This window comes from Peromyscus leucopus, chromosome 15 (assembly GCF_004664715.2).
Source record: "Peromyscus leucopus breed LL Stock chromosome 15, UCI_PerLeu_2.1, whole genome shotgun sequence".
Classification (NCBI taxonomy): Eukaryota; Metazoa; Chordata; class Mammalia; order Rodentia; family Cricetidae; genus Peromyscus; species Peromyscus leucopus.
In genome coordinates, this window is record NC_051076.1 from 58,520,614 (window position 1) to 58,592,702 (window position 72,089).

The 72,089-nt window shown below is 41.7% G+C and overlaps 1 protein-coding gene across 11 annotated transcripts; it reads left to right on the forward strand.

Moving 5' to 3' along the window:
• The first annotated feature begins 14,084 nt into the window (after positions 1 to 14,084).
• Positions 14,085 to 45,551, forward strand: Cd55 (CD55 molecule (Cromer blood group)). Of its 11 annotated transcripts, none has more exons than XM_037211457.1 (11): positions 14,087 to 14,278; positions 14,875 to 15,060; positions 17,025 to 17,216; positions 20,987 to 21,086; positions 22,443 to 22,528; positions 26,519 to 26,707; positions 29,629 to 29,715; positions 29,749 to 29,850; positions 30,906 to 30,986; positions 31,676 to 31,696; positions 45,162 to 45,551. In XM_037211457.1, exons 1-11 carry the CDS (start codon positions 14,164 to 14,166, stop codon positions 45,278 to 45,280), a joined length of 1,278 nt encoding a protein of 425 aa, XP_037067352.1. In that variant the 5' UTR covers positions 14,087 to 14,163; the 3' UTR covers positions 45,281 to 45,551. The 11 variants fall into 11 exon arrangements, with proteins under 11 accessions (XP_037067360.1, XP_037067352.1, XP_037067358.1 ...); XM_037211456.1 differs by having other exon boundaries at positions 14,088 to 14,278; positions 29,629 to 29,682; positions 29,716 to 29,850; XM_037211463.1 differs by lacking the exon at positions 29,749 to 29,850 and having other exon boundaries at positions 29,629 to 29,682.
• The last annotated feature ends 26,538 nt before the right edge of the window (positions 45,552 to 72,089 follow it).

The following is a 72,089-nucleotide window of genomic DNA, read 5'->3' on the forward strand; positions in this document are numbered from 1 at the left end:
AGCACTGAAGGACTGTAAATGGTTACTTGATCTATAATTTGGGAGTATATTTCTATATCAAACACAATGGCATAAACGTACCCTACTGAAATATTTAGATAAAAGGCCTTGGGGGATGTAAGGAGAGCCACAGAAACATCTGTTTTCAGATTCAAACAAAGAGAAAACAGTAGTTACTAACTCTGAGTGGGACTTTGCTCAGTGTGGGGTTTTGTTCAGTGAGCTCAAAGGCCAGGATAGGAAAAAGAGTCAATACTCAGTGGAGAGTATTGGGGAGATGAAGGCAGAGAAAAAAGAGAGAGTCGGACCATAAGGATCTGGTCAGTGATTGCGTCTGAGTTTGTGTCCTGAGATTAGGAGCTGCCGAGTAACCTGTCCTCAGGAACTTAAGAGTGTGTGTGGGGGGGGCAGACACCTCCCAGAAGCTCTCCGCAGTGGCCTAGGCAAGAAAGACTGCTTGCTTAAGATTGTCATATGTGAAAGGGCAAGCCTGTCAAGTGAGCTGTAATTTGAAGGCTGAGAGGAGAGTATATTCGTTAGATTTCTAGGTGGAGTATGAGACAGTGAGGGAAGAGAGATGACTCCTGGGAACGTGACCTAAACCGAATGGAGAACGGAATAACATTCGCTCGAGTGGGGAAACAGGTGTGGGAAGAAACGGTAAAGACTGGAAGCATGGTGAAGAAATGGAAAAGAGACCCTTTTTCTCTACTTCTAGCTTTAAAGCATCTTTTAGATCTCCCAGTGGAGTTGCCATTTAAGCAGCCAGTCCTGTGTACTGATGAAAGTGATCCAGACTAAACACATGACTTGAAATTCATAGCTGTCAGAATGGATAAGACTGGAGAGCCTACAGGTTATCATTCTGCAGGACCAGTCCCGTTACAAGCTCCAGCAGGTCATAGATGGGTAGATGCTAGGGTGGCCAACCCAAGGCCCTGGATGTGGACCTGCGTGATAAGTTGAGCTGGTCAGACCTGGCTGCTGGGGCCATCTACCTCAGGCACGGGGCACAGCCAGCTCTCTCATGCTCCATGGTGAGGGATGGGGTCATCTCTCAAGTGCAGAAAGCCAGTTCTCAGGGTGGCTGCGGGATATTGGGATATCTGCGAGGTATCTGAAAGGAGTTTCGGCGAGGGTCCATTGATGATGGTGGACCAGAAACTAGCGGCCTTGAACCAGACCAATGACTCACTGCAATGAACCCTGCGAGTAAAGCTGATAGGACACAAGTGTGTACTGTGTGACGTACCGTGCCTCCCAACGCCACTAAGGAATGAGGAGGTGTTGAAGAGGCAGGGAAGATGGAGGAGAAAAATAGTTTTTTTTTTTTTTTTTTTTTTTTTTTTTTTTTAATTTTCTTTTTTGGGGAGGGTACTGTAAGGGTGAGGGCAGATACAGATGAACTGGGAAATGAGTGGCATTAGGGCACATGATATGAAATTCCCAAAGAAGCAATAAAGAAATTTTTTTTTTTCCAGCGAGTAATAGATGTTGGGATAAGGGGATCAAAGGACAGAGAAGTCAGACATTTCATTTGGAATCTGTGGAGCAGGCAATAAAGGCAAAGTGGAGGCAATAAAACTGGCTGAGAAGGCACAGACAGTGAACGAGGAGACCGAGCCAGGAAAACCTGGTGCTGATGAGAAGGGGATACATTAAGGTAAAGGAACGAACTGGTCAGTGGGGTCCTATCGGCTGCCAGCCCCAAGAAATGAGGTCATTAGTAATACAGCCGCTGTGGACGATGGGACCTGGAATAACTTCAAGATGCAGGGGAATGAGGACATGGCAACACATCCCTGCAACCTCAGCACCTGAGAAGCTGAGGCAGGAAGATTGTGAGTTCAAGGCCAGCCTAGCCTTCATAGTGATACACTGTGTTTCTTTTTCTTTTTTTTTTTTAAAGAAGGAAAACTCAGCCCAGAAACACAGCCCCCCCAAAAAAAGGGTCTTTGCATTTTTTCTAAGGATCAGAGATTATGAGCTTATGTTTACATGAAATAGCCATTGGGATAAAATCAAACAACTGGTGATGTAGGTGAGAGAGAAATAATTACTTCAAAAGTGTCCTGGAGTAGAAGTGGGCTGGGTGTGTATGTTTAGAGTTTAGAGAATGACTTCACACTGTCAGAATACATCCCTGTATGTACAGGTCTTCTCCTATAGCCTGCATCAGGCCATGCCTCTCTGCAGCTCTCTGGGACAGAGAATTAAGAAGCAATCTGTGCTGTGACTTGATAGCTCTCAAATGATGGTACCTGGCTCCTCCATGCTGCCTGTCACAAATCCTGTGCTTAACTAAATCACGTGACATGGAAATTCACATCTCAGAAACATTCTTATTTTGGGTCCCTTTTGGAAACCGAGGGTCTAGTCTGGATATTTAAATGGTGAAAATTGTCTTCTCATCTAGGACTTCAACTAGAAGTTGATACACTGGTGCTCTGTGCACAGATTGAGCACACAACAGTGGTCCTTGATGATCCTTCTGGACTGCTTTAAAGAGGTGTTAGAAATATAAGGGGCAAGAGCTATTTGTGTGACTTGGAGGAATGTGATGCTTTCAGACTAGCCACAAGGCAAATCCACTAGGAGCCAAGTCCAAGGCAGGCTTTGATATGCTAATGAACCAACCCCAATGTGGCACTGATATGTTATTGAACCAGCCCTAATAGTTGTGAACACTAATGTTACAAAACTTACAGGCCCAACAGAATAAAACAACAACTGGACATTTGGAGGGGACCCTAGGAGAACAAGGCCAGACTCCCCAAGGTGTGGCACCTCACGCCACCTCCGAGATGATACCCATCCACAAGGGGACTTTGAGACTGGCCACCTTGTGGCTCTGGCTTCAGCGACCCTGAGTTTTTGGTATATTGCTTAGTTCACACATGCCCACTGTCTGTGCTCGCCTCTGGCTGACACTCTCCAGGACCTTTTGGGACCTCCAACCGTGCCATCCTCCTAGCCTGCCACAGCTGAAGGACCTCGTGGGTGGGTGGTGAATGTGGGTGGAACCCTGTAGCATTGACTGCCTGAAACCATTCCCCTCTCAGTGAGATGTCTGTTTACCTAAGATTACCTTAGCTTTTATAATAGTGTCGTATTGAAAGGAATGTTTGTGGAACTAAACTGAGTATTTTTGAAAGGCAAATCTCAACGTGGACATCCTAATTGTGGGGGGCGGAGGGTATGGGGGGTAGGGTGGGGAGGGACACTCACAGACCATTGGCCATACTTTCCACAGGAGGAAAGAAAGATTTCTTTTCTTTCTTTCTTTTTTTTTTTTTTTTTTTTTTGGTTTTTAGAGACAGGGTTTCTCTGTGTAGCTTTGTGCCTTTCCTGGGACTCACTCTGTACCCCAGCCTGGCCTTGAACTCACAGAGATCTGCCTCGCTCTGCCTCCCGAGTGCGGAAGATTAAAGGCGTGAGCCACCACCGCCCGCTAGAAGAAAGATTTCTTGATTCGACATATCTTGCTACTCTACCCATGAGAAGAGTTAGTCATACAGTCCTTCTTTGGTGCAAAGTACAGATATGATCAATGATAACTAAATTAATGAAAACAATTATTTTTATCAGGACCATTACCATCCCTACCAGGACCTAGACCTTGAGTTAGCATTTTCCAGGTCATTAAGAAACATAGGTAACACCTGTGTATTTTCCTTTACCATTCCCAAGTTAATTGTCTCTCAGAAGACATGCTCTGACAGCTTTAAGCTGGTGATCTGAGTAAGAATTCTCTCCCCTGTCCTGTAAAATGAAGAGCTGAGTCATCACTTAACTTTACATTCTGTGCACTTCCATCATAAGGACAGGAGTTTTTTTTTTTTTTTTTTTTAAGTTATGACTGTTGTTGGTTTTTTTTTTTTTTTTTTTTTTTAAACTCTTTGTTCTTTGGCTCTTTTGGGAGGCCGCCACCCAGCTCCCAAATAAATCACACCTGGAGATTTATTCTTTCTTATGAATGCCTGGCCTTAGCTTGGCTTATTTCTAGCCAGCTTTTTTAAAATTATCCCGTCTATCTTTTGCCTCTGGGGCTTTTACCTTTCTCTAATTCTGTATATCTTTTCTTTCTTTCTTACCCCATTGCTGGCTTTGTAGCTGGGTGGCTGGCCCCCGATGTCCTCCTCTCCTTATCCTGCTCTTGCTCCTTGCTCTCCCAGGTTTCTCCTTCTATTTATTCTCTCTGCCTGGCAGCCCTGCCTATCCTTTCTCCTGCCTTGTTATCAGCCGTTTAGCTCTTTAATAGTCCAATCAGGTGTTTTAGACAGGCAAAGTAACACAGCTTTACAGCGTTAAACAAATGCAACATAAAAGAATTCAACACATCTTTGCATCATTAAAACAAATATTCCACAGCATAAACAAATGTAACACATCTTAAATATCCCACAACATATGATTTCATTTTCAAAGTTTTCATTGACATAGCCAGTTTTGTCAAAGTTTCTAGCCAGACACTAAATAAATACTGGCTCATAAAGGAATCTGCACTCAAGGTGACAATCCAGAGTCTTCTATGAAATGATTGGGCAATAAACACATCCACTTCTAGTTTAAAATGGTTAAGTGAATATTCATGCATATTTGTGCTCTTCAAAAAGCTTCTCACTAACATGACAGGAAAGGGATGTTTTAAAGGCATGAAAACACGGGAAGGTAAATACAGCAGTGGAGATGCCAGCGAGTAGTTGAATGGAGTATTGAGTTAGGGCAGAATGGGAAGCGGAAATGTTATAGTCTGCAACCAACCATTCACGGTGCAGGATTTTAAAGTCCCAAGCACCTCTGCAAAGAAGATGAGGGATTAAACTGGAATGGGGATCAACTGAAAGTCCATGCAGAGTGCACAGACCCAAAGGACTTTCGTGAAATGCAGTGTGTGAGTACTCTGAAGGGGGTGGGGAGTATTGGGGGGGGCAGGGAGGAATCAGAACTCCTGACACTGGAAAATAGAGGGTGAAAGAAAAGAAACAGAAGTGGCAGATATTGAATGCTAAGGCCTCGATCCTCTTCGCTTAGGACCCAGAACGGTTGGTATATACTTACTTCTATGTTCACTCAGACAAGATTTTGGAAATTGTTTCTAGAGAAGTGAGTCTTAGTTAAAATGCTTTTAGACTGTGTATACAGTCAAGTTTCCGGCCCTAATAGCCCTGCACTTTGGCTCATTAGGAAGTCAGTCTTAACCACACAGCCAGGGCCTTCCACCAGCTTTCTGGATATTCTCTCTTTTTTTTTTTTTTTTTTTTTTTTTTTTTTTTTTTTTTTTTAACAGGTTTCCTCTTTAGCTTTTCTGGATATTCTCTCTTTCATAGAAAGCCAAGTCATGGAGTGTAAGACTCCTGGGGAAGGTTTCAACTTGAAAAACAAAGGCCCATGCTAACAAATGCAAACCAAAAGGAACTCAGAAAATAGATGATACAGAAAGGAAGGAAGGAAGGAAGAAAGGAAGGAAGGAAGGAAGGAAGGAAGAAAGGAAGAAAGGAAGAAAGAAAAAAAAAAAAAAAAAAAAAAAAAAAAAAAAAAAAAAAAAAAAGAAAGGAAGAAAGGAAGAAAGGAAGAAAGGAAGAAAGGAAGAAAGGAAGAAAGGAAGAAAGGAAGAAAGGAAGAAAGGAAGAAAGGAAGAAAGGAAGAGCCCACTACCAAAACAAAACTTGATGTAATTAATCAGATGGAAAACAAGACATTTCATATATTCTAAGGACAAATGTAAAGGATTGTATCTCTAACCAGGAGCCAGGCAGGGTCACACTTGTTTCTTTTATAGCAGTCATGTAAGAGAAGGGTAAGGAGTGAGGAGATTAGGTAGCAGTTACGGAAGAGCTACAGCTCCTGGCCTAAGCCTGAAAGGTTCCGTAGCATCTCCCGATACCATCTCTCTGGGAACCAAGCCTAACACACGGAACTTGAATCCCGGGAGTGCCATGCAAACTACAATAGAGGGTTAACATTACCCAAGCAAGCTGAGGTGCTAAATTAGGAAGGTGGGGGGGGGAAGTGGCTTGGGCTGTGCTATTCCTGACAGAATGACCAGGGTATGTAAAAACAGCTTACACAGATAGCCGCGCTGTGATAGCTAAGCAAGGCCAGGTCTCAGACTAGAAGGGTGCACGGTGCACGCCCCTTACCAGGGTTTCTCTCTTCTCTCCCACCCCGTGTAAGTCTACTTGAGATGGAATGGAGATCTGCTTCTTGGGATGCAAGACCATAAATTGAGGCAAATACATTACAGATGGGATGACTGGAACATCGAGAAAGAGTCCAGTGGCTCAACAATCTTGAACATTTACACAAATGACCTAAATAATCATCTTTGCCAGAGAACAAATTCTGCTGGGGTGGAGAAAGAATGAGGACAGCTGGGTGACTTCAGCGGCCTTTGCAGCCCTTTTGAGAATCTGACATTTTTCACAGGTTTATTTAGTCTAGGTCTTGACAGATCATGTGACCCTGGGCAGGTCCCCTTGAGTCTCTGAAATGTTTGTTCAGATCAGACATTGTCATTACTTACTGTCAATGATTGAGTATTAATGTAATAAGTTAAACTACCAGATGTTTGACTCATTTCTTTCAGTCCTCAACATTACGAGGTCAGTATTATGATCATGTGTGGGGAAGCCAGCTCCACCTTTTAAAGGGTTCCTATGAGGAGGAGAGAGGAATAAGAAACGCGTCGATAGATAGCAGAGATGAGACAGACAGAAACACAGGATAGCTTCGGGAGGATCTGAATCAAAATCCACCGGCCCCTTCTGGCTCTTCAAAAGGGCTTTTTATAACAATGCCAAGGGGGCAGGGCAAAAGACCTCCCCCTTGCCATCAAAGCACACCACACAGCCAAGTGCAGACCCTTGCAAACACCTGGTCAAATGATTTGACCAGGGAATGATTTGACACACGTGGTCAAATCATTCCCTTATGCAGCCCTGCTGGGTAAAGCAAGCTCAGATTCTCGGACCCTGAGTAAGGTCTCGCTAGGTCTCTGTGGGTCTCTACAATCATACAGGCCTATTTGATACCCCGAGGTTGTTTTACGGAGTGGCTGACGGTGGGCCACACAGAAGGCAAAGGAACAGCAGTGTCAGTGATAGGGACTGCGTGCGTCCGAATCTCAGAACTGCCCGCTCTGCCCCTGTGCTACACTGCCTCTTATCATGGGGGTGTGTGTTTCCCCCTCACACTGACACCCACACCCAAACCCACACGCTCATTCCCTCCCTCCCCCCACAGGCTCGAATTTTCTTGCCCTTTCTCTTTCTCTGCTTGGGCAGCAACAATTCACTGGAGTCTCATAAAACCAGGCCCTGTCAAAGAAACATTTGCTCATGAGGTCAAACTTACACTCCCACTTGGCTGGAGACTTCCCTCGCGCACACCAGGAGCAGGCTGAAACGGTTCTGCCAGGGGGGCCACACTACATTTTATTGGCTCCGCTAAGCAAAGTGTTGTACCTGAACCTAGTAAGAAATGAACAAATAAGCCCTGACTGCTGTAGCACACTGATACCTCAATTAGTGAATTCTTGGTAAATAAAACTCCTAATTGAAAACAGCCTAGATGTCCATTAGCCGATGAATGGATAATGAAATGGCATATTATTTAAACAAGGACGTATTATTCAGCTGTTCAGTAAAACAGAATTATGAAATTTGCAGGAAAATGGATGGAGCTAGAAACAATCACCCTGAGCGAGGTAACCCAGACCCAGAAAGACAAACACTGCGTTTCTCTTAAATGCGGATGTTAGTTAGCTTTAGTGAAGTGTGTTTCATTCAGAATGTCAACAGGGGTTAGGTTGCTAATAAAGGACCAGGAAGGAAGAAGGGGTTTTCCAAGAAAGGGAAAGTAGAGTGTTAGAAAGGGATAGACGGAAAATTAGGAGGATGAAATGGGACGTGTGTGTGTGCGCGCAAGGGTAAGAAAAGGAGGGCGTATAGGGAGGAACAACTAACACTAAAGGCCTTTTGAAAAGCCAGAGGGAAACCTACTACTGTAGAAGTCCCCTAAAATATATACATATATAAATGGAATTTAAATGACGTTACCATATAATGGAGGAGACGATGCCTCAATCAGATATCACATGCTACCAAATACAACCTGCACTGCAGGAATGGGATGCATCCTTTGAGTTGTTGGGCAGAGTAGTCCCATCGAGTCCTCCAAATACCATAGGCCATTGCTGACGCTATTGGGTTGCCCTCCACAACCTGAGAGTAGGACCCTACTCCTGTGGACGCCACATTCACGGAGACCTTGAGCATCACCCCTACTGACCAGCATTCATAGTGATGAAAGGCATTACACACGCTACTGCAGAAGAAAACCAGTCATTGGTCCCATCCAACTCTGAACCCCCTCTGAGCGACAACAGCAACCTGCCTACAAGACACACCCACGGGGCAATGGTGGTGCAAATGTTATGGGAGAATGAGGCCAAGAACCGGAGGCTAGACAGGTCATGGGCCAGAGGGGAAACCTACTACAAATATTCTGCTCAATCAGGGGTTCTCAACCTTCCTAATACTGCGACCCCTTAAATACAGTTCCTCATGTTGTAGTGATCCCCCCCATCATAAAATTATTTTTCATTGCAACTTCATAACTGTAATCTTGCTATTGTTATGAATCATAATGTAAATATTTGATGTGCAGGATGTCTGATATGGAACCCCTGTGAATGGGTTCTTTGACCTTGTGCATACACACACACACACACACACACACACACACACACACACACGAATGTTTGTTTTGTTTTGATTTCATTCTTTTTTAGAAAAGAGAAAGACTATGAAATGAGAGCCTGGGATGTGGTGGGGGCGGTCTGAGAGGAGTTGGGGAAATGGAAAGAGTATGACCCGAGTATACTGTATGGAAATGTAAAAAGTAATTACAAAAATAAAACTCCTCTATAAGAAATAGGGTGTGCTAGATGCTATCTGCAGTTGGCATCCACTTGCAAAGGAAAAATTAGCTTTCACCTAGGAGTCTCACTGGATATATCAATCACAATTAAGAGTAGGCCTCATGCCCAGCAGTAGATTTCCAACACAAAATGAACTCTATGGTATTTTTGCAGACCTTTTGTCTCATATTGCTTTTGTTTGGGCTTTTTTTTTCTTTTTGTTTTCTTTTTTTGTCTTACCGTCTTTTGCTTGTATATTATGGTTTCCAACTCTGTGGTTTTGTGTACGTGTGTGTGTGTGTGTGTGTGTGTGTGTGTGTGTGTGTGTGTGTGTCTGTGTCTGTGTCTTGTGCTTTTCCTTTTTTATTTTGGTTATTGCTGTTGTCTTCATTTGCCTGTTTGTTTTCTAAAAAGAGAAAGGGTGTGGAGTTGGGTGGGCAGGGAGGATGGGGAGGAGATGCAGAAGGGGAATCCATGATCAGAATATGTATGAACATTTTTGTCTTTGGAGATTTTTTTTTTTTTGAAAAATACTAGCCATGCCAAGCACGCATCCTGGTTTGCTTTCTTTTTTTTTTTTTTAATAATTATTATTTTTTATTTTATTTTACATACCAGTTTGTCCTCCTCCCTCTCATCCTGTTCCCTCCCCCACCTCCTTTCCACCCACCCCCACCCATTCTTCAGAAACAAGAAGTAGGGTGTGCTCATCTGTTTTCATTAATTTTTAGAAAACATGCCTCACTTAATTTACAGTGCAGAGCAGCCTAGATTTGCAGCTGTGTGACAAAAAAAAGAAAAGAGAAAAGAAAACTCAGCTCAAAGGCTTGTGGTTGTTGTTGGCCGTTTTAAGATACATGAGGAAATACTGTAGGCTGCTGGGAATGCATATAGAAGGTTCCTTGGAGGGAGGAACTTAAAGACCCTGTAGACCAAAAAAACGTACTCTTGTGACCTTGTGACCTGGGAGACTTCCTGGAAGGGAGAGGAGAGGTAGAGCGGCCTGAGACCTTCAGACTCTTAGCTGTTGATGTGGTTTAAGTTTATTAACTTCCATGAATCCCAGTGGCCTCCCTCACCTACAAGAAGGAGGACAGTATCTGGCTGATGGTTTGGTAGCCCTGTCTTTCAGGAAATTGTAATATCCTCTTCCACTTTTACGCCTGTTCCTGGTACTGTTGATTCTAAGGCATGGTTTCAAGGCCTCCCACTGAGTTTCTGTTTGCTCTCTCCTTGGTTACCCACCCCCTTAAGACGGTATCTCTCCCCGGTCTAGCTGTGCGTTTTCACTTAGACATGCGGCTAACGCATTTTATACTTAACCAGCAGAAAGCCAAATTAGTTACTTCTTCCCTCAACTGTCTCTAGGTTTTGGGATAACAGTCCTTTTAAAGCTATCCCTTCACCTTGCACATGCTCACATTACTGAATCACCTTTAAGATCGTTCAGCTTCTGTTCAGTTGTTAAGTTCTGTGGACTCCTCCTTCAAAATGTCTTTGGTCTGAGCAAGGAAGGAAACCCAAGGGTTTAAAATAATTGTGTGAGGCTTTCTTTTTTAAGGGTCACAGGTCTACTTCCCTAATATAGAGTCATTCTTTTAAAAACTGAAATTAGCCGGGCGGTGGTGGCGCACGCCTTTAATCCCAGCACTCGGGAGGCAGAGCCAGGCGGATCTCTGTGAGTTCGAGGCCAGCCTGGGCTACCAAGTGAGTTCCAGGAAAGACGCAAAGCTACACAGAGAAACCCTGTCTCGAAAAACCAAAAAAAAAAAACAAAAAAAAAAACAAAAAAAAAAAAACTGAAATTAAGGCACTTGTGTTCCCCAGTGTTAACGTCATGGTGTGCCTCTGGAGTCACTCCATTCCCAGACTCTGCACACAACTTCCAAATTAGCTGGTGCTTCCCTGTGAAAACTCAGCAGTCTGCTGATGACACACCGGTGCCTCGGATCTCTTTCTAGCCTGTTTCTCAATCCTAGCGGCACCTGGCCCGTTCTTGACCATTTGCTCAATCATTCTTCCTTCTTTCTTATCCTTTGCCCCATCACACTGACACTCACCAGTCCGGTTTGGTAGGATCAGTGGGTCTTTAGTCTGCTCTATCCGCGTGCCTTCCTGAACTCCAGACCACTTATTTTGCTGTTGCATACTCAGGGCATTTATCACAGGAACAGATTATGGATTCTTGGAAGGAAATATTAACGCTTCCGAGTTGGTCTTTTCTACCTGGGCAAGAGCTTTGCGTTCTCATCCCTACAAGATCATAGACTTATTGTTTACGTATCTTTATGTTTCCTGACTTCATTACATAAATGTGTCATTTGGGAATTGGAGATCTCCATAGGGATTATACATCATTCCCAGACATTTTGAAATCGATGTGGGATGAGATGCTGGAAGACGCATGGCTACCTTTCAAAGTGCAGAATAAAGACAAGGAAATTGTGTTCACACAAAGCCCTAGGTTCAAAAACTTCTCTTCGAATCCCAAAGTCACTGTGCTCTCTGCAGAACCAATCTTTGATGGTTGTCCATTCCAGGGAATGGGCTGGGGCGATAGCTTAGTTGGCAGAATGCTTGCTGTACAAGCAGGACCCGAGTTCGATCTCCAGGACCCACGTAAACATGCCAGCTGTGCTAGTACACATCTGTAATCCCAGCACCAGGGAGGCAGAGACAGGTGTGTCCCGGGGGCTCACTGGCCAGCCAGTCTACCCCAGTCCATAAGCCCTAGTGAGAGCCCCTGTTTCAAAAGAGGTACACAAGTGTACCCGAGGATGACACCCGAGGCTGTCCTCTGTCCCCCACCCCCCACGGGGACATATGCACACACCAACACAAATGTGCTTGCACACACACACACACACACACACACACACACACACACAAGTTTTAGAATCAAGTTAGATTTGCATTCTAATCTGGTCACTTCTTAACTGTACAGATTTTTGTAGAAATAACCTTTTTGTTCTCTCATCTTCGAAATATTGACAGCTTTCCCACTTCCTGAAGTTGTGCTGGTAAAATGGTACCTGCATAAAGCACCTGGAATCCAGCAAATCTGGGCCAGCAGTTAAAATAAAATACTCTAAGTTATACATTTGGAGGTTTTGTTCTTTTCGTAGTAATGCTTACATTTTTATGCATGTCTTTTTTTTTTAAATTAAGTAAGTAAATCATGTGATATTTTTAATTCTTTCCCTCCAGAATGTTGTAATTATTTTGGGTGGTGACAAGCATTACTTAAGGGTCCACCCATTATTCCTTCTACTTGTTTCTTTGGAAAGAACTTATTACCTAGATAAAGTACTTTAGCAAGTGCTTGCTCAAGAGTATTTGGTGTTGCTAAGCTGGGTGGTGAAGATAGTTTTGGACCCTCTGCTGAGCCCATTGTTCTAGATATCAAGCTACGGTGCTCATTTAACACACATTTAGGGAACTCTTCCAAAGTTTTCTCACAGCTCCCTATCCGTTTTTGACTCAAGCTAACTATGGCATGGCAGAGAAATGTGTCGAATGAAGTCACAGAAGGCTCTCATGGACTAAAAGAAGGTCTGACTGATAGGTACACCACTTTCAGCCTCTGCTGGGCCCTTACAAACTTGTCATGTAAGGAATAGTACAGTTTTTAACATCGAGTATGAGAAACACACTTGATTTTAAAACACTCTACCTTTGTGGGACTTTTAAACTCGAGGATTTTTTGTTTTTGAGAAATGGTTCCATTATACAGGCCACGTTAAGTTGGGACTTTGAAGCCCAGGCTAACCTTGAGCCCCAAACCTCTTGCCCAACCTTCCAAGTTTACAGGCGTGAGTCACTAGAGTATGACGTAAACTCCAGAACGTTTTAAATACTGTTAGATGTCAATGAGTGCCTATAGGGGACCCTTTCCTATAATCCCTGCATTGGGCAACACAGTGTTTGACTAACTAACTAAGCATGAATCATAGGAAACATTTGCTGAAAACAAGATTCCTCTTCAAAAGCTCACACTAACCTATAAGGAACCACGAGTAAACTTTAGGAAAGATTATCGGCGTAGGGTGTAACAAACACCCTCACAGATGGTCCACCATCGAAGACAGAATTTCAGGTGAAGGATTTCATCAGGCAGGTAGAGCAGCTAGGGAATAGATAATCCAGCCCAAGACTCTGCTAACCAGACCCAGATACACAATTACAGGGAAACACTTTGGGGCTCTTTACATGAGGACCTGCAAAATCTCTCTCTCTCTGAGGTATGTGGCTGCTCCGATGGTACCACATGGATCTGGGGCTTCACAAACCGGGTTGCATAGTGATACACCTTAAATAATCCTAATTCCCAGTGCTGTCCTCAAAGATGTGCAGCTTGTCCTGGGCACAGCTTCACTCTCTGGATTTTTTTCTTTTTTCAGTGCTCCCATGCGATCACCATGTGTGGGTCGCTTTGTGTATCATTGGCTATTCTTCACAGCATGAAACAAATCTCTGTCTTAGGGTCTACTACTTACTTCTAAATATCATTTTATAGGAGGATTAAATCCTAAAGTAGAATTGAAGGAGGGTCCTTGGTACATAACCAGAACCAGGACTAAGAAAGCAACTCCTTACCCAGACAAGATCTAAAAAAAAACCGATCAGTCAAGCTCCCTAGACCTCGGTGTGTTGTTTGTTACAGGGTGCTGGCAGGCTGGCCTCCAGCTCCCTATTAGCCTATGCTCGTCGTTTTCTTGGATCACCTCCTATTTTCCGTGCTGACACCATGGAGAGACCTAGAAGACAACATACTGGGTCACCGGTTCCCACCCTCCATTTGTCATCTTCCAGCTGAAGCCACAAAGGTCCTGGGGTGTGCCCTGTTTCTCAGCTCCCACTGGCCCAGGAATTCCACCGCGCCTATCCCTCGCTTTGCCAGCACTCAGCAGGCGGGAGTTGGGGGGAGTTTGGGAGTCTGGGTGGCTTTTTGATATTCCTGAGTGCTGACTCAGGGGCGAAGCGCCCTCCTTTAGAAGGCATACATTTAGTTCCCCCCGCAGACGTAACTCAACAGCAGGCCCACCCCGGCCGCTGGCTCCCCAGGGTGACAAACGCCACGGAGGGAACGCCCTTGTGCATGCAGGCCGCCCCACCCAAAATGACGAGAGCCCCGCCCCGTCCTGCCTCGCCCCGCCCATCCCCGCCGCAGCCGCTCAATTAACCGGGGCGCGAAACCGCTCCAGCGGCAGCCGGACGCTCTCTCTCTTCTACCTGGGGCCATGGGCCGCGCACGCGCGCCGGGGACCCGGTCACCGCCACCGCCGCCGCGGGTGCCGCCGCCACTGCTGCTGCTGCTGTCGTCGTCGCTGCTGCTGCTGTCCCCGACCGTGCAGGGTGAGTGGCTGGAGCTGCTGCGAGGACTGAGCGGCGGCCGGCCAGGCGCGCGCATGCTCATCAGGCATTGTTACCCATACCCGGGGGCCTCCTCCCGCGGCCAGGTGCCGGAGGCCTGCGGGATGGGTGGGTGCGGAGTGCTGGGCTGTCTGGGCTGTGATGGATCCCGCGACCGGAGACCGAGGGAAAAGCAAGAGGGAGGGTCGAGGGCGAATCTCCAGCCCTGCTCCTGGTTCTTTTATTCTAAGGCGGAGGAGGCCAGAGGGCTGTCCACCTGCGCCCCTGAGAGTCCAGTTGCCAGCAGCGCCATGCGCTACGCACTTGGGTGTCGGAACTCGCGCCCAGCCGTGTTGTCGGAGTGGATATCGAGTACCTTCTGAACCCCTTTTTCTAAACGTCTCCTTACGGGGAGGGAACGCTTCCACACAACGTTAATTTTGTGTTGTGTCGATAAGAGCCTAGGCGTTTGCAAGTTCCTGTTGGGAAGGGAGGAAGTAAAGAGCCATTGCTGCTCTCCTTAGTCCAGGTCTGGGGAAAGAAAGTCACCCAGCTGCCGGAAGGTGTCTTCTGCTTTACATCTGCTCTTCTCTTCCTAGGCGACTGCGGCCCACCTCCAGAAATGCCTAACGCCACGCCAGAGGTGGATGGGAAAACCAGTTTTCCCGAGCACAGCAATGTGGTATATTCATGTAATAAAGGCTTTCAGAAAATTCCAGACAAGGAACACACAGTGTTGTGTCTTGAAAATGGTCAATGGTCTACCATCGAAACATTCTGTAATAGTAAGTTCTTCATTTCTTTATAGAAGTGTTAGGGGACTGTGTATCTTGTGGTTATTTTTACACCTCTTTGGAGTGACTGGTAATTGATAGTTTTCTAGCATTATTAAACCCCAGAGTATACATGTTGGCAGTTCACACTCCAGCTAATTGAAGGCGGTACTTCCTATAGCAGGCCCTGCTTCTTCATTAAGAGTTTTCCTTGCTGTTGTACAGGCTAATAGAGAAAATAAATGATAGGTCCTGTTTAGGGAGTAAATTATATGTGAATATATTTGGCAAGTACCTTGAGACACACACCCAGGTGATCTGCCTTCTTCAACTTCACTTTGTTAAGTGACAAATGCAACTCTTGGGAGACATTTTAAGATTTTACTTAAAAAAGAATCTGTTGTTCATATAGCCCTATGTTGGCTTTAAGATACAGTTTTTAGGTTGGTTCTGGCATATCTGAACACAATACAGAGATTCTGAGCTCGAGAGTGTGTTTGCCCACCTGGGTTCTCTAGTGTAACCTATTGCCGGTTCTCTTACTATAAACCTGCACAGCATGTTACTCTGCTAAATACTGTTGGCAGTTACAGTGCATTAGTCAGGGAGAGAGGGAGTGACCCTCAGGCTTAAGGCGTTCCTGTCTGCTGCATAGGCTTTATAGACACTGTACACCGAGGCTATGCTAATTTTCTTTAAAAAATAATAAACTAGCGTTAGTTTACTTTTTGCTTGCCTGTATATTGCTCAGGCTAGCTTCAACTCATGGACTTAGAAAATCCACCTGCCTCAGCCTCTCAAGTATCTGGAATTATAAGCTGGGAGACCTGGCCTTTTTTTTTTTTTTCTTTTCTTAAATTTTTACACTCTAAAATAACAATAAAAATAGAAAGTAGAATATGATAAACACATGGCCTGGCCACCTACACACTTATTGCCAAACATTATCTACTCTCTGTGATTTTCTGTGCTATACCCTCAGGATTTTCATGAAGCGAGGTTGCTATCTCCAGCACCAGTACAAGCATGTTAGTAAGAAATTGCATTAGTATGGCCACAGTGTTGCTAGGCAACAGGAATAGTTCCGCTCCATTACATACCTGCAGGAACCACATTTGTATATGTGGCCCATCATGGATCAGACATTTGGTGTGTGACTGACGACAGGAAAGTACAGCTAAGACTTGATTGCTGCCTTTGAGTGACCTGAGTCGGGGGAAACTACAGTGAATCCAGAATCATTCAGAACTACCTTTTGAAACCACTAGTGAAATGGGCTTTACATTTGTATTTTCAACCCCCACTGAAGGCAGGAAACCCATAAGCCCACACCACACGTTTTAGAGTTTGTACATCTCCTGCAGTATTGCTTCATCTAGCCCTTCAAGCAGCCCCATGAATATGTAAGTGGGGACTCTTCTCAGTTTCAAAGTTGAAGAAATCGTCCACCAGAAGGTAAATAATACGCACAAGACTAGTACTTCTTATACCAAAGAGCCAGGCTTCAAGCGCGGGACACTCGACTACTGAGTTACGGTTTCATGCTCTGTCCTTTGCCTCTCTGGAGTGTATTGTTCCAGCTGTTTACACTTGGTGCATACTTTATGTACACAGTTCCTTCATCTGACTCTCCTTACCAGGGGCTGTTGTAAGATTAAATGAGTAAGTGTGTGTAAAACATTTACAAATATTTAGTAAATACAAGGTATTATTATTCCTATTATTATTGACATTTATATGTGGAAACTTAGCAGACACCTAGTAACTGAGAAATGCAGGTGAATACACTTGATATACTGCAAATACCACAGTGATACTTATTTAAAAATGAATGTATAAAGATGGAAGGATCCCTACCAAAAAAATAAGTAAATAGTTAAATGAAAAGGAGGTGGTTTAACTACCAGATATTACCAGAGGTCAACTTATTTTATAATCTGTTATTACTTTTTCTGTCTCTTTGTTAATTCTTTTAGAAAGCTGTGATGCTCCAACAAGAGTGTCTTTTGCATCTCTCAAAAAGGAATATAACAACTTGAATTATTTCCCGATTGGTACCACTGTAGAATATGAATGTCGGCCAGGATTTCAAAGACAACCTTCACTATCAGGCATATCAACTTGCCTTGAGAATTTAGAATGGTCCAAAGTTGAAGAAATTTGTAAAAGTGAGTATAATTTGAATAAGTAATTCCAATCATCTGTATTTGTGGAAATCTCTTTTCCATTTGTGCTAGAAATATATGCATGTATATGTGTATAATATATGTATATATATTATACATACATATATGTTTGTGCTGGAAATATACATATACATCTATTATGTGTATATATACATATATATCTATTATGTATACATATACATACACATACACATATATATAAAAAGAATGATTCTTCAAAGACTCTTGAGTGTTGTTTCTTTCTTTCTTTTTTTTCCGAGACAGGGTTTCTCTGTGTAGCTTTGCACCTTTTCTGGAACTCACTCTGTAGACCAGGCTGGCCTCGCACTCAGAGATGCACCTGCCTCTGCCTCCTAAGTGCTAAGGTTAAAGGTGTGCACCACCACGACGCAGGCGAGTGTTATTTTTTAATTAGACAAATGTTTACATAATAGGAATACTTACAGGTTTCGTGTTTACTTAATTTAAGGTTACCTAAACTGATGACATACTCTAAGTATGTTGCTTTTTTGACACAACAAAACATTAATGTAAAATTTTTAAAAAAATATAAGGGTTAGAAATATCAGTGGCTTAGAGAATGAATTTGTGTATATGTGCCTCATATTTAATGTTTTCTCACTTTCATAAGAGATAATTAACAAGTAAAAATCATATAAATTCAAGGTACACATTATTTCATAGCGAATATGTTTTTGATTCATGCATTTATGTGCTAATGAGTAGGTATGAGTGTACATGTACATGGTGTATGTGTGTGTAGGGGATCAGAGGATAGCCTTGGGTGTCCTTAGGTGCCTTTGGCATGGAACTTCACTTCATAGACCATACTAACTGTCTTCTTTCTACACCCCCCACTCTGCGCCCTCACTCCAACTTCCAGGGTTCTGTTTCCCATATTGCTGTTGCTGGAAATATAGGTGTGTGCCACTGTGTCCAGCTGTTCACATGGGTTCTGGTGACCCAAACCTGTGCATGTGGAGGCCAAAGAACAACCTTGGGTGCCATTCTTCAGGTTCTGTTCACCTTATAATTAGACAGGATGTTCCACTGGCCTGGGGCTTCTCAAGGAGGCTAGACTGGCTAGCCAGTGACCCCCAGGGCTTTGCATGTCTCTGCCTGCCTACTTCTGGAATGACAATACCATGCCCAGCTTTTTATATGTGTCCTGGGGATCAAAGTCAGGTCCTCGCCCTTACGTGGAAAACATGTGACCAGCCCAGATTTTTCTCTACTTCTCTCCCCCATTTACATTTTATTTCTCTCTCTCTCTCTCTCTTTTTTTTTTTTGGTTTTTCGAGACAGGGTTTCTTTGTGTAGCTTTGGAGCCTGTCCTGTCCTGGAACTCGCTTTGTAGATCAGGCTGGCCTCCAAAGCTACATTTTATTTCTTTAGTTGAAATAAAACCAAGATGTTTCAATGTGGCAATTTCACACATCATGTCATTTTGCTTTGCTCTTTTTTTTTTTTATAATTTATTTTACAATACCATTCAGTTCTACATATCAGCCATGGGTTCCCTATTCTCCCCCCTCCCACCCCCTCCCCTTATCCCCAGCCTACCCCCATTCCCACCTCCTCCAGGACAAGTCCTCCCCGAGGACTGCAGTCAACCTGGTAGACTCATTCCAGGCAGGTCCAGTCCCTTCCTCCCAGACTGAGCCAAGTGTCCCTGCATAAGCTCCAGGTTTCAAACAGCCAACTCATGCAATGAGCACAGGACTTGGTCCCACTGCCTAGTTGCCTCCAAACTGATCAAGCCAATCAACTGTCTCACTATTCAGAGGGCCTGATCTAGCTGGGGCCCCTCAGCCTTTGGTTCATAGTTCATGTGTTTCCATTCATTTGGCTATTTTTTTTTCAATAATTGAGTAAAACTGAAATTTATTATATGCCACAGTCGTCCTAGGAACCTCCATGCTATATATATAGCCTCTATGGTTCTATGGGTTGTGGTCTGATTGTTCTTTATTTTATATCTAGAATCCACCTATGAGTGAGTACATACCATGTCTGTCTTTCTGGGTTTGGGTTACCTCACTCAGGATGATTTTTTCTAGTTCCATCCATTTGCCTGCAAATTTCATGCTTTCATTGTTTTTCTCTGCTGAGTAGTACTCCATTGTGTGTATATGTACCACATTTTTTTCATCCATTCTTCCGTTGACGGGCATCTAGGTTGTTTCCAGGTTCTGGCTATTACAAATAGTGCTGCTATGAACATAGCTGAGTATGTATCTTTATGGTATGAATCAGCATTCCTTGGGTATATGCCCAAGAGTGGGATGGCTGGGTCTTGAGGTAGTTCGATTCCTAATTTTCTGAGAAACTGCCATACTGATTTCCACAGTGGTTGTACAAGTTTACATTCCCACCAACAGTGGAGGAGTGTTCCCTTTGCTCCACATCCTCTCCAACATTGGTTGTCATTGGTGTTTTTGATCGTAGCCATTTTAACAGTGTAAGGTGGTATCTCAGAGTCGTTTTGATTTGTATTTCTCTGATGATTAAGGATGTTGAGCATTTCTTTAAATGTCTTTCAGCCATTTGTAGTTCTTGTTTTGTGAATTCTCTGCTTAGCTCTTTAGCCCATTTTTTAATTGGACTGTTCAGTGCTTTGATGTCTAGTTTCTTGAGTTCTTTATATATTGTGGAGATCAATCCTCTGTCAGATGTGGGGTTGGTGAAGATCTTTTCCCATTCTGTTGGCTGTCATTTTGTCTTATTGACTGTGTCTTTTGCCCTGCAAAAGCTTCTCAGTTTCGAGAGGTCCCATTTATTAATTGTTGTGCTCAGGGTCTGTGCTGTTGGTGTTTTATTTAGGAAATGGTCTCTGGTGCCAATGCGTTCAAGAGTGCTTCCTATTTTCTTTTCTATTAAGTTTTTTCTATTGTAACTGGATTTATGTTTAGATCTTTGATCCACTTGGACTTGAGTTTTGTGCATGGTGACAGATATGGATCTATTTGTAATCTTTTACATATTGACATCCAGTTATGCCAGCACCATTTGTTGAAGATACTTTCTTTGTTCCATTGTATAGTTTTGGCTCCTTTGTCAAAAACCAGGTGTTCATATGTGCATGGATTAATGTCAGGGTCTTCAATTCGATTCCATTGGTCCGTATGTCGGTTTTTATACCAGTACCAAGCTGTTTTTATTACTATAGCTCTATAGTAGAGTTTGAGGTCAGGGATGGTGATGCCTCCAAGGGTTGCTTTATCGTATAGGATTCTTTTAGCTATCCTGGGTCTTTTGTTTTTTCATATAAAGTTGAGTATTTTTCTTTCCAAGTCTGTGAAGAATTGTGTTGGGATTTTGATGGGGATTGCATTGAATCCGTAGATTGCTTTTGGTAAGATTGCCATTTTGCTTTGCTCTTATTCACTCAGGGGAGTGCTCTACTCATCGCCTCCTTGCTGACCCCTGACCCCAGGTCATTTTCGCTTTTTGCTGTCTTGTTAATGTGGCCCATTAATTTTTCTCATTTCCTCTCCCTTAAAAACCTCCTCTTCCCCATGCATTTTCAACATAGTGTATGTGTGTGTGCGTGTGCGTGTGCGTGTGTGTGTGTGTGTGTGTATGTGTGTATGTGTGTGCGTGCATGAGCACGCTCACATTAAATGCACATATGATTACCATTACCACCTTTTAACATATGCAGTACAGTTAGAATTGTGTTCTGTTTATTTTTTTGATCGTGTCTGGAAATTGAATGAAAAAAATTGATATTCCTTTTTTTTATTTTTTAGAAAAAGTATGTCCTAATCCTGGAGAAATAAAAAATGGTCATATCACCGTAGTAACCGACATATCATTTGGTTCAGAAATACGCTTCTCATGCGACACAGGGTAAGTTTCATCACACTAAAAGCTCTATATTTAATTAATGACAAAACAAATTAGGAGTTCAGTGGATACTGATAGATTTGTGACCTGTGTTCACTGGTTGGTACCAAACAATCCCTCATAATGAGAGTGGGTGTCAAGGTGATGCACATGTATGTAAATCTCAGAATGAAAGCTATTTTCTATATGCTATTGAAAAAAGTTAAAAAAACATAATACCTCTTTCCAAAGAATCTTTGTCGTGAGCTTATTGTAGTTAAACTTAGTAATGTGGGCCAGGAAAGGAAGATTTTTATACTTCTAATACCTCTAGATTATTAGGTTCCAATACGTATGTAATTCTAAATATGATTAGTGAAGAAACAATTGAAATATGTTGATGATACCAAAGTAACAACCCTTAAAGTGTTAAAAATCAAACCAGTTTTAAACTTTAAATTCATTTAAATTTAAATTAATTTAAAAAATAATTTGCATCTGAGTTTTTCTGTGTGCAGACAAACTGTTAGGTCATGGGCTAAAATATGCCTAGTGTGAAAGTGTTCTTATAGAAGGTCCTAGGGCATTTTTAGTTTTTCAGATAGAACAAGGAAATTCTGTAATTAAGTGCCATCAGCCTCTCAGACAGTGGGAAACTTCTGTTCGTTTTCTTTCTACTTCCAAGTTAGGTCCCCGCCCTCCTTCCCCACTTTATAACGGAGAACTAGGCAGTACTAAGTGGGTTTAGTGGGTTTCCAACAAGAGCAAATGGAACTGGGAAAGAAGGGGGGGAGGGGAGGGAGAGGGTTAGAGGAGGAGCTGGAAAAGAGAGGAAGTGGGGGTGGATTTGATCAAAACATCTTATAGGCATGCATAAAGTTCGCAGAAAGTTTTCATAAAAACTAAATGAAACCAAATGCATTTCAAACTTGAAAACAGAGAAATAAATAGTAGCACTTTGCCGCTACCTTTATTAAACAGAGATTGAGTTAGGTCAAGAGTTCACATTAGTGTAAACTCTTAGCCATGCTACACTGTGAACCCTTTAAATATAAATGCACACTCTGTTGTTCATGAAGCCTGTTCTTTTAGAACCTAGAATAAGAGATTTCATCAAACATGATTTTAAAACGTTTTCTTTATTTATGTATTTTTCTATACAGTCAGCGAATGAAGCATTTTGCATGTCTGAAAGTCTTGCCATTTCAGTATAATTTCTGTGAACTAAATGATTTTCTTTTAAATTTCAATAGATCTGTTTATCAACTGTCATTTTTGTCTCCATCTTCTGGTAGAGTCAGTGTTTTAAGATGATGTTTTGGAGAATTAAAAAGCCAAGACTTAAGTATCTGAATGCAGTAGCCTTCCCTTGTCCTTTAGGTACAGGCTGGTTGGCTCAACCTCTAGCTTCTGCTCTCTTTCCGGAAAAACCGTCGCGTGGAGTGATGAATTTCCCGAGTGCATAGGTATGTTTCCTGTTTGAAAATCCCAAGTCCTCACACTGTGGAGCCAAAGGAGCAGTGAACTCTATTATTTCTCATTTAAGAACTATCCACAGTCTATATTTGTGGTGCCCCAACTTTTCACTGTGTCTCTACTAATGACAAACTTCTTAATTTATCAGCTATGGGAGGACTCTTAAAGCTGGCTCTTAGCAGTAATGTTCTTAACTCTAGAATACTTTAATTGAGAATTAAGGACTGACTTTGGTTTATATTATACTTGGTCATTTGCTGTCCAATCATTCCTTCTAATAATCAGAGAAGCAGGAGATCTCCCGGTTTTATGGAAGGCAGTATCCCTCAGAGTCTCCATGGTTGATTCCATTTCCTAAAATAAGTGTCGTTGGAAGGCATTTAATATAGGTCTTTTACTGCAAACATGTTCTTTCTCTAAGATCCAGTGTTGCCTACCTGCCTCTTTTTAGAGTAGGTTATCAGCTGAGAAATTACCCTGAAGGTTTTAAGGTCAGATGTTTTTATCATTTAAGGAATAAGGTTGTGTGATAAACCATTCTTACACTTGAGAATCTCAACTTCTAAAAGAGAAAACACAACGTAGAAATAATATCATAAATGAATATATCTAGTCAAATTTAGGTCTGTTAGAAACATGGCTCCCTTTAAAAATGGAGAGAAGTAAAATGCATGAAGTTTATTTGCTTGTGTGTTAGATACAGATTTTTTTGTCCTAATGTATGCTAAGGCCACTGTGTCTCACTAAATCCTAGTCATGTTAAAATGTAGACTTTATTCCATCTTTCATTCTTTTGATACTTAATTTCCAACTTCAAGTGGCTTCTAAAAACCCTAATGTCAAAAATTAATGCTAAGTCCGTGTGTGTGTGTGTGTGTGTGTGTGTGTGTGTGTGTGTGTGTGTTTGTGTGTATTTTACTAGGAGGAGGAAAGTTGAAAAGTCAGTCCTTTGTGGACTGACACTCTGGTAGCCAATGGGTGGAATCAGTTGATGTGAAAAAACTCATAGGAAACCTGCTGTCAAGGAGCCCACACCCATCACACGGGTCCACCCTGCTAAACCCACTATTTCTGTTTTCTTCTTAGGCCTATTTAAACATTTTAATCATTTCTACTCATGACCATGATTCTGTTCCCACTCATGGTAAAAGGTCTTGTAATGACACCAAAAGATGAGGCTGAAGCAAGAGCTGGGATACATAATTTGTTGGCTCAGGCAACCTGGCCTAAAGCCTGGGTAGGCGATTTCCCAGTCCGAAGCTAGTATTTTTACCAGGAGATGTTGCCTTTAGGTTCACAGAAAAGTGCCTATCAGGAATGTATCCTAATGCAGAAGTGTTTGCAAAAGACCCGCTTCCTGTTTGTGCTGCACTAAGCAACAGAACGTTTTCTTTTTCCTCTAGTGGTGAACACCCTTGTTTTCTTGGCTCTCAGTGCCTCTCCATCAGCAGCTGCTGATAGCCACGTTCCCCAGGAAAATCCCTTGTACCTGAGCAATCCAGTGTTACGACCTCTTCCTGTAACCCCAAGTGTGAGAATCTGTTTTGATTTCTACATTAACTTTTTGTTGTTGTTGTTATTTTGACATCACCAAAACAAAAGGTGGAAAGCAAATTCTTTTTTATCCCCCAACATAATATTTTTGTTAATTATTTGGGAATTTCATGCAATGGAATTCTGATCACACTACTTCCCATTCTTCCCAGGTCCACCCTCCCACCCCTGCAGTCTCCCCCTCTCCGCCCCCTCCTCCCTAAACCGAACACCAAGTCCAATTTGTGTTGCCTGTAGACTTGCTGGCAGCATGACCAAACTCCCAGTGGCCAGCCCCTTCAAGAATACTGAGTCCTCTGAAGTGTAGCTCTTCACAGTTGATGGAAGGTGAATTATTTGCTGGTGAGCTGCTTCTCTTCAGGTGTGCAGCCTTGCTCGGTACACAGATGAGCGAGGGTGCCCTGGTCTCCAGTGTGGCTCTGATCACAGAGGAAAATGACTGAGGGATGATGGGCACAGTCAAGGATCGACTTCAGTTACTCACCAACGCAGGGAGGTCTTGACTCTGAATTAAGCCTCACTCTCAGGAGCTCCGCTTTTTCCTATCTCACTGTGGTTGCTTCATTTTTTTAAATTAAATTCAGTTGACTGATGGTGCCTGCTCACCTTTAATCAATGCTTCTCTCCTATGACTGTCTCCCCAGACCTCTCTCTTTGGTCTAGCGTCTCTGAGTTATTTTTCTTTACCACTCCCACATGCTTTACGCCTGTCTGTGTTACTTCTAGTTTATTTTTCTCCATCTTGACTCTTGCCCTGAGGGCTACCCCTAACATTTCTAAGGCCAAGGTTTGACTATAAAAAAATGGCCCTTGGCCCCCAAACCACTGTCCCGTTTCCTACATTACCGTGAGGATCCGTTGGCACACGTAAGAATGTAGCAAATCCTATGTATTCAAGCCATGTCTCCCGTGACACTTAATGCTGACTTCATTGTCCTTGAGATTAGAAGTAAGTATACTACCGGCAGAGACCGCCCTCAAGAACATGGGCTAGCAGAAAGAACCCAGGAGAGGAGCCGGCACAAGGAATTAATTCTTGATGTTTGAGTATGTCCTATAATGGAGGGAGGGGTGGTAGGACAGGTGTTACTGAACACACCTACTGGACCTCATCGATACCTTCAGTGGATACGAGAAACCCACAGTTAGGGCAGTGCATACCCTTTGAATACTGAGTGCATACCGAGGTCTGTGTAGGAACCTCAGTAGGTGGAATTCCAGGGTGATAGAGAATGTTTTTTCTTTGTACTTGGTTACTATTTCACTCATGGTCTGCCCGGGGTGATGCTTCAGAAACACAGATGTGCCATATCTTTTCCTTCTTGACACTTGTTAGTATGTCTGAACACTTACAGATCTAAGCTCCTAATGGGTGTTCGAGGCTAACGCTGTCTCTCTGCTTTTCTGCACTCAGGTTTTACCTCCTTATTTACTGCGCTGCCCATGCAAATTGCCTGCATGTTGCTGTATTCTTTATCATGTGTTAATAGAAGGTTTTTGGTTCCTATTGAGTCAGGATCTAACTGTAGCACAAGTCGGTCTCAGACTTGTGGCAACAGGCATCGTGTTCCAGCCTCTTAGGTTCTGGGACCGAAGTCAGGAGCACCAGGCCTAGCTAGCTCGTGATCGTCTCCTCCTCCCCGATGTCTGTTTGTATGTATGTAGTTACAGATGCACATTTAAGATATTCACACGTATGGTGCAGAGGACAACTTCAGGTGTGACTCATCAGGAGCTGTGAATCTTGGGTTTTTGAGACTGTGTCTGACTGACCTGGGGTTGCTTGATTTGAGTAACCTAGCCATCAGTCAGTCCCAGGGACCTGCCTGTCTCTTCTACCTCACAGCCTCCCCGAGTGCACACCGCTAAGCCCAACTTCTTTAATGTGTGTTCAGGAAATTGGTCCAGTGGGTGGTTCTTGCTTAATTTAAAATGTGTCATGAATTTGCTAGTCTTCTATGCCTGCTTCTATACCTCTAAATCAGCTTACTTTGATGTGCACACGGAATTCTGTTTTCTTGATTGACTTAATGGTGCTGAGGAACGTGAAACCCATTGATCGTGCTGTTAGGGTAGCTGCCAGCTCTTTTTATAGCATGACATCACAACAGGGCTTGCACTTTATTTATTATGTATTTATTTTTAATTCAGCTGATAGTAATTTCTGTCCTGTATCAGGTCTCAGTGACTCAGTCTCCCTTAAAGCCCCTTACCCTAGAGGTAAGAATAGCCCTTGCGCCTCCGCCCTCAGGTCAAGAACAATTCTAATAGTGTCTGTCAGCATCCCTTGTTTAGTAAAGCCAAGCTCAGAAAAAAAATGGTTGATTTTTATTGTTTCAAAATTTTTTTAACATGTTTTAGTCTTATTTATAAAAATACAGTATCAGTTTTTCTTTATTTAAAAAGATACTTTGATTCTTTTTAAGAAATTTTTTGTCCAGATCCACCACAAATCGAGAATGGACGTATTAAAGAGGAAAGTGATACTTATGCATATAGACACGCTGTCACCTACGTGTGTGACAAAGGCTTCGTCCTGCTTGGAAGGAGTTCCATTTATTGTAATGTGGATAATGGCCAAGGGAAATGGAGTGACCCAGCACCCCAGTGCATAGGTAATCTGTTGTTTTTCTCCTTGTGTACACACATTCTCATTTAGTGTATAGTTATGCATACTTACTATTTGGATGTTTTTTTTTATATTTATTTTATTTTATTTTATTTTACAATACCATTCAGTTCTACATATTAGCCATTCCTGATATCCATATCCCCTATTCTTGGATGGTTTTTAAGACAAGCAAAATCATGTGTTATTTAGCTCACTCATCAAATAAAAATATTTCATGGTAAAAGATAGCAATATAAGCCGGGTGGTGGTGGTGGTTGGTGGTGGTGGTGGCACACACCTTTAATCCCAGTGTAGAGGCAGGTGGATTGCTGAGTTTTGAGGCCAGCCTGGTCTATAGAGTGAGTTCCAGGTTAACCAGGGCTACACAGAGACATCCTGTCCAAAAAAAAAAAAAGATAGCAGTGTATCTTTCCCCAAAGTGACTATCAGAATTCAACACCATCTACTCTCTGAGGCAGACTTGTGACTCATTCATATTTATCGGCTACCCTGGGTGGCAGGCTCCTCAGTTGGGCCTTGGTCAATTTTCAGTGTTCTTACTATCTCTGGTGGAGCTTTGGGGTCAAGGACCTAGAGTAGGGGGTCAGTCACTCACCTGGGTGTTGCCCTGCCCCCAACAGCTGAGACCAGGAGCCGAGCTGCCTCTCCCACCAGGTCCAGGAAGACGAAGAATGCATGGAAACTCTAGCAGAGTAGTAGGGTAGCTTCAGAGCGTCGGAGCAAGGCTCCAGGTTCCTGAGATGTTGGTGACAGTGGCCTGGTGTCTTAGGACCCGTGCTTTGTTGTTCTGGTCACACCGTCTAAAATGATGCTGCACCAGAACCTGAGTTCACATACTGGTTGGTCCTCATTCAGAGCTTTGCGTATGGAAAACAGAGTTCTCTTCAGTGTACCCAAGGCCCCGTGCTTTGTTGCATAATCAACACCGAACCCTCAGACACGTTATCATAAAGGGTGTTTGCTTTGGAGGACCACCTGCTTCTGGTCTCTGGTTTAGTAAATATTAGTGCCCCCCGAAAAATGGACAGAAAGAAAAAACAGACCAATCTGTAGTCATTGTTGGAGAATTCCACATGCTTATTCCTATAGCTAACAGAAAGAAAGGAAGGGAGGAAGGAAGGAAGGAAGAAAAAAAGAAAGGAAGGAAGAAAGGAAAAGATCACTAAGAACAGAGGAGAGTGAGCCACAGTGGGTAAGGTCAAGTAAATTTGACCTCGAACCCCATAATGACAGATGATCAGAGCCTTTGAAGCCACGCTTACCCAAACTGACCATCTGCTGGCCTTCAACCCCAGTGCTGCTGCTGTCCACAGCATTCTTTCTGACCACAGTGGAATTAAATTAGGCATCAATAACCACACGGTAATTAGGAAATTTAAACGCAGTGGGAGTATATAAATCCTTTGGAATTTAAATAAGAATTTAGTGAAACGAAGAATGATTTGTATGCATGAGGGCCTCTATAGAAACGTCGCTTATTCCAGTCATAGCATCATTGGTTGACTGCCTGGAAGGTGCTGTGTTATGTGACAGGAATTTTGAGTTGTCTTTTTTTTTTTTTTGATTTTCGAGACAGGGTTTCTCTGTGTAGCTTTGTGCCTTTCCTGGAACTCACTTGGTAGCCCAGACTGGCCTTGAACTCACAGAGATCCGCCTGCCTCTGCTGGGATTAAAGGCGTGCGCCACCACCGCCCGGCTTGAGTTGTCTTTTATAAGCAGCCTGTGACATAGATTTTTTTTAAAAAATAAAAGGGAAAATACGTATACCACACGAACACTTAGAACCTTGTGTCTGGTGGACAGGACAGGACATCATGGTGGATAGAACCTGTTGCTTCAGGAACAGGCCGGGTGTACAGTAACTTACCTAAATCTTTCTCCACACTGATGGCGTGCAAATCTGCATTGGGATTTTTTTTTATTTATTTTACATTTTTTGTTAGTGTATTAAAATGGGCACATATTTATACAACTTTAGGGAGTATTCTGATGACTCAGAGAGAACATATGAAATATATTGATCCAATTAGCCGCCCTGTTTGCATCCCCATTTTTTGGATGAGGAAACAAATCTTAGTGGGGTCAGAGAGTTTGCTGAAGTTTAGCCCTACTTAGTGCTGCCTGAAAGGGGGTTTGTAACTCCCCTCCCCCACACACACCGGAAACCAGCAAGGAACAAGTCTGCACATTCACTAACACTTTCTGAAGACAATGGACAGAGCAACTGCTGTCAGTGTTGTTATATAAAAACATTCTTTGGTCTTGGTGTGAGGAGGAAGATAATTTTGAAGAGAAAATTGAGAGATTTGTCACATAATGAGATGTTACTCCACCTTTTTTTTTTTTTTAACATACAAAAAAGCTTAAAAACTGCAATACTGTATTGGCGCGAGTCTCTAGTCATATGCTGATGTAATTAATAGCAGGCAAAATGATGTAGCTTCTGCTTTCCTCTCTTACATATATGATTTTTATGTAGTTTTATAAAATCTAGGTCCACTAATGAGAAAAAACATGCAATATTCATCTTTCAGAGGGGGACCTGTTTTACCTAGTAATGGTTACCTAGTACAATGGTTTTTCAGTTGTCTCATGAAAAGTAAGACTGTCTGTGGGAATGCATAGGAAGGGTGGGAGGGTGAGAGGCAGGGGAGTATTGTCAAAACACATGTCATATTTGTAGGACATATCTTTAGGAAACTCATTGTTATGTACAGTTAATATGCACTAATAAAAATGATGCAGCATTGTGAGGGACATAATAAGGACTGGTTTCCTAAAAGTCCTGTCTAGTGGTTTGTGGGTAAAAAAAGAGAATAGTCATTGAGCAAGACATGACTAGGAAAACTTTACTTGGTCAGCAAGATTTAGCTACTTTTTAACTTTACATTGTTTTCTTTATAGAGAAATCCAAGGTCCCATCAACATCTCCAAAACCGACAACAGTTAATGTTCCAGGTACTCCAAAACCGACAACAGTTAATGTTCCAGGTACTCCAAAACCGACAACAGTTAATGTTCCAGGTACAAGAGTCTCACCAACATCTCAGAAACCTACCACAGTTAATGTTCCAGGCACAAGAGTCTCACCAACATCTCAGAAACCCACCACAGTTAATGTTCCAGGTACAAGAGTCCCACCAATGTCTCAGAAACCCACCACAGTTAATGTTCCACGTACAAGAGTCCCACTAACATCTCAGAAACTCACCACAGTTAATGTTCCAAGTACCAGAGTCCCACCAACATCTCAGAAACCCACCACAGTTAATGTTCCAGTACAAGAGTCCCACCTAAACCTCAGAAACCTACCACAGTTGATGTTCTAGGCCCAAGAGCCCCAACAAAACCTCAAAAACCTACCAAAGCAAATATCCCATCTACAGTAGCCCCACCAACTCTTCAGAAACCCAACACAACAAATGTTCTAGCTACAGAAGACCCACTGACACCTCAGAAACCCAACACAACAAATGTTCTAGCTACAGAAATCTCTTCAACCCAACAAAAACCCAATACAGCAAATGTCACAGCTAAAGAAGACCCACTGACACCCCAGAGACTCAACACAACAAATGTTCTAGCTACAGAAGACCCACTGACACCTCAAAAACCCAACACAACAAATGCTCTAGCTACAGAAATCTCTTCAACCCAACAAAAACCCAATACAGCAAATGTCACAGCTGCAGAAGACCCATTGACACCTCAGAAACCCAACACAACAAATGTTCTAGCTACAGAAATCTCTTCAACCCAACAAAAACCCAATATAGTAAATGTCCTAGCTACAGAAGACCCACCAACACCTCAGAAAGTGAACACAGCAAATGTCCCAGCTACAGAAATCCCAGCGACACCTCAGAAAACTGATACAACAGATGTCCCAGTTACAGACATCTCACCAGCCTCACAGAAATCCACCACAGCAAAAAGTTCAACCACAAACCCAGTAACAGCTCAGATATCCCACATATCAAATACTGCATCTGCAAAAAGCCCACTAACTCAGAATCCTACCACAGTTAACTCTTCTGCTGTACAGACTGCACAAACAGCCCAGAGATTTGCCACAGCCAAGTCATCACTTACACAGAGTCTGCCAGCAACACAAAGGCCCACATTTCACACCAAGGGTCTCCAGAGCGTTCCACAAAGACTCACTCCTGTTCATATTACAGTAACGCAGCGTGTACCTGCTACCAAGACAACCACACGTCATCCACCAGGAACATCTAAAGATAAAGAAAGGTCTACCTCAGGTTAGTTCATGTTTCCTGTGTGCGGGTCTGATGTTTTATGAGGGAAACTGAGGACTGTGGAGTCCAACAGCCTGCAGCTAGTTACGGTTACAGTGTTCCATAGTCACGCTGTGACTTCACTGCACAGTATAACAAAGACATTGATATGGTAATTTTGAGTTTTGTTAGAGTCCTTGGAAGGGGACTTCAGTTTCTGATAATTTTGCTATATAGTCTTGTTTTTGAGAGAGTCTCATTATGTAGCCCAGGATGATCTTGAACTCCGATACCCACTGCCTGTGCTTCCTAAATGCTGTATTACAGGCCTGTGCCTCCTCCATACTTGGTTTGGTAGTTTTTGATCATAGATTGTATCATCATCTATTTTATATTTAAGCTTTTCAAACTTGTCTCCTATCATCAATCATATAACAATATATGTAAATATTTGCTTTGGTGTTCTAGAATTGTCATGGCTTACAGCAACATTGGTAGCTGTCCAACAGATTCAAATATTAGTGTTGATGCTGCTGAAGTAAAGAATGTATAATTGTGTTCATGACATATATATATATATATATATATATGATTAGTTTTTTAACTTAAAGTATGTATAGCTAATTAATATATATATTAAGTTATTAGCAAATTAATGAAAAGTTAAAATGTTTAGTTTTATAATTGTGTTCCTCTCCCCTTTTATCTTTTAGATGGTAACCGTCTTATATATGGTAAGTTTCACTCCCAGGGAGTTAAAAGAAATTGCCATCACTGTGGGAAACATAATTGGTGTTTCTGGAAGAGAATTTTATCTTTTAACTGTCTCAGGAAAACAGTAAAAATTCAGTATTTATGGGAACCTGAGGGAAGATCGGTAAATGAATTTTGTCACGTTTTGTGGACACCCTTACACACCCAGTATGTTCCTTTATATTCCCACCAGTGTTCTTGTTCTAAGGTGGTCGTAGGACGGCTTCTGATCAATTGGCCAATCAGTGGGATAGAACTGAGTGCCCGCTGTGTCAGTATATTCCCTAGGGACAGAAGAAAGAGCTGTTGGGACAGTGTCTGTCCGACACTTTATAATTAACCAACTCTTTAGCTACTTTTAGATCTCTGTCATAGCTCAAATGTGACAGAGTCCCACTCTTGATTATATCATTCCTCCATCTCTAATAAGAGTTTTAAGCAAAGTTCTCTTAAAATGTATTCTCTTCCTGGGTGGTGCATGCCCTTAATCCCAGTGCTTAGGAAGCAGAGGCAGGTGGGATCTCTCAGTTCGAGGCCAGCCTGGTCTACAGAGGGAATTCCCGAACAGCCAGGGCTACACAGAGAAACCTTGTCTCGAAAAACCAAAAAAAAAAAAACAAAAACAACCCAAATATGTACTCTTAATGCTGATGTAGTCAGTGAGGATAGAAACATTGGTGTCAGGCTTTTTCTTTGTACAGTATTGTTTACTGTTATTCATTAATAAGATCAACAAACCCCTGAACAAAATGGTATTAGAAACTGTTAATTAGCAAAGTAGCAAAGTAGCCTACTGAAGTGATGTGCAATTGAAATCACCTTTTTATGAAAAGCTGTTAATTTTAAAATGATGTACTTACAAGTGATATCCCCATTTCATACATGAATGTATTAGCTAAGGGATGCAAACCTGAAAGTGGAGATTTAGTTTCTATTGTTACTTTTAGTATTTGTTACTATTTTAGCTACTTTTTTTATTTGTTTATTGTTACTTTTTAAGTATTTGTTACACTTAGTTTATGTTTAAGCTAAGTATTTAGAAATATCTCAGCAGGTGGAATTACTTTTTTCATTTTATATTTTAAATAGAAATAAATATATTCTAAGCTAACAAAAAATCTTCTGATTTAATGAATTGTAGAAGTGATGAGTTTTAACGCCTGAGTTTCTGTTACTTAGTGGTATTTAGTGGAGATTTGAAATACTTACTATTTAATACTTTTTAAATAAATTTCATTTCTTATAGTGCAGTTCAGGCCTTGTATATACCATGCACATGCCCTGCTGGTGAATTCTACCCCTCTTTTCTGTTTACATTTGAAATTCTTCAAGTTTGTATACTTTCCCAGGAAACGTTTTTTAGGGTATGTTGTAATTTACCTGTGTTCTGACAGCTCACTCCTGCAGTCAGACAATCGGGAGAAGGGTCGTTCCTTAAGTTCATCCTGTGAATCAGGTTATTTTGTCACTTTAAAGATGAGACTCACAACTGGGAGTGTTTTCAACTTAATTTGTTATTGAATGTACAAAGAAGTGAGTGTCCCTGTGAAATGTGTATGTGTATGTATTGTTACACATCACTCCTAAGTCAGCCTCCCATTGTTCTCCCCTGGGAAAATACTTTCATTGATTATATGGTAATGTCCTAGAAATTTGCAGTTTTTCCCACGTAATTCCTCAGAATCCATCTAGAAATCACCAGATCTTCTTAGGGCTTCTGACCCTGGCTCTGTGTCAGGTCAGTCCCCGCCCCCTCTCTCAGTTTTGTCTTCCTCTGCTAAGAGTCGGTTCAAGCAGTTTTTCCTGATTTACCCCCCCCCCCATGAAGTATTCATTCTACCCACACACCGCAAATCACTTTATTCTCTTTCTATATGCCTGCACTTTTTTTTTTTTTTTTTTTTTTTGGTTTTTCAATACAGTGTTTGTTTGTGTAGCTTTGCGCCTTTCCTGGAACTCACTTGGTAGCCCAGGCTGGCCTCGAACTCACAGAGATCCGCCTGGCTCTGCCTCCCGAGTGCTGGGATTAAAGGTGTGCACCACCACCGCCCGGCTTGCCTGCACTTTTTACATATATAAAATTAATCTTTTTTTCCTTCCTGGGTCTGCTCCCTATTGGCAATATGAGGCCAACATAGTTTTATTGTCCTTAAAGTCAGTATCATCTAGAAGAAAAAAACAAAAACAAAAAAAAACTCATGCTTAGGAATTAGTCAAACTGGTTTCAATCTGGCTTTTTATTTAGTAAATATTCAACCCAACAATTAATTTAGGCCCTCTGAGTCTCCATTTTTTTGTCTATGATGCAGATTCTGTGTAAGCTTGTAGTTGATAGTGGATGTGTTCAATCCTAGCACAGTAGTAAGAGATGAGTACACAGGACATCAGGACGACACAGTGTGGGGTCACCGTTCTTTTTCTGAGGTAGATTTGTGCAAATTTTATCACTCCCTCTGGTGACATGAAAGATAAACAAGCACCATTTTTTTTTTTAAATTCAGGTAATGTTTGTGTTTGCTGTGTGGCAAATGCTGCTGTATTTGAAGTTTTTACATGTATATATGTTTAACTTTTCAACAATGCCGGAATGTAGCATGCATACTTTTTTTTGTTTGTTTGTTTAAGCTGGGAGAAATGTTTTTACAGTGAGTTTTGATTTCTCCCAGGTTTTCCCCTTCAGTCCCCTCCCCTAGCATATTATCCCTTCCCAACTTGGTGCTCTCTCCTTTTTTAAATTTTATTTACTAACTTTAACTTTCAGAGATCAATTTGCATATGTGTACAGGACCATCTACTGGAGCACGGTTTACCTCCTAGTGGCCACACCCCCACAAAAAGACTTCCCATTGACAAATATGGATTACAGGATTTGTATCTTGTCCAGGGTTTCAAAGCTACGCAGGAAGGAAGTAGAGGCCAGTGACTAGGCACAGTAGAGTCTCGTCTTACTGATAGGGCAAGAGACTGCACGACTCAACTCAGACGGAGTACACGGATTCTCTCCAACCATTGCGTTATCTTTAGTCTGCAGGGCTAGAATCATGTGTTGTAACACTCGTACATCTTATGAAGGCTGATAGATCACTTGAAGTCATATTAAAGTTAGAAAATAGTCAGTGAGACCCGCATGTGTACTTACTCTCTTTACCCTGAATCTGGATTGCTCAACAGTTTGGCCCAAACCTGAGTGTGCCTGCAGTAGTCTTGAATCTCCTGTCAATACCGGAATGAACGGTGCCGGTCTGATGACCGTCGCTGTCTTTAGTCCTGACATGTTACATGCTCCAGGTCCGTTATAGTGTGACTATAGCTGCCTGCCTGTTACTCAGAGTTAAGAAGTCAGGCAATCAGCTATGGTTGCTTATAGCCTGCGTTTAGAATTTTGAAATTTTAGCTTTTTTTCTATCACATTCTTTTTCTAGCCATGTGTCTCTTTTTTAGTGTAATTTCACATGACTCCCGGGTTTTTGTTCTGTTTTTGTTAAGTATGATTACGAGCAAGAACCAAATCTAGCCTCTGCAATCTCAGTTTTTCATGATGGATTGCATTTCATGTTACTGGATACACAAGTGAGACAGTGTGGAAAGATGGGGCAAGTCCACAGAGCATGTGACAAGCACCTTTTAAGGGACATCAGTTGGCAGAAATATGTCTGACTTGATTTTTTTAGCCATAGAAATGATAGTCTATATTTTAATCAGTACCTCATCTGATACACAGTCTTTTTGAATAATCACACATATTTTAAATATTTTAAAAATTACACGTATGTGTATATTATGATGATGATGATGATGTATGTGTGGGTTTGTGCACATGAATGCAGAAATTTTGGATTTACTAGAGCTGTAGTGAACCACTTGTGGGTGCTGGGGACTGAACTTAGGTCCTCCACAAGAGGAGGGCATGCTCTCAACTTGGGAGCCATCTCTCCAGCATATCGAATATTTTAATTCAAAATGCTTTGAACCATTAAAACTGTGGCCTGAACCTTGGGTTAAAAGTAAGATTTTTGTTGTTGTGGCAATGCACAACAATAAAAATGACAACAACGTTGGTTATTTTAGGGGTCTTGATTTTCTCACCTACAAAAAAGGTTTCATCCAGTGAAGTTCGGTAACGGTTTACCAGGTACTTCCTATTTGCCCAGCATTGTGCTTATTTATTGAAGGTGACCAAATGAGACAAAATCTTTGCAGTGATTTGAACATCACAGAGATGCAGTTCTAACAGGATCGCACTGAGATAATCCTCTTATTGAAGAACAGTATTTTCTCAAGTTACATGGTTTTCCTTGAATCTCTTCAATTTTATGAGTAGGAACATTTGAATTATTATTATTATTATTATTTCATACATGATTATATACTTTCCTTTATCCTAAGTGGTGTAAGTCTTAAATCAGCAGTTATTTACCCGTGAGTTTGTTTTCTATAGATTACCAAGTGAATTTGAGATCATAAACTGTTGCATTTCTGTCTAGAGGTTTTATTTGTAGCTTGAGAGCTGTACTTTTATTAGTTTACTGGGAGCATGTGCAGGTTTTGTGTTTTATATTTTTGTGCTTTGCTCTGGTTTTCTGTTAAAACATCAACCTCCACAAAACTTCCTCAAGAGCTAAATGCACGTGTTGATCTGTGCACTAGAAATAGCTTTTTATTTCTGTTTATTTCTGTCCCCTTGACATTCAGGTTCATGTTCCTGTTTTTTGTTTTTTGTTTTTTGTTTTTTTTTTTTTTGGTTTTTCGAGACAGGGTTTCTCTGTGTAGCTTTGCGCCTTTCCTGGAGCTCACTTGGTAGCCCAGGCTGGCCTCGAACTCACAGAGATCCGCCTGGCTCTGCCTCCCGAGTGCTGGGATTAAAGGCGTGCGCCACCAACGCCCGGCCATGTTCCTGTTTTTTATCTCCATTTTTCCTTTAAATTCTAAATTAGACACTGAAGTGATGAGATTAATGAGAAATTATGAGAGGAAGGGAAACTCGAAACTTTTGGGTAATTCTGATTAGTTGTCTTTCTGAACTAACAGTGCATTGCTGGCGGATCAGTTAAAGAAACTGTAGGTACAATCCTGTAAAAGTCCCCCTGTCGTGGGAACAACTGCTTCTCAAGTTGTGCACACGAGCACAGTTGTACAGCACCTGTCTTTTAGTCAGTAGATGTGGTAACTGTGCTTGCTCTTCTGCTGCCTGCAGTTCCCTTTGTAGTGCAAACCAGAGGAGTGGAGTCTAGGGACAGGAGAGAGTGGGGGGAAGGAAAGGGAGAATCGGGCTGGTGCACGGAGAGAGCGGGTGGGCCATTTGCCCATCACGGGCAAGGCCCTGCGTTCTATCCTCAGCACCAAAGCCAAACCAACAGCAGCAGACTGAGCTGTGAGAGCAGAGGGATGCTCCTGAAATTCTCTGTTCGCTGCTGTTCACCTCCAAAGGTCCCTTGTAGTCTGAAAGTACATCCCGCTTACCTAGATGAGACCTTAGGTGCAGTGGGCAGAACACTGCCAGGCGTACTCTGTAGGCGAAGTCAACATTGTTTACATCTGTTAAGATGCTTTCACAACGGCATCTTTCCAATGAAGGGGAACGCCATGCGTGTATTATGAATGCCACAAACAGCCTCTCTTTAAAACATACATAACTTACACTTCGACTCCAGTTATTTACCTACCAGATGTGAGTGAATTCCCAGGCACCTTCTCACTCTAAATTTACATCTCTTGCCACCACCTTTGACTGACTGATGAGCAGAGCACTGAGGTTGGAGCAAGGCTGTGTTGAGACCCTGCACATTTCTCCCAGTGATATCAGGCCTTCCTCCTGAAGCACCAAGATGGTTCAGAGAGTGTACTTGTTTTTACTTCCATGGAGACAAGTGAGTGGCATGCAGCAGTATTTATGGCTGAGTCTCTGGCATTGGGAAACCACGTCCAAAATGCAATCTTGAACTTGCCTTCTCCCTGTTCTGTACATCATGGTGAAACTACAGGGTATGGAGTGGCTGGCGCTTCTGCATTAGTGGATTTCCCCTCTGCTGTATTTGTTGGTGCTGATACAGTAATTCAGACCCCAATGCTAGTCATTTTTTTTTTTTTTGCACTATGAAAAATCAAGGTGAGCAGAAATTTTGATGATTTAAAAAATTTATTCTTAGTTCTTTTTTTCCACTTAGATTTGAACATTGTGTTAGTAAATCACTGTCTTAGCTTTAGTCCCTTTTTGGAACGCTGTCTCCTTCCCTCTGTAATTACTACCCTGAAGGGACAGACCCCCCTCCTCCCCAAGTATATTTAAGGATAGTAATGACATTTTGAAGAAAAATGATTGTAAGGTCAAAGTTCCTCTTCACAGTGTATGAACGATTTACTCTTTTTTAAAAAACTGAATTTAATTTATGGTAATAAATGTGTATTATACAGAAGCAAAGAAATCCAGGAAAAGCTGGCTTATTATATCTTTCAATTGCCTGTGATTCAGCAGTTTTCCACATAGTATATAGGCATGAAGCGAAGCCAACCAGACCAGTTCTAAATCCTGGCTGCCTGCTTGAATCCCAAGTGTTGTGTGTATAGGGTGTGACTTGGAGCAGTTTGACCTTATTATCTTTAAGAGGTAAAAAACCAAAGCTACCTGATGGAGTGAGGCTCAGATAGATTATCTCACCTGCAAAGAGAATAAAACTAAAATAAGCAAACACCCAGATGTTCAACAGCAGCAGAGGTAAAGCCAGTTTTTTTTTTTTTTGAGATATCTGATGTGCTTTGAGTGTACACACCAAGTGTAAATGTCATGGTTGGCTCATATCCTGTGCACAAACAGGGTGATTTAAATTGATCCTCTTCTATTTTGGAGGTTCAGCTATTCAGAAATCAAATAGTTTGTGTACACTTGACTACCTCTAAACTGACTTAATTCCTGCCTTTTTTTTAACCAGTTAATCAATTTGAGCAACTACTCTTTAATGCTGTTACCAAATTGCCCATTGTTAACTCAGACTATTTTTCTTTTTACCTCTATAGCTCTTTTCTTGCTCATTAAACTATACATACAATGTGCATTCAGTGCCCACAGAGACTGGAAGGGGACATCAGGTTCTCAGAGACTAGAGTTACAAATGGTTGTGAACTACCTTGCTGGGAATTAAACCCAGGTCCTCTGGAAAAGAAGCTAGTGGTCTTACCTGCTTCATCTCCAGCCTGTGTGCATATTTTTATTGAAGGTTTACAGATTTTAATTTATCTGTAGTTACTATACAGTTTCATAGAAAGAGCTTAGGCATCTGTGGATTTTAGAATCATCAGGGATTTAGAATCATCAGGGATTTAGAATCATCAGGGATTTAGAATCATAGAATTCCTCCAGCCAGTCTCTCACATTCCCTAGCAGATACCAAGAGATGGCTGCTTTTAAAGAAACAATATTTTCTATTCTTCCAAAATAATGTATATAAAGTATATGAATATTATTTAGACCACTAAAGGAGTCCATCTTTTATTAAAAATATCTGATCATTAGGTCTTGGGACATGGTGGGGTGAGCTGAGCAAGGAAAATAGTTTTCACAGGAATTTGTTTTATATCAATTAAATATTCTAGATTCTACAACAGCAAATACATTAAGACACACCCTTCACAGAATGTTTGAGAACATGATTGAGAGCTTAGCAGAAATGAATGTAATCGCATAAAAAGTAGAGCTGGTGCAGACACCTCAGCTAAGTACGCTGAAGAGAATCATTCCACCTGCCTCGAGGACTGTCTGCATTTGTCCCGGCTTTCTGTTTTCACTGTTGTTGAGTAATCTAATTATAAATTATCCGGCTGTGGACATGTGATGAGTGGCCGGGCACTCCCTCCTGGGTTCCTCTGGTTTTTGTGCACACTTTCATAGTCACTTGCTGTGATGTATTCAAGAGGCTGAATGTGCTGGAATGTTTAGGGAGTGTTGTCCTGAATTATAGTGTCTGAAACAGAGAGAAATTCATGCAACCCCCTTAAAATGATGCCTTTTTCACGCACACTTAAATAATAATACATATGGCCTGGCATGGTGGCATTCACTGGTAATTTTCATCCTAGCACTTGGGTGGCTGGGTCAAGAGGGTCATGGTTTGGGGCCAGCCTTGGCTACACAGCAAGGGCCTATCACAACACAACAAAAACAAAACAAAACAACAAAAGTACCTGAAGATCCAAAGCAAAGCAGATCTAACCCATGAATCCACTCTCCTTATTTCAGAAGTATAAGCTGTCGAGGGTGAGCACTGATTTTGAGTGTCTGTTTATTCTCCCCATTTTACAGTTACTTAATTAAAAATGACAAGGGAACAGTTAACAGATGTGAGGGAGGTGATTATGTACCTTCATCCAGCTATCTTGGGTCCATCAGAAAATTTATCTAGTTCCCTAGAAGTGTTGGGTTTATACAGTAGGTTTGTGTTTAGGGATGGCAGTAGAGGAAAATTCTTGGTTATGTTATTTGATTGAAATATAAGTCATATCCTCCAGTTAGTGATGCCTTCTTTACCCTGCAGTGCTGAGAATACTTACGTGAGCACGTTAATCCACTGTCATGTTTCATAAGTTAAGTGTGACAGGATACCTTTGGGATTCTGATTAATTATGAAAGGTATGGATGATTTAATAATACCACATTTCTGCATCTTACAAAATATCAAGACAGTTGGCTTACAGTTTCTGCAGACTTGGGTAATGACATCTTAGGTTTCTGTTATTGCCAGGGTTGTATTCTTTGTGGAATGACTGACTAACATACTGATTCTCTCATTACTGTGATACACATCGTCAGTTATTTTTAAAAACTTTATTGTTTGAGAATTTTATACATGGATGTATTTTTTAAGGTTTGTTTATCTTTATTTTATGTGTATGAATGTCTTGTCTGCATGTATGTATGTTCACCATCCACATGCAATGCTTGGGTGGGTCAGAGGAGGGCATCAGCTTCCCTGGAACTGGAGTTACAGAAAGCTGTGAGGTGCTGTGTGGGTGGGTGCTGGGAATTGAACCTCCGTCATCGGGAAGAGCAGGCAGTGCTCTTAATCACTGAACCATCTCTAGCTCATGAGGTCATTTTGATCAGTGCCTCTGCTCCCTCCCCTCCAGCCCCTCTCATGCCCACACTACCACTTTCCCTCCAGATTTCATGGATTCTTTAAAAACCCACTGAGGCCACTCAGTGCTGGTACTCTGTGCATGGGCACAGGGCTATCCGCTGGAGCATGGGCAGCCTCTTAGGGGCTGCATCCGAAGAACAGGGACTTAGCCTCTCACAGCATCCCTCAGTTGCCAGGAGCTCCTCAGCGAGGCCCTCCCTGGGTCTAAACTGAATTTTCACTGGCTTGATTTTGTGCAAGTCTTAGCAGTGGCTGCTGTGAGTCCCTGTGTGTCGTAATTAGGAAAGACAGTTTCACAAACATCCTCCATTGCCCCCAGCTCTTACAGTCTTACTGCACCATCTTTTAAGATGTTCTGTGGCCTTAGAGGAAGGACGATTTCTCTCTCATTATCTGTACTTTGACCACTGTTAATCACCATCTAGTGCAAACAGAAGTTTTTCCGAAGAGGGATGAGAGCTTCTGATCTGTGGGTATGAAGATAAGTATTTGGCAGGGGGGTGGGGGTTGGGGGGGGTGGGGGACAGTTTAATGCTGTGCTCAGTTAGCAGAATAGTAGAAGTTGGCTTCTCCTTAGGGCCTATGACTTACCCAACCGTGGGTACTTGAACTAGTTAACAGTACCAGGCATGGGTTCTATCTTGGGGAACAGGCTGTAAATCCAACAAGTAGTTGGTTGTTCCCACAACACTCAAGCCAATGTTAGACCAATGGGCCTATCTTACCAGGCTCGTGCTTATTACAACTCACGGGGTTCATAACTAGATAAGATTGTTGATGACTTCTCCACTGATAGCACACACAGCGCCTTCAGTACTGTGAACGTTAGGCCATAAAGGGAAAGTATTCAGGTCAGCACTAGCTTGATTTCTTAGTGTCTTAGTTACTCAGCTATATGGTGTTTTCAGCAACAGGTTCTTACCACCAATTCTGGAAGGTAACCAAGAGTAATGACAATAGCCTATATTGTGTTGGGGACTCTATAGGACCCAAATGACCAACAGATTGAACCCATACCTGGCACTGGGCTTTTTTGTTTAATAGCCTGCAATGCCCCTGCACTTACAGGGTAAGTTAAATACCCTATAAGTGGTTAATAGGGTAAATCCATTTAAACTCATTTTATAGATGTATATATTTTAGGAAGCCTCTGCAATAGCAGGTTTCCATGTGGGTTGAAGTCTCTCCTCTGCCTTGCCCTCACCCCTCCTGCCCTGCATCAATTCCTGGCCTATCATCTCATCTTGTTTGTACTCATTTATTACAATTATTAGGATGCCACAATGCCACAAATATTTGGGAGAGAGAATGATGATACTTGGGGCTTAGTAAAAATGGGTTTGTTATGCCGATTTTCACCATAAATGGGTTGACTTATCTTGTATGTGTGTTTCTATTTGTCTGGTGATGTTTAGACTTTCCATTGTTCCAGAAACATTCATGTTAAGATACATTTTCACGACTATATTTATAGATTGTAAAAGACATTTTTTAAATGTTTTAATTTGAAAACAGCTTAATGTAAATGTGTTTGTGAATGTTCTCAGGTGTCTTAATCTCTTGAAACTTTCCTCTACTAGTGTTCAGGGGACTTTCATTGACTCTTCATCTCAAAGTACCTTCTTGACTCTAGTTTGACTGCTAAAAACCTAAAAGCTATGGTACTTCGTTTCCATGATTATTGAAGTATACTGAAGTAAGCTGTAGGCTGTCCATGCTCTTTGACTTAGTAATGTTACGTTTCTTTAGGGTTCTTAATTAGCCAGTCCTTTTAGTGTTTTATCACATAGAACCCTGAAAATTAATGTCTATTATCTGTAAATAAAATCATTTTGATTTTAATTTTTTTCTTTAACTTACAGGGCATACATGTTTAATAACCTTGACAGTTTTGCATGCGATGCTATTGCTCACTGGCCAGTTGACTTAGCCAAAGAAGAGTTAAGAAGAAAATATATACAACCATACCGCATACTTCTAGTTTGTTAGAATGTCCAGGAAGAATGGATGTAATAAATTGAATAGTGTTCTTGCTTTGGCATACTATCAGTTGTCTTTAAGCTGTGTTAGGAACATTAACAAAACAAGAAGAAAGGAGTTTGTCTGGAATGGTATTCTTGATCTACAGAAGTATCTCGAAAATATTTCAAAACTAGAAAATTCATAACAATGGTCACTTTTCCAAAAGTGTGGGAAAATGTAGAGATTTTTTTGTGCTTAGAATGGGAGTTTGGAGAAAGGGAAATTGTTATTTCTTTTGCTAGATCTATCATGTTATTCTAGCTTACAATGAAAATAGAAAGCTAAAAATACGAATTAGATTGTAAAAGAAGAACACAGACCCCAAACTAAATCCCCTTTCTTCTAAGCAGAATTGCCACAGAGATGGAACATCTTATTTTAACCTTTGACCTGAAGGTGTTTTCCTTTGGACTTTCCATGAAAATGAGTTGGCAAGCTGTTCCAAAGGAAGAGCATACTAACAACCCGGCAGGGGGATGGGGAAGGTAGCTCCCTTGGTAGAGAGCTTGCCTAATATGTGTAAATGCCTGGGCTCCTTCCTCAGCACACATTTATAATTCTAGTACTTGGGAGGTGAAGGCCAGAGCGTCAGAAATTCAAGGTTGTTCTTGTTTACCTGTTGAGTTTCAGGCCAGTCTGGGATACCTGAGACTCTGTCTTAACAAACAAACATCATCGATAGATAGATAGATAGATAGATAGATAGATAGATAGATAGATAGATAGATGATGGATAGATAGATAGATAGATGATAGGTAGAAAAAAAGAACATTAAGCCTTTTGACTAGATTGATAGCAAAGAAATAGGTGGGTACAAATTAATCTCCCTTCAAATGCACAGGTCTGGGTCAGAGATAGTTCACTGCTTTCAAGAAGGATAAGCTACAGTTTTGCTCTCAGGGAAATCCTTTCTTGTTTTGTTTTCTCCAGTGAAAAAGCCTTAGGAAGAGGTCCTCACTGACTGGTCATTAATAGTGTCCAGAGTTATCATAACCTCAACATGAAAAGATTCTGTACTTCTGCAGTGCTATGTTCATAGCCAAATTGTAAATCTTATTCTTTTGTAATATTGAGAGAAATCTATTTATATTTATTTATATCAGTGAACATCTTGGTTTTAAATGTATTTCAAAAAGATATGTAATAAAGAATCATTTCCTTTAAATAGAAATAAATAATCACACTTTTGTCTCATGTAATATTTGAAATTTCTCTTTTTTTAAATGTGAATTTTTTATTTCCAGGTAAGAGATTCCTTTTTGTCTCCTTAAGTAGTAACGATGTTGTCTTTTGATTTTCCTCATGCAAGTTATTTTCAGTTCCTTTGAAATTGTACTTTCTCGGCATGCCATCTTCTAATATTTTTCTGTTATTGATTCACCTAAAATAACCACATTAATGTGTAGTGTTTTAATTATAGACTGTTCTATAATATATAGGTGGTGAGGCTGGCAACAATTATGAATCCATTGTTTCATCTATTTTCTTGGTCTTGGTGTTGAGATACTTTAAAGCAGATTCCACATGCAAAGACTTTTACATGCAATTGAAGCAAAAGGTGTATGTTTCTAGCAAGCTACCATCATCAGAATTAGTTTCTAGTGGTAGGGCATTCTTTAAGCTCTCCCAAAAGTAATGAGAATAAACTCATGTCCACTTATACTTGCATGTGTTGTTTGCTTGATACTTACTAGAATAGCAGAAAAAGCAGTGATTCGCTTATGCAGAAACTTCTCAGGGTGTCCACATGCACACACTACCTTACACTAGTGCTGAGGTTGTCAATATAATCACAATGTAATGTCTGTCCTCTTCTGAAACTCATTAACAATCTTATTTGAGCACTGTGATATTTAAAATATTTTACTGCTGTTTGTTTGTTTCCTCCTCCTCCTCCTCCTCCTCTTCTCCTCCTCCTCCTCCTCCTCCTCCTTCTTCTTTTTTTTTTTTTTTCTGAGACAGGGTTTCTCTGTGTAGCTTTGGAGCCTTTCCTGGTCACTCTATAGACCAGGCTGGCTTCGAACTCACAGGATCTGCCTGCTTCTACCTCCTGAGTGCTGGGATTGAAGGTGTGCACCACCACCGCCCGGCTCAACACTGCTGTTTCTTTGAAGTCTGGAAAACAACATTGTCTTGTTGAATTTAAGGCTCAAGGACACTATAAACAATGCAATCCATTCTCTATTTTTTTCTTTAACTTGCCTTAGAACTACTATATATCACCATTGTGAACAAACTATGTATAAAATTGCTCATATTTCTATTAACTGTGTTACCTGATTTTTTCTCCTCAAGGACTTGTTGCTGGTACTATAGTGATTGATAGCATACTTATACTCAAAACTTCTTGGATCCTTTTCAAACCAGACAGAAGCTCTGACTACCGAGAACAGAAGAGGGATGTCTCAGTGTAAGAAGAGAACACGAATCCACTCTGTCCGTCTGTTCACCCTTTTAGGGGGGTGCTCAATGGATTAGATGATGGCTGCCAACATTGTGAGGTTTATCTTCTTTATTTATACTACTGACTCAAATATTTAGAAACATTCCAAAACTCACCCAGAAATAGTTTTACTAGCTATCTGGGAAGCCCTTTTGTGAGTACAAGTTGGCATATGAAGTTAATAATTAACACACACACACACACACACACACACACACACACACACACACACACACGCCTGCCTTGAAAACACTAGAGAAATTGAGTACCTTAAGATTCTTCTTTCTTTTTTTAAAAATTATTTTTATTTTATGAGCATTGGTATTTTGCCTACATGTATGAGGTTGCCAGATTCCCCTGGAACTGGAATTATAGACAGTTGTGAGCTGCTATGTGGGTGCTGGGAATTGAACCCAGGTCCTTTGGAAGAGCAGCCAGTGCTCTTAACATCTGAGCCATTTCTCCAGACCCAAGTTTCTTATTTCTAAATGCCTTTCTACAGTGAACGAAATTAGGATTTCTCGAGGAAAGCCGATTTCAAAAGGGAAGCAGGAAAAATAGATGAGCATGAGAAATGTTCCCAAGTATCAGAAATTAAGGGTTTCAGAAAATAAGTACTTAAAAATGACAGGGACATATTCAAAAGACTCAGAGCCCAGCATCAATAAGTCCTACCAATCAAACTTGAGATACTTCAAGCCAATACATTGGTAATAAATTACGGAATTACAGTGTAGTTTGAGTCTGTGCTGTGTAAATCAAGAGCTGAATTTTCCTTCCAGTAGATCTAGCTAAAACATGGAGGAGTTACAGATTTAGAAAAATAAGCATGGGCAGATTCACAGCAATAATATTTCAGGCAATAATCATTAATGGATGCTAGAGTTACCCGTGAAAATCTGATGAGACATCAGATCGTTATGTAGTTTTTAGTTTTCTATCCCATAGGACACTTTCACACAACACTTAAACTTCCAAGATGTTTCTAATACAAAACTTGATATTTACTATTTTAACAACATGATCCTTGTGCCACAAGCAGCGAGAAAGATAACAGTTCTTTTGAATATGGCAAATAAGAACTTAGCATCTTTTCTATGGTATTGTCAAAAATTCATAAGTGAAAAGAATACACAAATAACAGATTCAAGCTATGAGGAAGCTTCAGGAAAAAAAATGACTTGGGGGCGGGCTACACAATACGGACCTGCGTTTTTCCAATGCGATAGGCTCATACTTCATTGAGTAGAAGAGCTAAAATAAGCTAATTAAAAAAGAAAGGGAGCCCAGATGGTAGTGACCAAGACCAGCTATATCACCATGCTGGACAGGTCCCGAAGGGGAGGGCTGGGGATGGAAAAGAAACATGAAAGGAAGGAAAGCAGTCAAAGGCGGCTGACAGGAGGGGGGCTGCGGAAGCTGATGAGCCAGGCGGACAACTCCGTTAATGGCGTGGCTTTTTATACTCCTCAAATGGGGAAGCAGAACACAAATCCGTAAAGATAAAATCAGATAACAGAAACGCAGGAACTCAAGATATCTCAAGTTCCCCTTTAGTGAGGCACGTTCTGGGTTTGCAGACAAAGCATTTGACACATATGGAGACTACACCACCCCGAACCCCCCAGCCCCTGGTGCACTGGCACCAGTACCCAGCTGGCCTTGTGTGGTATGATCCTGGCTAGGAGAGGAGCAGAATGCCTGCATCCCATCACCAGGGCCTCTGGACAGTCTCCAGTCTTGCCCCCAACAGGTAGAGAGTGCTTGTCTAGCATGCAGGCAGCCTTGGTTTAAGCTTTGGTGCCATATGAATTGGGTACAGTGGTACATACGCTCTGGAGGTGGAGGCAGGAGGATGAGAAGTTTGAGGTCGTCATCTACATAGAGAGTCTGAGGCAGGACTGGGTACATGAGAATGCTTTTCTTCTTTTTATGAAAGTAGTTCCTCAGGTGTCCTTCAACTGGTAAGCAGATAATGAAAATATGGTACATCCACACAATAGAATTTTATTATCTGTAACGAAAAGTGAGCCAAGTTCGCAGATAAATGGATGAACTAGATAAATTATACTGAGCAGGATAGCCCAGGCAGAGGAAGAGAAATTCCCCATATTCTCTCTCATAGTGAATCCTAGCTCAAAGATTTGTGTGTTTAACCTGGAGTACAGAAGCTACTCAAGGGCTGTTGGAGTTGGAGATGCCTCAAGGGAGCGGGTTAGCATAACACAGGTGAGATGAAAACAGAAGGAGGAACGGGGGAGGTGGAAAACTTAAGCAGGGATGGGTATGAAGGAAAGGAGAGATGTGGCATTGGGGGGGAGGACCAATCAAAACTAAAGATGTATGAAAAACACAGAAGCTTGCTACTTTATAAGCCAATTAAAAATATAAGTTAAATAAAAGAGATTTACAAGGGGGAGGTTCAGCATGACTGGGTAATTGTGTTCCTGAAAGCCAAAGGTTACCGAACAAATTCCAGGTCTGGATATGAGACACTTCCTTAAGACTTGTAGGTCATACAGGCCCCAGAGCTCCTGCTAGTCTTCTTGGTTGCATGCCAGAAGGAGCTGATAAGATCCTGTCACTGAAGAAATCACACGCTTTGGTTGCAGCTGCAGAGATATCAATCTGGAACTGCGCTGGAAGCCTCCTCCATGCTGGGTAGCTTTCCCAGGGTGGAAGATGCCGTCCAGGCCGCTGTGAAATGCATTAGTGGGCTTATTCTGATGTGAATCCTTTAAGCTACAATACCAACCTGCCAGGCAGGATGTACTCATTTGTGCAATAGTAACACACCTGTGTGTGAATAAGCGATCGCTCCATGATTGGATTTGAGGTCACTTTGTACTCTGAACTGGTGAAAGGCTCTTGTCTGTGGAGGTCATAAGCCTGGTGGGGAATTCACTATGCTTGTTCAGCTACATTGACACAGCATCAGACTGCCTTTTGATGTTTGTATTTATACCATGGTCACATGATGCTCTCAGCCTTAACCAGAGAAGACTGCAGTGAGAGAAGGTAACTGCAGGGATTCAAGGCTCTTACAAGGCACCGGGAACATGATGGTTGAGGGCTCACCCCATGCCTATGTGCCTGTGTATGTACAACATGTACACTCAATGTGTGTATGTATGTGTGCCTTGGTAGACTGTGTACTTGTGTGGGCATATGTAAATAGATGGGTGCATGGTAACATATTTGTGTACTCTGTGCTCAATGCATAGGTGTACTGTTGTGGAATATTTGTTTACACTGTGTGAAGATGTATTGCTGTGGCTGGTATAGTAAAGAGCTGAACAGCCAATAGCTAGACAGGAAGAGGTTAGGTGGGACTTCCAGAGACTGAGAGGCCTCTTGGAAGAAGAAAAGAGGAGTTGCCAGCTAGATACGGAGAGGAAATAGGAAGTGCAAGATGGAAGAGAGGTACTCATTATTTTTGAGCTGGCTGCCCAAAGGAAACTACTATTACAGTGTACTCATAAAGGTATGTGATAGTGTGAACCAATGTGAACATTAATGTATAAATGTGTGTAAATACTCGTGTATGTTTCTATGTAGATATGTGTGAATGCATGTGTGTCTGTGTATGTGTCCCTATGGGTACAGATCTGTACACATGTACATGTGTGCATTTGTGTGTGTCTCTCCCTATGTGTGTGTGTGCCTCTGTGAACATGTTTTTATGTGTGTGCATATACGCATGCATTTGCACACTTCTGCCGATGTGTAGTTAATTGCCCATGCACATGTGTGTGCACTTGCATGATTATGTAGCTATGTAGTCCTGTATGAACATATTTACATATGTGGGCCTGTGTACATACATGTACACATATGTGTCTAGGCTCTTTTCTCAATCCACAGCTTACTTCCATTCTTAGGAGTGCTTTTGCTTTCTTTCTGTTTTAAGATTTATTTTTTATTTTGTATATATGGATGTTTTGTCTGCATGTATGTCTGTGTGCCACCTGTGTGTCTATCATACCGGTGGGAACAGGAAGAGGGTATTGGATCCCCAGGAACAGGAGTCACAGACAGTTGTGAACTGCCATGTGGATGCTGGGAATTGAACCTGAGTCCTCTGGAAAAGCAGCCAGTGCTCCTAACCACTGAGCCATCTCTCTAGCCCACTTCTTACAGACTGCCCATTTCTATCCCATTCCTGGTTTTTCCTTCATCTCTCCTGCAGCTGTCAGGGTTTTCAACGCCTGTTCTCATCTCAAGTTCTAATAAAATCATCCTCGAGCTTCTGAGTTTGTTGACAAATTCTTTTGTAATTGAGACTAAGAACCCAAAAGGGAACCTTGGTTTCCCGAGTAGCACCCACGCTTGTGCACCAAGGGCTATAACCAGTGAGGTTCCTTGGGGTCTCTCCCACCCCGATGGGATTTAGAATCACCATGGAAACAAGTCTCCAGGCATGTCTCCAAGGGATTTTCTGGATTAGGTTCATTGAGGTGACAAGACCCACTCTAAATGTGAGCATGGCCTGACGCCATGGCCTGGGGTCTGCAACCACATAAAAAGTAGACAGCAAGCTGAGCATCAGCCCAATGTTCCTGCTGCCATGCCGCCTCCTTCCTGATGGCTGCATCCCTTTGAATTGTAACCAGAAGTAAGCCCCTTCTCCCTAAAGCTGCCTCTTGCCTGGTGCTAGGTCACAGCCACAGGAATAGTAATTAAGATTGAAATTGGTTCTGAGAAATGGGGCTGCTCTCATGATAAGCCTGACCCTGTGGTTTATGGGCCTTTTGTCTGTGAGAGCAATGTGGAAGAATTTGGTCTAGAAAAGACCTCAAATTGTGCAAACAGCTTAAGAGCTGGGCATTGGCCACTTGTACCCGTAAGCTCAGTTGTGGGGAGTGGAGATGGACAGATCCCTGCGGCTCATTGTCCAGCTAGACCAGCTGAACCAGTGAACTCAGAACTAAGAGAAGAAGCAAGGAAGACATGGTGATGTCTGGCCTTCACACGTACCCACATAAGCAAGCACACCAGTGTCCACATGGCCATACAGCGCGCGCGCACACACACACACACAGAGTTGACTTTTGAAACTGACCATCACATAGGACTAGCTTTTCTCAGCACTTCAGTTCACACTCCTATTTGTTAAAGACTACTGGGATAAACCACATTAGAAACACAGAAGATAAGTCATTAACATTCGAAGAGTTAAACAGAGTTTTCAAGAATAACGAAGCCCTGACCTCCCTGCAGCACTGGCTTCATCGAGGTGGGAAACGGTTTTTGGATCTTGGTGTTACTGTCTCCCATGTGACAGGATCGTCTCATGCATGAGAGGCATTACAGACCCCCTATCACATGGAACTCTATGTAAGAGCCTGGGAGAGAGTTACCAGGGAGGAAAAGGAATCTGAACCAGGGATTTGGAGTGTCCTCAAGGCAGTTCTTGTTCTGTTGCTCAACTGACTGCTTGGGCTCTACACTTCCTAAAGAGAGTCAATGGTAAAGAATGCAGGGGTGGAGAAAAGGAATCCTACAGTTTCTCTTGCTCAAAGAGGTCAAAGGTGTTCCCGGGAGCTCCCCAGACACAGTGTATATAGCCAGTTGAAAGTCTACTCCAGCCGGTTGGAACCACATCCAAATGTTCAGGGATCTAGTAATGGCCCTGAGTATCTAGAACACGGGGTTTTTAAGGGCAGAGACCTCATCCAGGCATATTGCTCAGTAACTGCGAGGGGGGGGGGGGCTTTGCAGAGTGAGCAGTTTGAAGCAAGCAGTTTTAACAGAAGCTAAGATAAGAGGCGAGCTGGAGGAGGTTCCACACAAACAGGCAGTTTTGACAAAGGCTAAGATAAGTTAGCTGGGACAGCCTGATCTTTGGTTCCTAGATAGGGGTGGGTAGTTTTCCATGGAATTCTCCATCAAGGAGATCAGGTTCTAGTTAAACCTCGAATGGCCTCAGCAAGAATTACAAACAAGATGGAGGAACCTCTGCCCTGTCTGGCTCCAAGGGCACAGATGTTAGACTTGAACCAATGTACTTGCTACAGGGTGACCTAGACTAGCAGTTTCTTTTTCTGTGACAGGATCCTGAGAGGAAGGGTCAGGGATCAGAAAATAAAGAAGATGGGAAAGTTTGGGACCAGGAGGTCTTACACAAGCTATGTCTTATGCTGAGCAAGCTTATTAAGAAGTGCAGCACCTTAGATGTAGTTTACAGGGGAAAATGGGACAGAGTCAGCAGAAAGCTATCACACAATGGGAGAAAGTCAGCAAGGGGCAGATGAAGCAGTGTTGCACAAAGGGAACACAGGATATCTCAAGTTCATCACAGATTGAACACACAGACTGATGACTCCAGTCTCTTTAGTAGAAATCTAAGGCTGGTCCTTGCCAAAGTTGTGTCGTGTGTCGTCTCCCCCCCCCCCCCCCCGCAAAGACAGGGAACTAGTGTTCTCTTTGTCCTTTCATCAGGGCCTCTGAGGAAGCCCTGGATCTGCCTGGCTCCCAACAACACAGAGGAGGAGCGTCAACACAGAAAACAATGTCCTCAGTGATTCTGAGGGAAAGCATGTGGTCAGCCACACCCTGACCCATCCCACCAGACAGCACAAGTGCTAAAGGAGCCTGGGGGTTCCTCCTGCGTCCCCAGGAGATCCCCTAAACAGCCTCCATGGACCTTAGCATGATCAAGAACTATGATTAGTTTTGGCCACCCACTTCATCTTAAACGCCCTCAGGAAAAGTATAGCCCCAAAGAAAACGATAAACAAGAAAACAAAATGAAAAAGTGGACAGCTTTTCAAAGGGGCAATATGTCATTCAGGCTTGGGCATAGGTTGCTGACAATCCAGGCAGGTGACTCACACTCATCAGCTACAACACAAAGAATGCAGAGATTTGCCCATGTCTTTGTTTTCCTCGTTGTTCTTCTGACACTATTGGTACTTAATGGTTAAAATTCTTACTGTCTTGTTTTTCATTTTTTTCCACCATTGGATTCCTCCTTACAACCATTTCTCTGCATTATTAATATAATTAATATAATAATTAATAAAAACTAATGTATAACCACCACTATGTTTTATTTTTTGTTTTGTTTTTGTTTTAACAACCCTAAGGCATGTCCTTGAGAGCAATATACAACAACGGCTTTAGAGTCATTGGTTGGCATAATCATGTTGCTCTTGCTTAAACCTTATATTCTAATCTGGTAAGAATTGTGTCTTCTAAGGTATATAATGTTTGCAAACTAAACTTCTCCTAGTGGGGAAGGCATTCTAGCCATCTCCTACTACAGCCAGTCTATCAAGAGTAGAGTGAGTCTGGGGAGAACCTCTTAGGTGGGGTTGTACCCATCATTAGCCTGGGAGAAGTTTCAGAAAATTAATTGCTCATCACATTTCTGCTCCCGAAAAACTTTCTGGGGCCACAGCTGGAAGTGGAGGATGTGGCAGGAGGAGAGGGATGTGGGGAGGAGGAAGAGGCATCGAGATGAACATGTGAAAGAAGCCAGCTGACAGACTACCTGTAACACGTAGAGCGTGCTCCTGGAAAGCCTGCAATTTGCATGCACAAGAAAAGTGAGGTGCTGTGTAAAGGACAAGCTCGCCAATTCACCACCTTTCTTAATAAACTGTCATTTGTGTCTGCTACAATTCTTTTTTTCCTTGGACACAGTGACCTGGAAACTTCAGTGGGTGCCCATCCATCCCTGACTCGGATCCCACCCACCAGGTCACAAAGGGATCAGGAAATTGTCGTTCCATCTAACGGCCGGTAGATGGTGCTATGGGCCTGCACAGATATTTTTACTCAGACGTTGGGGAACCTGTGTGGTTATTCCAGCTGAACCCTTTCTGTTAAAAAAGAGATAAGGTATTGCATGAGTTGGCTGTTTGAAACCTGGGGCTTATGCAGGGTCGCTTGGCTCGGCCTGGGAGGAGGGGACTGGACCTGCCTAGACTGAGTCTACCAGGTTGATCTCAGTCCTTGGGGAGGCTTTGCCCTGGAGGAGGTGGGAATGGGGCATGGGCTGGGGGAAGGGAAGGGGGGCAGGAGGGGGGAGAACAAGGGAATCGTGGCTGATATGTAGAACTGAATTGTATTGTAAAATAAAAAAATAAAAAAAAATGAGATAAGGTTCCTGCACCTTTCCGAGTTTTCTCTCTTTCTTCTCATACTATCTTTTCCTTTTAAAGGAGGAACAAATTGTAGCTTGGAAACAATAAAAAGGAAAGGCCTTAAGGGGGCTGGAATCTCTCCAAGCAGCCCTGACCACTACTGCAGCTCAAACTGGGCCATGTGGACCTCCTCCAGAGGCCGAGCATCGGCTATCTCCATTTTATATTCACATTTCCAACACAGACACAACGTATATCATAATTTAGCCTGCATTCTTATCTTTAGTGTTGTTTTATGATTTTTGATTTATTACAACATATATTATGTAAGGTAGTCTTATTGTTGTATTTACAGCTTTGAAGACCTTTGAAATGTTTGTCAACTATTGTCTTGAATGAATTATATTCAGAAAGTATATTACAGCCACAAAAAGCTTAGTAATGGGGACTGTAGACTAAAGTACATCTAACGGATGTTTTGGGGCTTACCGTGATTTGTGAGTCTCTCATTAAAGATGTGGGACAATGAAGAAGCAGAGACTTTAGCTCTGAAAGGCTTCCAACTGTGCCTCTAGAGGCAGGAGCTAGGTGTACATAGCAATAAAGAGAAATATTCATGGTAAAAACTATGACCTGGGAACATAAACAAAGATCAAAGAGAACACAATGTGATTAGCAGCCAACAAGGCGCCAGCAAAGGCTGGGGACCAGTCACACCTGAAAGGTCAGTGAGTCACAATGCAGTCAGGGCTAACAGCCAGCAGACAGCCATGGTCACCCGCTGATAAATCGGATTTCAAAATGGGCAAGAGGAGCTTCAGTCAGATCCCTAACTGGGTGTGCCGCATGTGAGCCCAGCTGTGTGTCCTTGTCCCCCTGGCTGGGGGTGGGTGGGGGTGGGTAAGATATCCTTAGAGGATTAACCAAACCCAGAGAAATGACGTCAGTCTTTGGTCCGTGGGAAACACTGTTCTCATGAAGAGCCAGCCACTCGCAGGTGCCCGGAGGAGCCCCCTCCAACCCGGTATGGGACTCTACTTGCTGGATTTCTGCACCAAATCTGTAAAGCTTGGGCACGCCCCTTCTTTTCACTCATTCCTCTTTACCATGACATTCCCTAATAAAGGCCTCCTTCACTTAAAATTCCTGAGGCGTGTCCCCATATTTTAATGCTCCGACTTTCCTGTCCCAGGTGGATTTTTCCGTGACTATTGAGGCTTCTGGTGCCTGAGTCCTAGAGTCGTGCTATCCGGGGCTGGGAAAAACCCTGATGCCCCACAGCCTTGCAGTGAGTATTCTCAGAGGCTGGTTCCAACTCTGGTCCTGTTGCTCCAGGGGCATCCCAAGTCCTGAGGTGTAGCATTCAGACTGCCTCCAGGGGTTTGTGCCGTTCTCCTGGTAAGACATGATTCTATGAAACACCAACTACTGGGAAGTAGTGTGTCTTCAGGAACACTCCAGGATGGATTCACTTCTGGTTATGCATTCATGTGTGCACCATAAAAATCATATCAAGGCCTACTTTTGGCAGCTGGGAAGGCGGTTGGGAGCTGAGAGGCAGGCAGAGCCCAAAGCCTGTGGAATACACTCCCTAAATGGGCTGCTGCCTCCTGCACTCTTCAGGGTGGAACAGAGGTTTGTGTAGTGGGTAGCTGTTCCAGTTTTGACCTGGAAGTACTACCTCCACTGAGGCTTCAGTAACTGTCATACCTATAAGGCAGGAGCCCTTAAGACCTGAGATCCGGCTGTGCCGGCTCTCTTGGTTCCTGGATCCTGGACACTGGAGGTAGACCAAGCAGAGTGTTCCGGAGTACACTGCTGGACTGTGTAGCCTATTCCGTTACTTGTTAGTTACCCCACAAAATAAACCTCCTTTTAACTACGTGGAGTTGCCTTAATACTACAACCAACATCTGGAGCCCAACAAAACAGAAAAGGGGAAGTACTGTGGGATGTCCTGTGCGCTGTAAATATATGTTTCTATGATTGATTGATAAATAAAAGGCTGATTGGCCAGTAGCCAGGCAGGAAGGATAGTGTAGGCGGGACAAGGAGAGAGGAGAATGCTGGGTAGAAGAAGGCTGGGTCAGATGATGCTGCAAGCCACAGCCATAGGTAGCAAGACATAAGTTACTGGTAAGCCACGAGCCACGTGGCAAGGTATAGATTAATAGAAATGGGCCGAGTTTATGTGTAAGAGCTAGACAGTGGTAGGCCTGAGCTAATGGCCGAACAGTTTAATTAATATGAGCTTCTGAGTGATTATTTTATAAACAGTTGTGGGGTCTGTCAGGCTGGGCAGGACTGGAGAAAACTCCAGCTACAGGTTTGCATCCAGTCACTTTGCTGTGCAGACCTATCTTCCCACAAGCCTCCCTGAACATCATTAAAGGTAATGCTAATTCACATTAATGTGATGGTCTGGGACGCATGGTTAGTAGTAGAAATCCTAGGACTTCCCAATTGATTGGTATCCATATTTATCAGCCAGATAGAAAGCATTTGGTCTTTCAGAAGCATGGGGATGTATGGTAGTCAGCCCTTACATAGTCTGCTGTCTTGGCATTCTTGTTGAGTGTAAGTTGTACTTTGTCATACTATAAACAGGATCCCAACACTCTTGGCACTGTCTCCATTCTCTGTCTCCTACCAGGTCCTCAGTTGAGTCGATCAAGATCTCTGCTATACCACTTCTCCCTGGTGACACCCTTGCCCGTGAGGCAGTTAGGTACCATACAACTCCTCTTCACCTGTGAAGTATAGATAGGGAGCAGTACCCACCAGCCTGCTAAGCACATTCAGGACAGCCTCAATGAAGGCTTCAGCATAACTCTGCCTGCTCTCTCTTGCTCCCTGGCTGCTGGTGAGCGAGCATCTGCTTCTCTTGTTTCTCACCTGTGTTTATGCTGTCTCTGATACCGCCAGGTTCACACACTGAACCTAGCATCTACCTAGAAAGTGCCCATCTAGACAGAGAGATACTGCTTACTACTCAGCAGAGAAGCACCGGAACATCCACCAGCACAAACCTGCATGCTGTGTGCGGGACACTGGGCCCTCCATGATGGCGAAAACACAGCTAGCAAAGGTGCATCTCAAATGCCCATGAGTCTCTGGAGTCGCATCTGTGCCCGGCTAGAGTTCCTAGCAGCTTCCCAAAAGACAAAATCAAATTAGAAAAATCAGGCGGCACGTGCTTGCTGGCTTCCCACTTTCTGAGAAGGCGCTACCCACCACTTCCACCTGGCTTTGCACTCTGACTCCTCCAGAGTCTAGGGAGGGCAGAGAGGGGGAGCTGGATAGATGGTTGGGACCGATTGCTTCTCAGGGTGCCTCATAATTTACATTAGCACTCAACTGCACAGTATTCTCTTCCGGCATATAATTTTTAAATATTCTCTCCTTTTCAGTTTTGCACCTGTAATTTGTGAACAGTTTGATTGCTGTCTTTCAATAACATTAGAATTCTTTTTTTATTTTACTATGATCGTTATGTTTGTCTCGAGTGCAGGCACATGCACAGAAGCATGCCACAGACCATGTGTGGAAGTCAGAAGGCAACTTTTAGGAGCGGGTCCTGGGGATCAAAATCAGGTCATGGAATTCTGCATGGCCCTGAACCATTTCAACGGCTGTAGAATTTCTTAAAATTTACTCACATACTGTTATTCATTTGGCAGGCAAGCACTAATGAAAATTGTAAAAATATGCCTGTGGGTAGCTAATGCTGGATAATTAGTTTATTTCAACTTCTGTCCATAGCATAAGTACATGTACGAAAATGATTATGTCCGGTATGGCTCAAAGCGTTTTCAGCCCTTCTCCATCCTGGAGATTGCTACATTTCATCCTCTGTTCAGAATTCAGTAATTGCTCTGGGGGAGGAAAAAAACCATATGGGCAGTAACTTTGACAAATGCAAAACTTTTAAAACTTTGCAGGTAAAGTTTTTTTTTTTTTTTGCAAAAACATTTTTCAAAATGATTCCCGTCACTACTTTAATTAAAATATAGCCAGAGATTTAATGCCCAATATGACTCTCACCAAATCTTTCCATGGTTGATGCTCATGAACTCACACTCTAATTGAGTTTTATTATCTGTGTTATAAAACATATTGAATGCACGTTGCTTTCTCTACTCCATCATCATATCTAGAATAGCCTGTTCTCAGCTGATGAATACAGAGGTACAGAGCTGGCCCATGTTCCTCCCATCTACACCTCGCCCTCCCCCGCCCCGCCCCATTAACATCAATCAGCACAAGGCAGCACTCTTCACATTCTTACTTTGGGTGATTCTCCCACCAGTGGGAACCAGCTGCTCACTTGCCCAGCTAGAGGGCAAGAAAACCAGTTAGAATCCAATCCTGTCTGACTTTGATGGCTCTGCCTGCCCTGTTTCAGTGGGTCACTAGTAATCAACTTTAGTCTTTTGTCTTTCTCACACTCCCCCAGGTCCCCCACTCCCCCCCCCCCATGCAAAGTGACATAGAATTCACTAGGTCACTACAGTTGGCTGCAACCTCAAGGCCATTTCTTTGTGCTGTGATCTCATGGTGTGAGTCCATGCCCGACTTGCCACCCAGTCTTTATTGATAAATGTATGTGTTTATTTCTACCTCAAAACCCATGGTAGTAGAAGGCCAGCTACTTTCTTATATTAAGATAGAAACTGAAATGCTAATTTGGAAGAAAACAGGGCACCTTTGTTAGTAAAGGCAAAACCAGATTATCGTAATGAGAAATTTGATTATAAAGAATCAAATGAGTTGCAGAATGATCAGACTCTTGACAGTGTTCTGCCGAGGGAGGCAGGTAAGACATACATCTGTTCATTGGAGTGACTGGAAACAGAAATGACAATTTATATTGATGTGGCATAGCAAAACAATTTATTCATAGGAGAATATAGACATAATATAAAACATAGAGATAAACTCCTTTTTTATTCTTCTGTATTAAACTTTATTTTACGTTGTTAGATCTGGAGCCTTAAGAATAATATGCTGTATGTACATGTAACAGACCCTGGGGTAGATTGCTCTGTGTCTGGGAACTCATTCAAATGTCAAGCTTGCTTCCAGATTCCATTTTGTAGCCACTGGGATGAACTTTATTGCCTGCTCAAACTGCAATGCCCTTTTTAAATTTTTTAATTGAACTACAACTCTTTCTTCAAGTAAATATTATTTTTCAGTTATTTCAAAATAAATTAAAGGTGCAAACATATTTTTTTTTGTGGTCAGTAAAGAGTGAGATGTGGTTTTGGAACTCAGCATTATGATGAAGTTGTCTCATCCTTGTTGATGGACAGGATCCCAGTTGGTTGGAGGGTTGGTTTTCTTCTGTAAGAATGGGGGTGGCAGTGACTGACTGTTCCCCCCTCTCCTAATTGAGTACATATCCACTCCACAGGGTCCTTCACTTTGAAGTAATTGAAAACTGGAAGTAAACAGGGAGTGGTATTGCATGCTATGGGTGGCACTGCCCATCACAGGTGGCATTGAATGATACAGGTATTGCATGTTACAGGTGGCACTGGACATTACAGATTTCATGTTACAAGTTCTTTGTATGTTATAGGTGGCATTGTATGCTACAAATAGCATTGTATATTACAGGTGCATTGTACATTACAGGTGCATTATACATTACAGGTAGCATTGTGCAAGTTACAGGTGGTATTTCATGTTACAGTTGGCATTACATGTTACAGGTGACATTTTACGTTACATATGCCATTGCATGTCACAGGCAGCTTTGCACATTACAGGATGTGGAAGCAAGTCCCATTTCATCACTATTCCATGCCAAGCACTTTCATTTGGAATCTGGCAGCATTGTATTTCTGTACAAACTCATCACTTTGGTTTTATTTTTGGTCTCTTAATTCTCTGCTGTCCTCTCTGGTTCTTCATTGGGTATAGTGTCTGGGTTGCCTGGTAGGGAATGCTTCTGAGATCCTGCCAGGTGTGGTCACTGGGGGTTCCAGGTAGAATATATTTCTAGGTATTGGGAGCTGACAATTAGAGTGGAGATGGATTAGAAGGGGAGGTGTTGAGGGGGTCCTCAGGAAGGAGGAAAGCAGGGTGTTCCACCAGGATCTGCTTAGTTCCCTGGGAATTGGGGCAGAGAGTGAGGTAAGGCCACAGGAGGTGGTCTGCTACAGAACTGGGGGATTGGACTTGAAGGAGAGGAGGGAGAGTGATCTGCAGTTAGATATATAGATATCTTCAACAGATATGAGGAAATTGAAGTAACACCCTGCATGTTATCTGACCACCATGGTTTGAAGCTCGGCTTCAACAGCAACAACAGGAAGCTTACAAACTAACAGAAACTGAACAACTCTCTACGGAATGCAAAACAGGCCAAGACAGAAGTTAAGAAAGAAACTATAAACTCTCTAGAAGTGAATGAAAATGAAAACAACATATCCAAACTTATGGGACACAAGGAAGGCGGGTCTAAGAGGCAAGTTCATAGCACTAAGTGCCTACATTAAAAAAAAAAAAATTGGAGAGATCTCATATGAGTCACTTAACAGCACACCTGAAAGTTCTAGAACAAAAAGAATAAATCACACCCAAAAGGAATAGACAACAAGAAACAACCAAGCCAATAAAGAAGAAACAAGCAAATAAACAAAAGAAAAACCAAAGAATCAATGAAACAATGTATTCGTTCTTTGAGGAAATCAATAAGATTGACAAACCCTAATCCAATTAACTAAAAGGTAGAGAGAGAAGATCCAAATTAACAAAATTAGAGATGAAAAGGAGAGGCACAATAACAGACACTGAGAAAATCATAAGGACATACTTTAAAAACCGGTATTCCAGGTTTTTAAATCAGAAAATCAAAAATAAATGGATAATTTTCTTGATACATACACTCTACCAAAGTTAAATCAAGATCAGATAATTTAAACATACCTATATCTCCCTGTGAAATAGAAGCAGTAGTTAAAAAACTACTAACTAAAATAACACCAAGGCCACATGGTTTTAGTGCAGAATTCTACCAGACTTTCAAAGTAGAGTTAGTGCCAATACTCCTCAACTTATCCCACAAAATGGAAACAGAAGGAACACTGCCCTATTCATTTTCTGAAGCCACAGTTACCCTGATACCTAAACCACATAAAGACTCAACAAAGAAAGAGAATTATAGACCAATTACTCTTAAGAACATAGATGCAAAAAGTCTCAATAAAATACTTACAAACTGAATCCAAGAACACATTAAAAAGATCACCACCATGGTCAACTAGGCTTCATCCTAGAGATGAAGAGATAGTTCAGCATACATAAATTGATGAATGTAATGTGGTTGATATATTGTGCACCCCAGTAAACTTATCTGGGGGTCAGAGAACAGAACAGCCATAATATTAAACATAGAGGTTAGGCAGTGGCAGTACACGCCTTTAATCCTAGCATTCCAGAGTTAGAGATCCATCTGGATCTCTGTGAGTTCAAAGCCACACTGGAAACAGCCAGGCATGGTGACACATGCCTTTAATCCCAGGAAGTGATGGCAGAAAGCAGAAAGGTATTTAAGGTGTGAGGACCAGGAACTAATAGCATGGTTAAGCTTTTAAGCTTTTGAGTAGCAGTTTGGCTGAGATTCATTTGGATGAGGACTCAGAGGCTTCCAGTCTGAGGAAACAGGATCAGCTGAGAAACTGGCGAGGTGAAGTGGCTGTGGCTTGTTCTGCTTCTTCCAGTACTCACCCCAATACCTGGCATCAGGTTTGTTTTTATTGATAAGACCTTTTAAGATTCGTGCTACAATGTAATCCATCATACCAACCAACTGAAAAACAAAAGCTACATGATCATCTCATTAGATGCAGAAAAAGCCTTTGACAAAATCCAGTACCTCTTCATGATAAAAGTCCTAGAGATTAGAGATACAAGGAACACACCTCAACATAATAAAGACAATTACAGCAATCTCACAGCCAACATCAACCTAAATAGAGATAAACTCAAAGAGTTCTGACTAAAACCAGGAACAAGACAATGTTGTCCACTTTCTCCATACCTATTCAATATAGTAATTGAAGTCTTATCCAGAACAATAAGACAGCTGAAGGAGATCAAGGGGATATAAATTGGAAGAGAAGTCAAAATATCTTTATATGCAGATGATATGATAGTATACATAAATGACCCTTAAAAATTCCACTGGGAAACTCCTACAGCTGATAAACACTTTCAGCAAAGTGTCAGGATACAAAATAAACACACATAAAAATCAGTAGCCTTCCTATATACAAATCACAAATGGACTGAGAAAGAAATCAGGGAAACAACACCTTTTACCTTAGCCGTATGTATATCTCGGAATAACTCTAACCAAGCAAGTGAAAGACTCATATGATAAAACCTTTAAGACATTGAAGAAAGAAATTGAAGAAAATATACCAAAGATGGAAAAGCTCCTATGTTTGTGAATCAGTAGGAGTAATATATTAAAAATGGCCACCCAATCAAAAGCAATCTGCAGATTCAATGTAATCTCCATCAAAATTCTGATTTTTCACAGAAATCAAAAGTACAATTTTCAGCTTCATATTAAAATACAAAAAACCCAGGATAGCTAAAATAACCTGGAATAATGATAATATAAAAAAGCTACTGGCATCATCACTATCTCTGACCTCAAATTGTACTACAGAGTTATAGTAATAATAAAAACAGTATGGTATTGGCATAAAAACAGGTATGTTGATCAATGGAATATAATTGAAGACCCAGACATAAACCTACATGCCTCAGACATCTGATTTTTGATAAAGAAGCCAGAAACACACAGAGGAATAAATAGCATCTTCAACAAATGGTGCTGGGCAAATAGATTAATAATAATGACCCTGCACAAAACTCAACTCTAAATGTATCAAAGACCTCAACATAATACAAGATACTTCAACATAAATCCAGACACACTGAATGTAACAGAAGAGAAAATGGGGAATAGCCTTGAACTCATTGGCAAAGGAGACAACTTTCTGAACGGAACACAGCACAGGCACGAAGATTAGCAATTAATAAATGGGACCTCATGAAACTGAGATGTTTCCACATAGCAAAGGACACTATTATTCACATAAAGCAACAGCCTACAGAATGTTAATTTTTTTAAACCAATCTCAATTCTATAGAGGACTAATATCTATAATACATAAAGAACTCAAAACCTGGCCATCAAGAAAAAACCACAATTAAAAATGTGTTAGAGATCTAAACAGAGAATTCCCAAGAGAGGAAACTCAAATGACTGCGAAGCACTTAGAGAAATGTTCAACATCCTTAGTCATCAGGGAAGTGCAAATCTAAACTATTTTGAGGTTTAATTTTGCATAAATCAGAATGGCCAGGACCAACAAAACAAAAGACAGCTTGTGCTGGCATGGACGTAGAGTAAGGGGAACACATGTCCATTGCTGGTGGGAGTGCAAACTTGTACAGCAACTGTGGAAATTAGTGTGGTAGTTCTTCAGGAAGATGGGAATTGATGTACCTCAAGATCCAGCTATGCCACCTTGGGCATATACACAAAGGACACTACCATAGAAACACTTGCTCAATCATATTCACTGTTGCTCTACTCATAATAGCCAAAATTTGGAAATCTTGTCTGTCAACAAGTGAAAGAAAATGTAGTACATTTATACAGTGTCTATTACTTAGCAGTTACAAAAATGAAATGAAGTTCAAAAGTATATGGATGAAACTGAAAAGCTTCTGCATGGCAAATGCCATTGTCCTTTTGACAAAGTGGCAGTCTACAGAATGGTAAACCCAGTGAGTGAGGTAATTTGCTTATATGTGGATATAGGCTGTTATGCCGATGATGTTATATACTACAGGCAAGCTACAACCCATAGAACCACAGAGGTTAGGTATACAGTAAGGGACTAGGGAGAACAGATGGATCTCCCTAGGAAGGGGAAATAGAACAGATAATTATGGATGGATGGATGGGGGTTGACACTAGAATGGAAGATCAAGAGAAAAGGGGGAGGGAAGAGGGGATGAGGGAGGGAATAGGGGATAGACAGCTAAAATTAAGGGCCCCTTTGAGTGGTAGTATAGAAACCTAATAGAGTAGAAGCTTCCTAAAACATATACATATATGAAGATGATATAAATGAAATGGCCAATTAATGGGGGAGACAGCCCCAACTGGATATCTCTTGTCATCAAATGAAGCTTCCAGTACAGGGAATGGGCTATATCTTATTGAGCTGTTGGCTAAAGAGGTCTCATGTCAACCCCCAAACAATGCAGGCTGTTGCCAAAGCTATAGGTTGCCCTCTACAAACTGACATCAAAGCCCCATTGCTGAAGACAATACCTACACAACTCATTGAATGCAGAGAAGTGGAGCTGGTGCCTTCCTAGTACCTTCACCCTACAGGCTAGTGTTCTTGGTACTGGAAGGTACTCTACAGGCTACCAAACAGGAAATGTAAATAGCAACCCAGACACAAACCCTATGATCTACAATGGTGTCCTTCCTGCAAGATATGCTAATACAACGGGGTGGAGGGGGGAACCTTGTAGGAATAATCAGCCAGTATCTGATTTTACTTAAGACCAACTCCATGAGATGGAATCCATCTAGTGTCTTAACAGACACTAACTCCCACTGATCAGAAGACTAAGAATGTGACAGAGAGCAGCTGAAACCTAGAACAGATTTCCCCCATGTTTTTGTAACTCACCTACCTGATATTTCTCCAGTGTACTTGGAAAAGGTCTTGATTTATGGCTGTCTTTCTTCTGTTACTATAAAATCGCCATAGAAGTTCAGGCTGATCTCAGACTTATCATATACACAATGATAGCCTTAAAATTCTGATCCTTCTGCTTCTACAATTTAACTGATGAGATTACAGGTGTGCACCATGCCTACTTCATGTAGTGTTGCAGGTTGAACCCAGAACTTCATGCATTCTAGACAAGTGCTCTACTAGCTAACCTATGTCCCCGTCCTAAATGAACTTTTCATTAACATTTAATTATATTTTCTTTGAGAAAGAGCATCGCAACAGATTAGTGATATTAAAAAGTGTTTTAATAATGCCAGGAACATGGCATTATGTGATAGAGCTCTTGCTTAGCATGCACATGGCCCTGGATTCCATCCTCGGTTCCATGAAAACCATGTTTCTGTTATGTTTAAGGGATGGGATGAGATGCAGTAGGTTCAATAGGGGGATAGAAGGGAAGAGAGAGGGGAGAGAGAAGGGGTGCAAGGAGAGAGAGAAAGAAGAGAAAGAGAGAGAGGTGTGTGTTGTGTGTGTGTGTGTGTGTGTGTGTGTGTGTGTGAGAGAGAGAGAGAGAGAGAGAGAGAGAGAGAGAGAGAGAGAGAGAGGTGTCAAGATGTCTAGGGGGGTTCTGAAGCAAGAGATACCTCTGTTCTGCCAGATGAAGTAGGAGGTATATGCTTAAAAGTTTCTGATGGGGAAGGATGTCCCATACCGCCATGCACCACACTTAGTTAATGTGACTTAGGCTTATATATGCTAAGAGTCACAGAGGTGCTGAATAGGGGATGAGGGTTATTCATGTGCCAGTACTATCGAAGATGCCTCAGATCTTGGTGGGAGTGTGGGAGGAGAGTAGGAGTGACCTGTCAGCTCTCTGAAGCTGCTGACTTCTTTGAGAGTTACATGCTCAAAATTAATAACCATTATTCTAGTAGGTAAAGGATAGCTTGGAGTATACATAGAGTTTTCTCAATAAATCTTGACCTGTTTGTTGTGTACAAAAATATATAAATAATGGTTGGCCTTCTGATTATGATGAAATACAGAATTATGATTTATGTATAAATTTTATTTTGTTTATGTAAAATGTGTCATCAATATATCTTTAAACTGAGTTTCATAATCACAATGGTGAGAGCTTTAAAATCTGTATTCAAATAATTTATGTTGCTTATATTATCCTTCCCATGTTGTAGGTAAAAAGCAAGACTCAGAATACTAATTGGCTTGGTGAAAGTCCAACAGTGAACACTTAAAGTTCTAACTCTCTTCTCCTAATTCTGTATCTAGAGTTTTGTGTCATGGATACAAGGTTTTGAGGGTAGGAAAAGATCTTCTTTGCAGATTAGTTGCCAATAGTTACTTCAAAAAGACTCTGTGAGGATGTCCTTTCAACCTCATTATGTGTGTGTGTGTGTGTGTGTGTGTGTGTGTGTGTGTGTTTGTGTGTGTGTATGTGTGCACATGCACACACATAGATAGAGAGACAGACAGAGATAGAGGGATACAGAGAAAGACAGAGACAGAGATAGAGAGAGGAGGGAGACAGAGAAAGGAGAGGAAGAGGAGAGAGGGGGAAAGAGGGAGGAAGAGAGGGGAAAAAGAAGGGGTATAAAGAGAGAGTGGAGAGGAGGGAAAGAGAGGGAAGATAGATAGAGACAGGAGAGAGAGAGAAGAGAAGAGAAGAGAAGAGAAGAGAGAGAGAGAGAGAGAGAGAGAGAGAGAGAGAGAGAGAGAGAGAGAGAGATCTGCTGGAACCACAGACTCCACTACAGGGATTCTGGGGACAAGGCTTATAGAACTGTTTCTTTCAAATAAGGTAACTGCAAACCTCATTGTCAGGACTGTAACCTTGCCAGGTATGCAATCTGAAATTAAGAAAACGCTTTAAATCTCACCCATTTCTCCATGGCTGTATCACAACCACAGTCAGCCAGTCAAAACTGTTTTCTAGAAAGATACTGGCAATTAATATTGTAACTTTCATGTGTAGTGCTCCCAGCTTCACACATTTATCTGAAAGTGCCTTCTTTAGAACAAACAGTGTAGTGGGTAGCCATTCCAGCTTTGGTCTGGAAGTTCCAACCCCCATTGATGCTTTGGTAATTGTCACGCCTACAAGGTAGGGCCAAGAGGGGACCCTGAAGACCTGAGATCCAGATGCATCAGCTCTCTTGGTTCCTGGACCTTGGATACTGGAGGTAGACCGAGCAGAGTTCTCCAGAGAACACCGCCAGACTTCGCCACGCCTTTCCCAGACGCTGTAAACTATCCATTCACTTGTGAGTTACCCCACAAAATAAACCTCCCTTTTAACTGCGTGGAGTGGCCTTAATAATTTCACCAATATCTAGTGCCCAATATGGGGCACGAACCATGATCCTGAGATTAAGAGTCTCATGCTCTACTGACTAAGCAATTTTCAGAAAACGATGCCCCTTCTCCCTAAGGTTTCATATTTCTCAGGGTTATGGATGATGGTTATAGGGTTGGGTGTAGAAGAAAATATTAAACTCAGTATTCTCCTTAAGAAAAGAAAAAACGTCTAAAAAAAGAAAGAGAGAAAAGAAGAAATGGAATGGATAGGTATAAGATATTATGGTATATTATTGTATATACTAGTAAACAAATTTAGTAAAACAGTGCAAATTAGATAATTTGCACTGTTATGGATTCTTATATGTTGATACAAATGTAAACTATTTTTATATTCCTCTTTAAGATAATTTGTATATTGATACAAATATAGAACTATATTTGTTATAATGTACATATATTTCTACTCTTATTTAAAATATTTGTATATCGATACAAATGTAAATTTATATCTGTCATACTGTATGCATGTTCTACTTCTGTTTAGGATATTCTGTATATTGATATATATTTAAGATTATTATCATATTGCATATCACACTATACATTCCTACCTCTGTTATAAATACTTTGTGTATTGTCACAATTTTGAAGTCATTGTCCTTTACCATACATTTGCTTATAGACTGTTTACCTTGTTTACATGAAGCCTTAGTCCTTAAGTTATTTCAGTAGATAAGACTTATAGATTTATAGTCACCTATGCTTGTCATCTCTAGAGTTATGTTAGTTAGGGTATCCAGATTTACACATACATAGGTCAGATGGACAGGTAATCTTCAAACACTTCATAGACCTGGAGACTATGGCATTCAAATAACTTAGAATTCTGTTGACATGAGACACAATTGCTCGTGGCAGCACCAATTTGATCCCAAGAGAATGTTGGGCTTCTAAGATATTTCCATTTGGAAGTTTGTCTTCTTGGCACAAAATGGCCTATTGTGCAAAGAACTGCCCTTGCCTCAAATGCTTATAATACAAGTGCTGTCTTTCTGGACAAGTGGGACACAAGGAAAAGTGACTTCTGAACTCTGCCAAGACAGGGTAAGATGATCTTTCAAAATTCCTGCTTCTGAAAATGCTCTGTCATATACTCTAGGCCTGTAGCCAATTTGAATGCACCAACAATACTGAGAAACATTAGGTGACTGTCCAGGCTGCCAGCTGTCTCTGTCTACTCTTGCAAGTTTCCCGAAACTTGCTTGCATCCATCTTCCATTTCTCAGGTACCATTATATTCCTTCTCAGGTCTTTGATGGGACTGAAGACTAGCAGTTATAGTTACAACTTAATACACACACACACACACACACACACACACACACACACACACACTATCTTAGATAGAACATATTAAGTATCAGATTCAGGTTCTTTAGGATAGGACATCTTTTGGAATGATCTTTGTAACATGCCATTTACCTATGCTTTAGACTTCTCTGGATTTTAGTATGTGTTTCTTGCTTGATATTGTTCGCATTGATTGTAGTTCCATCTTATCTAGGTCATTATCCCTCATTACTCCTGGACAATATTTGATAACCATTCCTTTGTATATAGTCTTGTATTAGGTTAGAACCTTCTTATTTAGACAAAAGGGGGAAATGTAGTGAGTAGCCATTCCAGCTTTGATCTGCAAGTTCCAACCCCCATTGAGGCTTCGGTAACTGTCACGCCTACAAGGTGGGGCCAAGAGAGGACCCTGAATACCCGAGATCCAGATGCGATGGCTCTCTTGGTTCCTGGACCTTGGATGCTGGAGGTAGACCAAGCAGAGTTCTCCAGAGAACACCACCAGACTGCGCCACACCTTTCCCAGACTCTGTAAACTATCCATTCACTTGTAAGTTACCCCACAAAATAAACCTCCTTTTTAACTGCGTGGAGTGGCCTTAATAATTTCACCAATAAAACACAACCAACAAAAGGAGATGGTAGAACCATGGCTCCTAATGTTTATCGTACTTATTCTGTAAATTCAGTGTCTCTAGGCTCTATCAGAGTAGTAGTCCACACTTCATTCCCTGCTACGTCGCTTTCTGTTCCTTTAGCCGTTACTTTCTCCCCCTCCACTCTTCGTATGAGTTCTGTGTTCCTAGTGTTGATTTTTTTTTTTGAGCCTGTGCATCCTCACTTTGATGCTTTCACATAGTAACAGGCAGTTGGATGTTAACAAAACTCCAGTTTACATGGAGAGAGACTGTTAGATGCCGGAAACCCAAGGAAGAGGTAGGTCTGCTAGTCCAGGGTCTCCGAGCATCTCCGCTCAGCACAGATGCTGCAGTGGTCAGTTCAGCCCAGGCTGTGGCTGGAGACTGCTCTGTGTGCCTGTCTCAGGAGGAAAGTAGATAGATCAATGGATGGCGTCAAGCCACCTCTGAGAATACCTCACCCTTGAGACTCAGTAACCCATTGTTGGAAAGCACTGAACCCGATGGATACAAGTGTAAGTCACAGATGTGGATTTAAAGCAAGCTGATACTATTTGGTTGTTAAAGCACAGCTTATTTCCTACTGGAGCAAGCGGGCCTCTGGTTTTCACTGTTTCTGTTAACGCCGGCCTTGCTTTCTTTGCAGCTCCTCTCCAAGTACATATTGGACCCTTTTCTCTTCTCTTATATTTAGTTTAGTAATTTGTATAGTAGCTTTCCTTCCTACTTTGGAGTCACCACTTGTCTGAGCTGTGATAAAGTCATTTTAATAATCATATTTGCCATGGGTGTGTCTATATCTGAAAATGGGGTACAGAATTGGGAGTAAGGTTCAAATTCTGACTCTGTAACTTATTGTACACATTGGACAATTTACTACCATTTGCTCTTCTACAAGGTGGGTTTTCTTTATATATATTATATATATTTCTAATATATGTAATATATATCTCTATCTATCTATCTATCTATCTATCTATCTATCTATCTATCTACCTACTTATCTATCTATCTATCTATCTATCTATCTATCTATCTATCTATCTATCTATCTTAGTTAGGGTTCCTATTGTTGTGAAGAGATACAATGACCATGGCAACTCTTATAAAGGCAAACATTTAATTGGAATGGCTTACAGTTTCACACTTTCTCCAACAAAGCCACCCCTTCTAATAATGCCACTCCCTATGAACTTATATGGGCCAATTACATTCAAACTACCACATTCCACTCCCTGGCCCCATAATCTTGTAACAATATCATAATGCAAAATGCATTCAGTCTGACTTCAAAAGTTCCCATAGTCTGTCACAGTCTCAACAATGTTTAAAAGTTCAAAGTTCAAAATCTTTTCTGAGATTCATGCAATCTCTTAACTGTAATCCCCTGTAAAATCAAATACTTCGATCACATACTTCGAACATACAATGGCACAGGATACACATTACTGTTCCAAAATGTAGGGAAGGGAGCATAGTGAGGAAATACTGGACCAAAGCAAGACTGAAAATCAGCTGGACAGACTCCAAACTCTGCATCTCCATGTCTGTTGTCAAAACACTCTTCAGATCTCCAACTCTGTTCAGCTTTGTTGACTGCAACACACTTCTCCCTCTTGGGATATTTCCACTCCCTGTTAGCAGCTCTCCTTGGCAGGTATCCACGACAACTCTGGCATTTCCAACATTTCGGAGTCTCCAAGGCAACCCAGGCTTCACCTTCATAGCTTCACACAATGACCTCTCTAGGCCTTCATTCAGGGACACTCTGACACATGATTGCCTTCAATGACTTTCCTTAGTTGTGGATTAAGACTCCATTACCTTCTCTTCTATCCTTGAAGCCAGAACTATGTGGCCAATGTTGCTAAGTTCTGCTATTTACTGGGACTGGAACATGGCCCCCTCATTCAATTAAAACTTCACCAGCTTTCTGCCCTTCACTGCCTGAGTTTGGCTGTCCTGAAACAGGATCTGTAGACCGTGCTGGCCTCAAACTCAGAGAGCCGGCTGCCTCTGCTTCTGGAGAGCTGGGATTAAAGGTGTGCAATTCCTTTGCAGAAATTGAAAGCTTAACTAGGTAGGATCTTGCTCTGAGGTCATCATATTCTTTATTCCATTTCTTAATCTGTTTATCTCCTTGAACACAGGATTTATCTCTATTCCACTTCTCCTCAAAATTTATATTTTGTAATCTACCCTGCTCAGCTTTCTCCTTTTCATTATAAATCTTCATTAGAGTTTCCACTAATATCTACATGACAGAGTCTAACTAGGCTGTTTTGAGATTTCTTCTGCCAACAGAATTAATCCAAAACTCTTCACTTTAGCCTCAGGCAGATTTTCTGGACAAGGGCAAAGGGCAGCCACATTGCTGTGGATATCATTCTATATAAATAAAACACTGATGGCCAGTGACCAGGCAGGAAGTAGGTGGCCAGGCAGGAAGTAGGTGGGACAAGGAGATAGTTGTACCATTCATTTAGATTGGTACCATTTTACCTTGATCAGATCTCCATATGACTGCCTACTTTTGGCTCTGGTCACCATCATTTTGCTGTTTCATATTTATTCATTTAGTTATATTTTGGTCTCATGTAACCCAGGCTGGCCTGAACATCTAATCCTCTTGCCTCTACTTCCTAGTACTGGGATTCCAGGCACGCTCCATACCTGGCTTGTATGGTGCTGTGGATAGAACCCAGGGCCTCATGCATGGTAGGCAAACACTATACCATTTGAACTACACCCCAACCCTTTATCTCACTGTTTCTGAATCTGTTTTAATATTCCAGGTACAACTGAGATAGTGTAGTATGTTGCTCTGTCTTCTTCCATTAAGTATAATGTCCTAGTCCATCCATGTTGGGGTACATGGGCAGGATTTGTTTCTTTTGAAGACTTAATATTATTCTGTATGAGTACTGCACATCTTTTCCACACCATCGTTCATTGATGGACACAGTTTTTCCATGCTTTAGCTACAGTAATAATTCTGCAGTGAACAGGGGAGTGCAAATCTCTTTGCTATATTAACTCCATTGCCTCTGACAGCTGTCCAGAAATGCAGTTGCTGGAATGTAGAGCAATTCTATTTTTAGTTGTTTATTTAAAAATTTATTTACTTTATATGTGTGGGTGTTTGCCTGCATGTATGTCTGTGTATCACTTGAGTGCCTATAGGCATCAGATCCTCTGTAACTGGAGTTATAGATGTTTATGGGATGCCATGTGGGTGCTCAGAATTGAATGTGTGTCTCATGGAAAAACAAACAGTCAGTGCTCTAAACTGCTGAGCCATTTCTCCGGCCCCTAGATGTTTATATTTTAAGGAACTTCCATACAGTTTCCATAATGAATGTATTATCTCCTTCTTGCTAACACTGTAAAACAGATTTATTTGTTCACCATACTTGTTAACAACTTTTTAAAAATAATAGTCATTTTAACAGGAATGAGTTGATATCTCATTGTAGTTCCACTTTGCATTATCAAAATGATTAATGACCTCCTATATAGAAAACCCTAAAGACTTCATCAAAAACATGTTAGTACTGGTAAGCAAATCCAGTAAAGTTGCAGGATACAAAATC

Bases quoted from the DNA above. Each gene is read 5' to 3' on its own strand.
- Cd55 (XM_037211455.1), top strand. From the start codon at position 14,164: ATGGGCCGCGCACGCGCGCCGGGGACCCGGTCACCGCCACCGCCGCCG. The intron at 14,279-14,874 runs GTGAGTGGCTGG...TTCTCTTCCTAG, and splicing joins GCTGTCCCCGACCGTGCAGG to GCGACTGCGGCCCACCTCCA. The intron at 21,087-22,442 runs GTAAGTTTCATC...CTTGTCCTTTAG, and splicing joins CGCTTCTCATGCGACACAGG to GTACAGGCTGGTTGGCTCAA.